General features: G+C 44.0%; 1 protein-coding gene across 1 annotated transcript; it reads right to left on the reverse strand.

The window, feature by feature from the left end:
* Nucleotides 1–22,199: 22,199 nt before the first annotated feature.
* CCKAR (cholecystokinin A receptor) lies at nt 22,200–31,734 on the reverse strand. The gene is made up of 5 exons (XM_082632736.1): nt 31,453–31,734; nt 30,522–30,773; nt 27,108–27,369; nt 24,738–24,865; nt 22,200–23,801 (listed from the first exon to the last, which is right to left on the reverse strand). The coding sequence occupies exons 1-5, from the start codon at nt 31,559–31,561 to the stop codon at nt 23,269–23,271; spliced, it is 1,284 nt and encodes a 427-aa protein (XP_082488862.1). The 5' UTR covers nt 31,562–31,734; the 3' UTR covers nt 22,200–23,268.
* Nucleotides 31,735–56,245: the final 24,511 nt, after the last annotated feature.

Genomic DNA, 56,245 nt, shown 5'->3' on the forward strand with positions numbered 1-56,245 from the left:
AGGACATGAACATGGCCTCAGTTTTTCACTAACACATTGTCTGACCACAGGAAGTTCACCTAAACTCTCTGGCCTCTATCTCCTCATCTGTAAAGTGAGGGGACTGTAAAAGATGGTCTTAAAGGTGCTTCTAGCTGGAAGATTCTATGATCTGACTCTACCATCAAAAGCTTGAATGCTGTTACTAGAAAATAGAAGTTGGTGCTACTTGCTGAACTTTTATGTGCCAGGAATATGCTAAATAGTTTACCTGCTTGATCCCATTTTTAAAGCTCTCAAGAACACTGGGGAGCAGGACTTACTATTCTCATTTCATAGACAAGGACACTGAGGCTCAGAGAGGCTGAGTGACTTGTTCAAAGGCACATTGTGAATTATGTCAGATTAGAGAAGGCAGCATGGGCAGGGAAAGACTGTGAGCATTAGAGACACAGAGACGTGGGTTTAAGTTCAGGATTCCTCTTTCACTACTAGCTAGCTTTGAGGTCTTAGGCACCTCACTTTATTTCTCTAAAGCTCAGTTTCCTCATCTGAAAAATGAAGGGAAGGATATCTGCTTCACTGAGGTTGTTGATAAACATAAAAATGCAATTAAATATGTAAAGTAGTTGGCATAAAGTAGACATTCATGTAATGCTGAGTTTGATTTGGGTCACATGGAAACCCAGCTACACATTTAGGTGGGAGTCAGTGGCTTGGAAGAGAAGAGGCAGACCTGCGTTATGTTTGAAGCCACTTGTATTTTCACCTCACTGAGATTTCACCTGTGGGAAACCTGAGGGCGGTTTCACCTGTGTCTGAGCAGTCATCTGAATTCTCTAGTAAGAAGGGTGAATGCTCCCTGTTCTCAGCCTCCCAGGAGCCATGTTTGTCACTGTGAATAGGGCTGCACAAAATTCAGGAGGTCCCTGGAGTAGCAGAGAAAAGAAAAGTTGAACTGGGAGGAAAGTAGGCAGATTTCTCCATCTCTGCTGTAGAAGTGGACTCTGTTAGGATTTTGAATTCCGGCAAAAAACAAAAAACAAACCCAAGCATTTCAACCCATAGAAAGCTAGAAAGGGTTTTTTTGTTTGTTTGTTTGCTTGTTCATTTTTTAATGAAGGGAATGAATCCTGGAGGGAACTATACTCTGCGCAGCAGTGACAGGCTGTTAGTGTTGCATACAGCCAGAGGTCAAGGACACAGAATTCAACCAGGAGGTGGAGACTGAATCTGGGCTCCACAGCCACCCAGCAAGAGCCTTCTCCCCCTGCAGGCAGCCTTCCCTGGGGAGCAGGTGAGGTCACCAGCAAGCCTTTTTTCTAAACAACTCCATTGGCACTTTCATCTCAGGGAGTGTGAAGGTGTCCTAGTCAGCGTGAGATAAGCAGGTGGGTGAGGGTCACACAGGTGTGCAGGATCTCACAGGGGCAGAGCGCCTTAGAATAGAAGGGCCCAGCATCCGGGTGTTCCCACACTGGGCAAGGACAAGCAGAAGCAAACAATGAAAAAATAGATAAATGAAAAGAGTTCAAAAGCAAATGTAGATGTTAAACAGAAGACTCCTTTGAACCCACAGGAGGACATGTGTAGCCAAACACAAGCCAGGCTCAGCCGGGGAGCCCGAGGGGATTAGCAAGATCGACTGTTCATTTAATTTTGGAGATAATGCAGTTGCAGGTTGATGATAAAATTGCACTCCAGGGGGGCCCCATTAGCCCGTCTGGATCAGTGCGCCCTGGTCCCCGGGGTTGTGGGGTGGCAGAGGGACTCACAGCCGCAGCACCTGGTATCTGGCTTCCCGAACCTGCCCTGGACTCACGTGCCAGGGACACTGACAGGAAGAGAAACTGCCACGTCTGAAGCTGGAGCCTGGCGCTCGAGGAAGCTGTCCAGGGAAATGAGATTCAGTCCCTGATCCTGCTGGGGATCTTCCTCTCCAAGAGCCCATTTATATAAATGTTCTTGACTCTCCAAGTGCAGGGGCCTGGGACCAGGGGGCAGGGGACACGCAGGCCTCAGGGCACAGCCACTTAGAGGTGGACAGAGAGGGACAGGCCACTGCCTTGTTTTGAAGTGCCTCCTGTGTCACCAAATAGGGGAATGACACCCTCATCCCACATGCAAGAGAAAGGAGAGCGTGGGTCAGTGCAAAGACCGGTGGGTGTTCAGAGCGGGGTACTTATACTGTCCCCAAGCTGGAAACAACCCAGATGCTCATCGGCTAGCGAGAGAAGAGACAAACTGTGATCTATCCATATGTAATAGGGTGCATGACAGCCCCCAGGGGTCATATCTGTGTGCTGATCCTTGAAACGGTGAAGGTGACCTTTTTTGGAAAAAGGGTCTTTGCAGATGTAATTAAGGATCTTGAGATAAGATCACCCTGGATTATCAAGTGGGCCCCAAATCCAAGGACAAGAGGGAAAGAGGAGAAGGCCATGTGAGGATGGAGGCAGAGACTGCAGTGATGCAGCTACCAGCCATGGGACCCCTGGCGCCTCCAGAAGCCAGAGAAGATAAGGAGATGAACCTCCCAGAGAGCCTCAGGAGGGCGCGCAAGGCTGGCCTCCAGAATTGCGAGAAAATAAATTTCTGTAAATAAATTTACAAAAAATAAACAAGTTCATGGTAATACATCATACAGTGAACTGCTACTTAGCAGCAAAAAGCAACAAACCATTGATACGTGCAAAATTAGATTGATCTCACTTGCACGTGCTGAGTGAAAGAAGCCAGGCACAGAAGGCTCCATGCTCTGTGATTCCATCAGAAGACCTCAAAAAGGCAAGACCCTGGGGACAGACATCACACCAGTGATTGCCAGGGAATGGGGGGGAAGGGAGAGGATTGAATACAAAAGGGGATCCAGGGAAATTTTGGGGGGGAGGAAAATATTCCATATTTTGACTGTGGTCACAGTTACACAACTATAGATATTCGTCAAACCCATAGAATTATGCACATAAAAAGACTGAATTTTACTGGATGTAAATGGTACCCCAGTAAATCTAATTTTTTTCAGGTGAAGAAATGCCAAAAGAGGGTTCTCAAAATTGTGGCATATTGAATAAATCAACACTATCGACACACTCAGAATAAAAACAATGACAGCATCTGCCCTAGGCAGAGGTCACGTTCAAAATTCTAAATTTGTGGACTGTGTGAATGTGTTGACCTAATTTATCATCCAGAGTAACATTCAAACATTTTGATTATATTTGGAAACAGTTTGTAGTTTTGATTTTCTCCCTTGGCTAGGATTTTGGGGTATGCCTGATGATTGCCAAGAAACTGTGACCATTTGCAAATTCAATGTATTAATTATACATGTAGCTAGATAATTTGAAAAGCAAAATGATTAAAATATTTTCAATTTAAAAAAACCCTACAAAACCATGTTCGATGTGGGCTGTGGGTATTTTATATGAATGTGGGGCATGGCCTCCAAGGACAAATGTCTAGGGCCCATGGAGTCTTATGATTGTCCTGGATGGGAGGGGTGAGTCGAAAACATATTTCTGAATCCGCTTTGGTCCCAGAGCTGTCTTGTTGACTTGTGTCCTAAACATTTCTTGACTCTGTCCATGCTACCTCCATCATCTCTTCTGTGGATTCCTCCAGCAGCCTCTTAATGGTTCTCCCCTTATCCATTCTGGTTTCCCCCACAATAGCCAGTGGGACTTTCTAACACAGAAACTGAATCACAGCTCTTTCTCGTAAACCCATACCCAGGACTAGATTTTCAGTGTCCTCTAGTGAAAGACAAAATTCCCAACAAATCCTACCAAGTCCTGCAGGGTCAGGCCCCTCCTGCCTCTCCGGCCCCATCTCTCCTTCCTCCCCTGATCTCTGCAACACCCGCACTGCCTCTGTCAGTCCTTCTTCACCACCTCGGCCCTGACTCTTCCTTCTTGCCTGACTCCCTTTCGCCTCAACCCACTTCACCTTGAACTCCCCCTTGCTCTGCTGAGCTCAGCTCAAATATCACTTCTTCTGGGAGCTGTTTGCTGTCACTCCCTCCTCCACTGCCAGCCCTACCTCTGCCAGCTGCCTCATCTCATGCTCTCTTAGCTCCTGGTCCTTTCAGTGATGTATGTGATTATTTGGTCAATGCTTGATCCCCCGAGAGTCTCAGCTTCATAGGAGAATGAGCGGGTGTCTTTTGGGAGGAGGGTATCAGGGAGGAATCTTGGTCTTCCTCTTTTTAATGCCCCAGCAACTGAAAGAGTGATTAGAACTTGGTTAGTGTTCAAAGAAGTATCAGTAAAGGATGGATAAAGGAGTGAGTGAGTGAGTGAATGCCGTATGTATTACTCCCATCCCTTGGTGGTCCACTTCAGACCCTAGCACAGGGCCTATTTAGAGAAGAAGCACCAACCTGCAGAGCTGAGAATTCCAAGCTGGACCCCGCAGACACCCTGGCCAGGGGAGGGGCTGGCTCCAGACCACGGGCTTTCTCTGTCCCCACCATCCCCAGGATCCAGGGCCGTTACCTGGGCTCTGTCGGGAAGATGTCTGCTTAGATCTACGAGTCTGCAGCACGTGGAACCCCGCAGCCCCTGTCCACTGGCAAATAGCTTAGATATGGTCTCTGAAGGAAGCTTTCCTAGAAGAGCAGAGATAAGAATTGGTATCAAGACCACCCAGAAAAGTCATTTCTGGAAGCACTGCCCAGGGTAAAAATGTAAGGTGGATGAAAGAATAAAAATCCTTCCTAAGGTGGGGTGGAGAGGATATTTCTCCCAATTGCGATTGCTTCTTCATTTTCTCCTAAAAGTAAAAATTGTTAGCATCCACTATGGACCTCCACCTTAGGAGGATATAGAAGCAGTATAAAGTATTTTCTCAGAAATCAAGTCACTTGCAGTCTGAGGATGTCAAATGCACGTGGGTGAGACCAGGGCACCATTTATTCATTTGACAAATAGTCAGCGTTTATTATGGGTCAGGGCTCTGCTTGGCACTGGGTATCAGCTGAAATGCTGCCCACTAATTTGTCCCCGTTCTGGGCCTTCTCAGCAGTTTTTTACATAGGCTGTGGTTGAGTGCATGGACTTTGTAGCTGGATGCCTGGGTCTGATTCCTGGTTCTGCCATTTTATAGCTGTGTGAACTTGGGCAAGTTAATTAATTTCTCTAAGCTGCTTCTTCTGTGAAGTAAGGACTATCGATACCACCCACCCATCACATTGTTACCAGAATTGCATTAACACTTGTAAAGTGCTTAGAATGGAACCTAGTAGGAGTTAGCCCTCTATAAATGTTTGTCATTATAATTACTATTATTTCCATCTCCCTGTCTCTGATGATATAGATCATTTATATTTCCACCCAATATAAGGGGCTCATAGGGGATATTCCTCTCCCTCTCTGCTCATCCTTGAAGTCAGTGTGGGGCTGTCATTCAGGAATCTGGGGTGAAGCACATGACCCACATTGAGGCCAATCAAGACACTGCATTTCACTGCCCATGATGATCGGCCCAGGGCTGGTAATATGATGTAAGCTGGTCCAATCAGAGTGATTCCCAGGACCCTGTTTTTCTCTTGGGAGGTTGGGTGGGGACTGAAGCTGCTGCAACCATCTTACCTGAGAATGAAATAAATATGGTGAAAGGCTGAGCTCAGACCTGACAAACTCAGAGTTCTGGGTTCACCATAGGAACCCCGTGTCCATTGGGTGGAAAGCCCAATCTAGTTCCCATTTTTTTCATTACCAGGTTAAGAAATACTCTTTCTTTTGGAAACCAGAAATTTTCTGCCCCTTGCAGCAGAAGGTCCCAATAGACATATCACACGTCCATATTACACCTATTTATTGAGTGCTTTCTACCTGCCAGGACCTGTGCTAGGTGCTGGGGGGCTGGGGGTTGGTGTGTGTGACATAGATGACACTGCTTTTCTCAGGAAACTTGGGTTCTAGGATGAGACAGTAAGACCCAGGCACCACCCTCCCCCCAAGGGCTACAATCTCTCAGGGCATTTGGGAAAGAAAGCCTTTGTCTTACATTCGCAGCCAGCTTAGCTACAGACCACAGGGCTCTCTCTGTTCTCCCTCTGGACCCTCAGCCTTGACCTTCTCACCTGCCCAGGGGAAGCAGGGGTGTGGTTACTCCACTCTCCCATGACAATGTCCCATGCAGCTGCACAAACCCTCGGACTTCACAGTCACGGTCGTTAGGACGTGTGGGTCTAAGCGGAGAGAAATTTAAAATGACATGCTTAGTGTAACTGTCCCTGTAGTTGTACAAGAGAAGACACACACACACACACACACACAAACACACTTCACTGGGGACCCCATAGGCACATCCTAGGTGTTCCTTTTCCTTTCCTGTCAACTGATACACCCTCTTCTAAAAGATTCTCTTCTACAAGTCTCCCCAGGAGGAAAGGAAAGCACCCTTTATTCCCGAAGACTGGTTTGGTCCTGGGTTCTATCTTCCACCCCTACTCACCACCCACACCCCTCAGCTCTTCCAGGTAATACCCGACACTTGTTTCTTCTCATATCAATTCAAATTCTTTAAGAGCTTGGGTTCTACAGCCAGATACCTGGGTTCCTTGCCTAGCTCCACCATTTGCCAGCTGGATGACCTTGGGCAAGGTACTTAACCTCTCTGAGTTTTACAGTTTCATCTGTAAAATGGGGATAATAATAGCACTTATTTCTTAGGGTCTTTGGAAAGATTATTTGAAGTTATGTATGCGACGTGCATTTGTTTTTTCTTTTTTTTTTTTGGTTCCTTGAACATACCAAGAGATTCCCACCTCTGGGCTTTTGAACCTACTGTTCTTTCTGCCTAGATCACTCTTCCCAGAGCTCCTCATGGCTGTCTCTCTCATTTCATTCAGGTGTCTGCTTTTTGAGAAAAAGATGGCCATCCTAATAAGTCTCTGTCCTCCAGCTCCCCAGCTCATTCACTCTTCATCTCATTCCTTGTTTTATTTTCTGTGTAGCGTTTACTGCTCCGGAGTTTCTGCACTTGTGAATTGCCTTTCTCTCCTGCTAGAAGGCAAGAGCCAAGAGAAGGGAAGCACTGTTTGCCTTGTTCAATGCCGTGTCCCCAGAGCCTAGAACAGTGTCTGTAAAGGCTCTATAAATATTTATTGGATGAGTTTGAGTTCATCTTCCCAGCTCCATAAATATTTATTGGATGAGAACCGCACTCTGTGGCGGTTTCCTGGCAAGTCACTGGGCAAGGGAGACGTTGGTGAGCCCTGCCAGTGAGAAGCTGTGTAAGAGGCAGGTCTTAGCACACACACACACACACACACACACACACCACTCTTCTGTTCTCTAGGACAAACAATTCTCAGAGATGCTAAATCGGTTTTCAAGGAAGGGGAATGTTTCCTGGACTACAGTGTAGTCTCCCTGCCTGCCCCTGGCCAGAGGCGTCTCTCTGTGGTCCTGTAGGGCACTGGTGGCTCGGAGCAGTCTAAAGAATCACCAGCCAGGGGCTTCCCTGGTGGCGCAGTGCCAATGCAGGGGACACGGGTTCGAGCCCTGGTCTGGGAAGATCCCACATGCCGCAGAGCAACTAAGCCCGTGCGCCACAATTACTGAGCCTGCGCTCTAGAGCCCGTGTGCCACAATTACTGAAGCCCGTATGCCATAACTACTGAAGCCCGTGTGCCACAACTACTGAAGCCCGCGAGCCACAACTACTGAAGCCTGTGTGCCACAACTACTGAAACCCGTGAGTCTAGAGCCCGTGCTCTGCAACAAGAGAAGCCACCACAATGAGAAGCCCGCGCACCACAACGAAGAGTAGTCCCCACTCGGCGCAACTAGAGAAAGTCCGCGCACAGCAACAAAGACCCAACAGAGACATAAATAAATAAATAAATAAATTTATTTAAAAAAAAAAAAAAAGGAAAATCACCAGCCAGACTTTGGATCCCATTCCAGAACCATCAGCTTCTCAATGGCCAGTCTTGAGCCACATTGAGTCTCAGAAAAATCTTTGAAATTAGAGGTGTATGTGGGTGTGTGTCTGTGTGCTTTCTTTCTGGGGGAGTTTTACTTATGGACCCGACTTACCTTTCATATGCAGCAGGGAGCAGTGTGAGATCTATTGTTCTCCAATGTTTGCAGTTCAGATATTTAAAAAGTATATCAAACACACACACACACACACACACACACACACACACACACACTTTCTTGGAGGGGAGCTGGGAAGATGGACTTCCTAGCACCTTCTACTGAGTAGGCAGCTGTACCTGCCGGACTTTTCTGAATGCATACATTCTGGGCCTGAGTAACTTCAGGAGACATTCTTTGACTTTCAGACTCAATATGCTTTTTCCCAAACTCACGGACTATGAAGGAGGAGCCATAAAATCCAGAAAAACAATATATCCATCCATTGAGGATATAACATAATTTATTGATTGAAAATTTCATTGTGCTCTAATTTATAATCTAAGATTTTAAAACATGTAATCCAAAACAGTTTATCCTTCTGAAATGGGATATTACTGCCAGATCCTTATAATAGATCATGTTTCCATAACTTTCTGCAAATGTTTTAAGTTACACATGGGCTTAGTTAAAATTTAAATGTACGCAGGTAAATATAATGTCAAGGGTTGGCCAGTAGATGGCAGCAAGTGTGAACTTGGCTTGGGAAAGATTTTCTCGGGTTTGCTGGAACAGGATATGAAAGTCAGCCTGAGCACAGTAAAGATTTAAAAGCTAACAGCTCTGGATAAAAATGTGAGCCCAATGTGCCCTCCAATCCTCATCTTGATGAGCAACTTTGTAAAGTCCATTTACATCTCTATGCTTTTCGGCATTTATTAAGAAATATACATCAAGACCCCACTTTGTGCCAGGCAGAGCCATCATGGCAGACAGGATCACCGCCATTCTGAAGTTATGTTTTAGCACCATCATTTGGGTTATCATCACAACAGAGATGGTCTCTAAACAATGTTTAAAGCAGTGTGCTGAGGTGCAAAACAAGGAGTTACTAGGTGGAGTGGAAGGCATTCTTATTTCAACTCCCTGAAAACCCCAAATGAGTACAGTCACCAAGACTGAACAACAGGTTCCACACCTCACTAAAGTGAGTTCTGCAGCAACTAAGAAGAAAATTTAGTTTCTGGGAGGTCTGATCATATCCTAAAAATGAAGAAGCCAATTTTTGTGACACCTTAAGATCAGAGTTGATTAATGAGCAATTAGCATAGACAGGCCTGGAAAATGTTTGACAGGTGAGTAAGAATTGGTTCTCTCTTTTACCTCTCTGTCTTTAGGGTTTGTTGATGTGGTTGATGATTCACAAATAAGGCTGCCTCCCACAGTTACACAGAATCCCGTTCCATTCTCTTTCCTAAGGTACAGCAGGTGAGCCAGGAGGATTGCAAAGGAGAGAAGGCACCCTCACAGGGAGCTGTGACACTGGTCAGCGAGCCAGGCTCTGGCTCTTCTTTTGCACAATGCTACTGGACCCTCCCGAGCCCAACTGATTGGTCCAGTGTGGACATCCAGTGGGGTAGCTGTCAATCTACTGGGGGCCCAGCTAGGACTGGCAGGTATCTGAGTCATGGCATCCAGGAAACGGGTTAGCAGCAATGTTTGGAAGCCCAGGCAGCAAGCGCCAGAGTAGTGGGCTGGGGTCCATGTGTTTGGAGCAGTATGAAGGATATAGACCCTTGGACTTGAGCAGGCTTCATCTATCTTGACATTCTCTTTGATGATAGGAATCACCTGGGATGGAGAGGGGTGCTTATTAAATACACAAATAAGCAGTTCTCTCCTCTAGAAAGTCTAATTCAGTAGGTCTGGGGTAGGGCCTGAGCTTATTTATTTCTAGCAAGTTTCCATGGAATTCTGATGGGCTAGTCCTTGGACCACACTTCAAGTAACAAGGGCTTAGAGTCCCTTTCAACTCTAGATTCTACAGTGGGTTCATGTCACTAGAACAACTGTGATTTTGTATGTAGTGGGGAAAGAAATTTGGACACCAGCATTCCTGTAGGACCTATCCGATGGCGACCTTGCTCTTGACTCTTTACAAAAGCTATTTCATTTAACACTCTCAATACCCAACCTGGTGATTGTCTCATTATCCTCATCATACAGAAAAGGAAAATGAGAAACAGAGACGTTAAGTAACTTGCCCAAGGTTGAACAGTTAACAGGTGAAGGATTTAGAAATCAGACCAATGTCAGATTGGTCCAGTGCTCATTAATTAATTAGTCAACATGTTCATTGATCCAAAAAAGAATTAGTAAATGTATCTATGGATTAAGTACTGTATGAGGTATTAGGACATAAGGTTAGAAAAACAGATGATGCACAAGCCCTCATGAAGCTTTAGCAGGAAAGGTGGCTTTTGAATGAGAAATAACACCACAGAGTGGAAACAGATCCCAAAGCTTTTCACTGCGTCCGGAGCTGCCACTCTGGTTCTAGAGGACTGCGTTGGTCTCCTTGTCCACCCGAGGAGGACACTTTTCCCCAGATCTTGACATAGCTGGTCCCTTCCTATCACCTAGACTTCGGCTCCACTGTCACCTACTCCGTGAGGCAGTATGTCGCATAGCAGGTGAGAGTGCGGACTGTGGCACAGCAACTGGGCCTGCATCCATCTCCTCCACGTATTGGCTGTGTGATATAGAGCATACCTCACCTCTCTGTGCATCAGTTTCTTCATCTGTTAAAGGGCAGTAATAGTACCTAGCCCATACAGTTGCTGTGAACATTCAATAAGTTAATATACGCAAAGAACTTAAAATAGCGTCTGTCAAAGGGTAAGCAGCATGGAAACTTCCACTTCTGGTATTCCCTGAGCACCCTACCTAATCGTGATGTACCCCCTTTTATTCACACATATCTCATCACCCTGTTCTTTCTTCCTAGTCCTTGTGACCAAAGCACTCTGCGTTTACTCGTGTGTGGTCTGTGTCTCCACCTCCAGAGTCTAAACAGGGGACCTGGGCATTGTCTACATTTCATGTGCCTCCAGGCCCTGGGGCCAGGTCTGGCACCCAGCAGGTTCTCCATAACTCTTTTTTTTTTTTTAAGATATATATATTTTTTTAATTTATTTACTTTATTTATTTATTTTTGGCTGCGTTGGGTCTTCATTGCTGTGCGCGGGCTTTCTCTAATTGCGGCGAGCTGGGGCTACTCTTCATTGCAGTGCGTGGGCTTCTCATTGCGGTGGCTTCTCTTGTCGTGGAGCACGGGCTCTAGGTGCCCGGACTTCAGGAGTTATGGCACATGGGCTCAGTAGTTGTGGCTCGCGGGCTCTAGAGCACAGACACAGTAGCTGTGGCACATGGACTTAGTTGCTCCGCGGCATGTGTGATCTTTCTGGACCAGGGCTCAAACCTGTGTCCCCTGCATTGGCAGGTGGATTCTTAACCACTGCACAACCAAGGAAGCCCTATAACTCTTTATTTAAGGAGTGGACGAGTGAACATGAAGTCTGGGTTCCATGGAAAATAGAGCTGTGTTCTCTAGCCCAGGCCAAGCAGTCAGGAACAGTTGCCTTCCACGGAAATTAACTTAGACTCAACTACGTACTATACCCCAACATGAAAGCCATAGCCTCTGCCATTAAGAACAGATGATGGAAAGAAATAGATGGGCTTTGTTGGCCTCCACTGACTTCTCTGGTGAGTTGTTTGAGCCTTCCTGGAAAATCTTTAGAGGTTTTAAGCCCAGAAGCCAGAACATGAAGAACATCTCTTTGTTGAAGATTAGAGGCAGCAGTCTGTCTTAGCTAATGCTGGTCTGTGTCATACCTTTGACATTATATTTAAACATGGATTTTTATATTTAATAAATAAAAGTTCCCTGAGAGAGTCTCCAGAGCCTTCTGCTAACATTAGTCATCTTCCTGAACACATGCTGCCATGTACACTGGGGAGCTGGCCAAACTTTAAGGGAGGGGTGGGCAGCTAGAATCGCCAACCCATGTTGTCACTTCTTGTGAGCAAATGATAGAATGAAGCAGATGTGTGGCTTCTGTTGAGCTCTTCTTTCAGTATTTTGAGCCTTCTTGAAAAATCAGCTATTTGATGGGGTGTGCCTCACCCTGGCTACTAGGAGTGTGAAATCAGGAGACATAAAAAAGTGTGCCCAGTCTGTAAATGCCTTTTTCACCTGCTTGCTGATTCCTGAAATCCTAATAGCAAAGTCTTTCTTTTTGCAAAGAGACAATAACTTGGAAAGCATATATATATTTGGGAGGGGAAAGTCTGTAATTAAAATTCAGTTTAAGTGATAAGAAGTTGACCTCAGGCCTTTTAGGTTGAAATATTTTGATAGATATATGTATATGTATAACCAATTCACTTTGCTGTACACCTGAAACTGACACAACATTGTAAATCAACTATACTCCAATAAAAATTTTAAAAAAAGAAATATTCTGATTGGGAGAAGACATAGGAGAAAGGATAGGAGACACTTAGAGTGAGGTGGTAGGAAACAGGGAAAGGGCAACGCATCAGTCAGGTATTGCTACAGTAATGCTGCATAACAAATCATACAAAACCTAAGTGATATATAATAAGGGTTTATTTCTTTCTCAAGTGTCCATTGGTCAATGTGGGTTCAGCTGATATGTGCTAGGCTGGGCTCGGTTCCAAGCTGTGGGTAGAGTCCAGATCTTCTCCATGTGTCTCTCACCCTTCTTGGACCAGCTGCAAACTGAGGAATAAATGGAAACCCTCAACGCTTCTTCAGTCATAGGCTCAAAACTCGCTCACTGGCACTATCCTGTCCGCAAATTCTTTTGGCCAAAGCAAGTCACATGGCCAATCCCAATATCCGTAGGGCAGGGATACGCCTCCTGCAGAGGAGGTGGCAGTGTCAAGAGAAAGAATATTGGCTGAACAGTAATATTTCACAGGCCTGGGTATTGAAGGCCACTTTTGCCAGACCCCCAGGTTGGGAAGCCTGACGTGGGGCTCAGAACTTTCACTCCAGTGAGTGGACTTCTGTGGTATAAGTGTTCTCCAGTTTGTGAGTCACCCACCCAGCTGTTACAGGATTTGATTTTACTGTGATTGCGCCCCTCCTACCATCTCATTGTGGCTTCTCCTTTGTCTTTGGATGTGGGGTATCTTTTTTGGTGAGTTCCAGTGTCTTCCTGTTGATGATTGTTCAGCAGTTAGTTGTGATTCCGGTGCTCTCACAAGTGAGAGAGCGCACATCCTTCTACTCCACCATCTTGAACCGGACCTGAGTTTTTATTAAACTCTTCCCATGTCCTCCTGAAACAAATGTCTGAGACCACTATTTCTCCTCTCTCTACTTTTACCAGGGGATTCCTGTAATGCTGCTCTGGGCTGGAGAAAGGGAACTGTTTATCTAGTTATAAGGATCTACCTTTTCAAAGGGCAGGGTGGAGTGGCCTCTGGGAACTTAGAATGGGGAATGCCAAGCCTTTGTGTCCATGTGAGTGTGACCCAAGACCGCAGGCATAGATACCTCTGTTGTTGGAAGCTGACCTCCCCCTACCCTCATGCTTCCCACAGCTCAAAAAACAGTGAATTATTCCCTGGCCGGTAGCACTTTTTGAACCTCAAGGAATTTGCCAGATGATTCCAGACCCAGGCATCTGCTCAGTTCTCTACTGGGGACTCAGTTTTCTATTGGGGATAACCCTTGGTAAGCCCTAGTCCTCACTCACTTGTCCCTCTTTTGAAAGGGCCAGTGGAAGTGAGGGTCATAAAGTGTGACTTCCTGCTCTGCCCTCATAAGTGATGTGGTTCTGGCAGCTTTCTCAAACTCTTAGTCTTGTTTATAAAATGAGGTTAATAATATCCACCTCAAGCAAACGTGAGGATAAGGAAGAGACATGCACATCTGAAACTGCATTCTGCCATGAGCTGAGGAAGCAGAGGGATTAAGCATTTAATGGAAACACACTGAGGGAGATGGGTGAATACTTCATGGGTAGACTTACTTATGCCCATTTCACTGAGAGCTGTGGAATTAGGAGACTTGAAGTCTCTAAGTCACTGTTGCAGGTTGAATTGTATCCCCTCCCAAATTCATGTGCTGAAGTCCTAACCCTCTCCCCAGTACCTCAGAATGTGACCTTATTTGGAAACAGGGTCACTACAGATGTTATTAGTTAATGAGGTCATTAGGGTGGAGCCCTAATCCAATATGGCTGGTGTCATTATTAAAAGGGAAATCTGGACACAGAGGCTTGACCACAGAAGAACACCAGGTGAAGATGAAGACAGAGATGGGGTGATGTATCTACAAGCCAAAGAATGACAGACATTCTCAGCCAACCACCAGAAGCTAGGAGAGAGGCATGGACAGGGCTCAGAAAGAACTGTCCTTGCTGACACCTTGCTTTTGGACTTCTAGCCTCTAGAACTGTAAGAAAATACATTTCTGTTGTTTAGGTCTCCATGTTTGAGGTCTTTTGTTACAGCAGCCTTAGCAAAGGAGCACAGCCACTAAGATTCTGAAGGGTCAGAGCCTGGGTCAACAAGGGTCTACACGTGGAGCTGTTGCTAAGATGGTGCAGGGCTCAGGGTACCCCAGGGCTGAGACCTTGAGAGAAAGCGTACTGTGCTCTCTCCACTGTGCTCTCAAGGGAGACCTGGTTGAAAGCAATATCTAAGGCAGCCTTAAGGTGTCAGAAATGCCCCCACAGGGTAGACTGGGGAGTATATTCAGGAGGTCAGACCTGAGTGTGTCTACTCATTTTAGTTTCAGATCTACATTCTGTCTCCTTCTCTAAGCCTTTCATGTCCATGCCTAAGTCTCAACCCCTAGTACTCAACACCTTGATTTTTGAGCACCATCCTTGTATATATCTAGGAGCCATGGATCCTGGCCAAACTCTGATTTTTCCTAATAGCAGCCTTGACAAGGTGGCAGAAGCCACAGAGGAGAAACACTGGCAGATAGAATAATAGCCCTGCAAAGATATCCATGTCCTAATCTCCAGAGCCTGTGGGTATGTATGTTACCATGATCCAGGTGGACCAATGTAATCACAAGGGTCCTTATATGTTGAAGACAGACAGATCAAAGTCAAAGAAGGAGAAGGGATGATGGAAGCATAGAGGAGGCAAGGAGAGAAAGGAAAGGGAGAGGGGGAGGGGGAGGGCAGAGGCAGAGAGAGAGAGAGAGAGAGAGAATTGAAGGTGCTATGCTGCTGCTTTCCAGATGAGAAGGCCATGTGGCCTCCAGAAGCTGGAAAAGGTAAGAAATGGGTTCTCCCCTAAAATTTCCAGAAGGAATGTTGTCCTCCTGGCACCTTGGTTTTAGCCCAGTGAGACCCGTTTCAGATTTCTGACCTCCAGGGCTATAAGATAATAAGGTTTTGTTATTTTAAGCCACGAGGTTTGTGATAGGTTGTTACAGCAGCAATAGAAAATGAATACAACTGGGATGCTTTGACTTGACTCCAAATGAGGGGCTGCAGGCTGGGATGGTGACAGTCTCCAGTCCCACCTGCCCTGGCCAGAGACACATCACCCAGAGGCATTCCTTTCCTTCTTCTCAAATTCAGAACTTATGATGTGCCAGTCTCTGCCGTGTCCTCCGTCTGTGCTGCACGTGATCATATTTAATTTCTTCCCTCTCGGTTTCCTGACATTCTTTCTCTACCCCAGCACCTGAGAGCCCCTGGATGCAGTTGCCAGATATAGCTGATAAATACAACATTGCCCAGGACATGCTTATACTAAAACATTATTCATTGCTTATCTGAAATCAAAATTAAATCGTGTCTTGTATTTTATCTGGAAACCCTCCACCTGGAAGGCGCCCAGGGAAACACCTGCTGAGTTAGGGCCTGGGATCCATTGGCTTCACCTGGGGAGTTTTTCAGCTGGGTTGAACCTGCTCAGCCACTACTCCTGTTCTCACTTGCCCAGCTCATTTATTTGCCCCACACCCCAGCCCCCAGCCAGCGGTTTCCTTATTGCAGCTGCTGCTTGTGTGCTTGAGGGATGTAACTGAAATTAGGGTCCAAGAGGGAAAGACAGAGCAGTTGATGGAGAAGAGACCTAAGGGCAAGTGTGAGGACTTAGCTCAAACTCTCAGAGGTTCTGATGGTGCCACACAAGGGGCATTTCTGAGGCTCTGTCTTCTCTGACCAGTTTGGACTGGTTTTGGGCCTTAGGAATGAGAGTGACCTTCTGAGCCCTGCACCTTTGGTTGGGGGAGGTGTATTAGTCAGCTAGGGCTGCATAACAAAACACTACAGATTGGGAGGCTTAAACAACAGACATTTATTTTCTCACAGTTCTGGAGGCTGGAAGTCCAAGATGAGCAGAGTTGGTTTCCTTTGAAGCCCCTCCTTGGCTTGCAGGTGGGCTCTTGCTGCCTCTTCACATGGTTGTCTCTCTGTGCACGTGCAGCCCAGGTGTCTCTCTGTGTGTCCAATTTCTTCTTATAAGGACACCAGTCAGATTGGATTATGGCCCACCCTCACAGCCTCATTTTAATTACCTCTTAAAGGTCCTGTCTCCAAATACAGTCACATTCTGTGGTACTGGGGGTTAGGACCTCAACATATGAATTTTAGGGGGACACAATTTAGCTCACAACAGGAGGCATGTTAGACCAGGATCTCCTCTCAGCTAGATGCTGTGGTGTGTTGAGTGGTCTGCTCACTCGACAAAGCCAAGGGCACAGCAAGTCTGGAAATCAAGACCCTAGACTTGTGAGGCCAGGCTTAACTGTAGTCACTGGCTAGTCCTGATGTAAGACAGGCTGATATTGCAGGTCCAAGGATCACAGATTCTTAGTCTTGAAATCGAGTCAAATTAGTGGTTTTCAAACCCAAAGGGGTTCCACTAAGATTTCAAGGAAGTGTCTCAAAGCCCTCAATCTTTCATCTCTTTCCCATTTGGGCTTCCATACAGAATTGCTTGGGGAAGTAGGGAGGAAAGAGTTTCCTCTGTGTTAAAATTTTAAATCCACTAATCTAGACCCAATACTTTACTTTATAGGTGAGGGATTCATTCATCAAGCATGTTTTGAATACCTTCATGTATGATCCTCTGTGCTAGATTTGGAGTTGTTTGTTAATGAAGCACAAGGCAACAAAAATTGACAAATAGGGCTTCCCTGGTGGCACAGTGGTTGAGAGTCCGCCTGCCGATGCAGGAGACACGGGTTCGTGCCTTGGTCTGGGAAGACCCCACATGCCGCGGAGCAGCTGGGCCTGTGAGCCATGGCCGCTGAGCCTGCACGTCCAGAGCCTGTGCTCCGCAACGGGAGAGGCCACAACAGTGAGAGGCCCGCGTACTGAAAAAAAAAAAAAAAAAAAAAAGATGAGCCAGATTTTGAGCCTGAGAATCTGAGCAAGTGGAGGTACCATTAGCCAGCAGACAGAATCAGGAGAGGTGGTTTGAGATATGACAGATCATTCCATTTCAGATGATGAATTTGGGGTGGGGACATCTTAGTGATGGTCTGTAGATAATAATAATCTGTAGATTTAACTGGGGAAGGGGGATTTGGTAGAAAGGTAGCAGGTGAAGGGACAGACCAGGAAGTTTCTCATGGCAGGCTGACAGATAAATTAGCCTATATTTGTCTCCTCTCTGATTTTTCTGTGAAAATAGACCTACCTTAATAATGTTGATAATTCGCCCAAGAGGTGAAAGCTTATTGACTGATAGCATCTCTCGGCTTCCCCGTGATATGGCAAAGTGTATTATCTTCCCTCTAAAAATAAACATAGAGATAGAAGCATCCAAGACACATGTGCAAAATGCCAGCTTTCAAATCCTCCACATTCAGGGAGCTCAGAGCAAGGCCATTGGTGAGTGAGTTTGGGGGGCGGGGGGATGCGACAGAGACAGGACTTCTCATCCTTAGGCTTGTGTAGCACCAGGACTAGGAACTGTGAAGCATTATAGGAAATGAAATCACCAGCTATTGATTACTTAGGTTACTGAATGTCACCTAATCCCAACAGCAGCTTGGTGGCATTAGAATGGGCCCAATCTGTCTGCTGTTTACTAGCTGTTGGACCTTGTACACGTGGTCACTCCCCTGAGGCTCAACTTATTCACCTGTGAATTGTGGAACATGATGCCTCACACGTTGTTTTGAGATTTAAATAAGAAACCAGATGCTGCTTTGCAAGCAACCTTCTCGGGGCCTTCCAGGGTAAAATCTGAAACCGGCCTCCTTGCTAGAGGGCAGGGAGAGACTGAAGACAGAGGCAGCCCTCCAGATTGGTCGTGGCAGGTATAAGAAGCAAGAGGACTTTCTTGGGTGGCAGCAAGATGAGTAGATCTCCACATGTGCCCACCAGACTCTTAGAAGTTTACTCAGAGGCCTTCCCTGCACAGTCCAGGAGCCTCAGCACCACATTTCTATCTCAAGGCTGTATCCTTGGAGCAGCTTCTGGGAACAGGGAAGGCAAGTGGAAAGCATATTCCAGGGACAGGGGAGGGGAAGGGGAGACTCCAGCTCAAGGGTCAACTGGCAGTAGCATCTTTTAACCTCTTTAACCCCATATGTACCAGACATTCATTCATCCTTCCATGAGTGTGTATTGTTACCCGCTGTCACCAGTGACTTCACAATGCATAAAGCAGGCTTTAACGAATGTTGGTACTTCTGTCATCTAGGAAAAATTTGGTTTGGGAGTGGATTTTTCTGCCTACGTTTCAGTGGGCATGTGGCTCATGGTCCAGGGACCAGCCTCACACAAGTTGCTCTGGGCAGCTGTGACCTAGAAGGGGCTGAGAGCTTGCACATTCCTCTTTGAGACCTTTTCTTTCTCACCCTGGCCTCCTTCTCTCAGAGGTGCCCTCGAGATCAAGCCTTCCTCAGAGTTGGTTATGTGCTTAGTGTCAGGGAGCTTTCCTGATTGCAAAGACAATGGGAAGCCAACGAAATGAAGAGAGGGTATGGAATAATAAAAGCACATAGCAAATTCCGACCCACTGAATCCCACAGTACCAAAAATGGAGCAACAACCCGTCATTTTGCAGGAAGGAATTGATACCCAGAGAGGGTGTGTGACCTGCCTGGAGCCACACAGCAAGTTAGGGACAGGGCTAAGTTTGGGACACAGATTTCTGGACTTGGGGTCCAAAGTATATCCTCTTTACCCACAGAGGACATGTTTATGGTCAGCGAACTCGAAAGCAGTTTTTACTGTACTTCATGTTCAGCGTGGAGGATTGGAAACAGAATGAGGCTGCCCAGTCAGCTTTACCTCTTGTCAAGCCCTACCTACTGCACACTCTGGGCAAGATGCCTCTGGTTAGGATGGTGCTGTCCCCAAAGAAGCCCGGAAAGGCCCGGCATTGAGGAAGGACTCCATTCAAATGTATTCATCCATTCACTTACTCATTCACCCCCAGACACTTACTGAGCACCTATTACGTGTTATGTACAAAGGTGGCTGCTGGACAATTCATACTTGTCTGATCTCTCTTCTTGAACAAGAAGGAGGACCTGAAATTCTTCCCAGGCTGGGCTGCTCAGAGCCAGGGTGTAGGGTGGAATTGTGGGGCTGGTCCTCAGCTGTGGCAACAGGTTTAGGAAATGTGGAATCTATGTTCCATTTGAGGGTGACCAGGAAGCCGGAGGGGCCATAGAGATCCGAATCAAGGAAGTACCTTGGCTGGAGCTGAGAGCCAGCCACAGGGCTCAGAGGTAGGGTTGGGGTAGGGGGGATGGCACAGGAAGATGCCCAGAGGTACCCAGAAGAGTCCTGCGGGAGAGCAAAGAGATGGGAGGTAACAGCTAAGGGCGCCAACTGGGCTTTGATAATACTTATCAGCCCTAATGAGTGAGTAGAGTACTTAAACATGGATTAGGAACACAGTGATGGTTATTTTTACTGTTCTCCTTAAAGAGAATGAGGGTGGGAAGGAGCAAAACCAAGGGATACTATAGACCAGTGCTTCCCAACCCCCTTCCCCCTTTTTTATTTTGCTAAGAAAAACATTAACTTTAAATTTACCATCTTAACCATTTTTAAGTGCACAGTTCAGTAGTTTTAAGTATATTTACATAGCTGGGCAAGAGACCCTAGAACTCTTTCATTTTGCAACACTGAAACTCTACACCGGCTAAACACTAAATCCCCAGACCTTGGTAATCACTTTTCTATGTTCTGTTTTTATGATTTTTGACTACTTTAGATACCTCATGTGAATAGAATCTTACAGTATTTGTCCTTTTTCCCAGCCCTTTAAAAAAATCTGTGTCCTGGCACTGTTCATAGGCGTGACAGCATCCCATTGGTAACATCTCTAATTATACACACACACACACACACACACACACACACAGGGGGGAGAGCAAAAGGGAGGGAGAGATGGCAGCAAATGCTCACACAGCCAAGTCTTGGGTAGGGATACACGCAGAGTTGGAAAAAGCCCTGTAGAAATTCTGATACTCCCCAAGAGTATGCCCCCCTTGTTGAGACTCACTGTTGTGGACAAAAAAAGAGTTCTCCAAAGCATCGGAGGCAGAGCAGGAGTCAGTCACAACATTTATTGAGCACTCATGGTGTACAGAGTACTGGGCAAAGCACTGGAAGGAAATACGGTGGAGATTCAACAGCTACTGTCGCTCGCCTCATGATTACATTTTAAGTGAATGGAGAAGATACACACACGAACATGTATAAACTAATATCTAGACACATGCATTTCTTATTCACCACTGCAAGTTATCATGAGAGTTTACCGAAGTAACTAGGGCATGAGAAGCCATTGGGACACATGGACTAAGTAAAAATCAAAGATACATTTCAGTGCTCAGGTTCAAACTTACCACTCTGATGATGAGTGGAAGCTACCAGAAGACACTAGAAAATACCAGAAACTTGGTGAATCTATTTTCTTAACTCTATTGGTCATTTTATTTCAAATTTAAGAATTCAGTTTACCATGAAATAAAGGCAACTGACTCACCAAAATACTAGAATAGCTTTATGTTAAAAACTTTTTTTTTTTTTTAAGTAAAATCAGCCTTTCGATAGTACCGTTTCCAAAGGTCAGGCACAGATTCTGAAAGTTAATAGCATTTTTCTTCTTTTAAAAAAAAGCTTCCATTATGTGAAAGACTTTCCAATAAATTTAGTGAAGAGAGGCATTTTATTGCTCTATATTATATTTGGGAAAACTTGTTTATATTCTTACATGCTTTTAAAGTAGGGTTGCCAGATAAAATATAAGATATATTTTAGTGCATGGGACGTACTCATACTAAAAAAAATTAATAATTGTTTATTTGAAATTAAAATTTAACCGGACATTCTGTATTTTATTTGCTAACTCTGGCAACCCTATTTTTAGGTTAACATACCTTTGGAATTTCCAAAGGTTTCCAATAAGGTGTGGGGAGCAAAGAGGCTAATTTAGCTTCATTTATATGCTAACACTGTCAGAGGGAAAGCTTATTCTTCTGGCAGGAAAATGGTAGGTTTTGTAGGATTTACTCAAATATTGGAGACATCTTTATTTCTTACACCTTTTATCATTACTATTTTAGCAGTGCACGTTTTAGTCAGTTGAATTTTTACCTTGAAATTTTTGACAGAGATGACTGGTTAGAATTATTAAAATAAGATTGTAGTCTGAGGAATAGAAAAACTAACATCTGGCTTGAAAAGTCCCCTATAACATATGTTCACATCCTCAATAATTTCTTCTCTGTTAACACTTTATTCCCCCAACCCACAAAAAAACAACAAATGTCAACACTCACATCTTGTTAAATTATACAATGTCCCTTCCCCTATTCATGATCACTTCCTGCCACTCTCTGCCCCTCCCCTTTCCATATTGACTTTTTTTTGATAATTGAAAACACTAGCCCTTGTGCACCACAAAGAGTGTCTGTCAGGCATGGATCAATGGGTGGTCATGGACCCAAGAAAACAGGAAAAAGAAAAGCTCGCCTCTCAGATGCTTGGAGGCATAAAAACTATGAAAGAAAGTGGTGGGGAGGGAGGGAGGAGGGCTGGTAGACTGGATTGACACATTCTGTTCTAGAAATGCACTTCCTTGTATCTAAATGTACAGTTCATGTCTTATTTTATGTTGAGATTCTACATTGGAGGAGAGAGATTTCAACATCAATTTTGCAAAGAAAAAAAGTTCATGAAACTCCAACCGTTGTAGAGGAATGTAGAATGATAACACTTTCTGAATTCCAAGCTCCATCCACTATTCTTTTTTTAAACACACCAAAGAGTATATCTATATGTAAAGAATGTACTTCTCTGTTCATATTCCACATACACATAAAATTACTATGAACATTAACAAACACATAGATTGTATTTAAAGGCATATACAGCCTTTGACATTCAAAAGCTACTTGTTAATTGAGTTATTCTGGGCCTGACTCCACCTGTTTCCACCTTGGCCAGGTGCACATAGGTTACAGCTCTCCTTTGTACCTTGAGGTCTTTCCAGAAAAGAGGATGAGTATGAGAAATTAAGTTGAGGCAAAGAAGCCACGGGGTTTCATATCACCATATAAAGGTGGAGTTAAGCAACATATGTTATTAAAGCAGAAAAATATTTCTATGCCTCCTCTGGCATTTAACATTCCTTATGCTAAGACAGCATTCCATCCAGCTACTTGCCACATACTCTTTTCTTTTCAGAAATATAAGTTCCAAATTCCATCGTTTAGACAACTTTCCATATGCTGTTCTGATGATGACATAAACTTATGTCTCTGAATGCCCCTGACCGACCCCAAGGAGAACAAGTCAGGCTGTTCTTTTACTACAGAAAACGGCCGGAAGAGGGTTTGCTTTGGGTTCCCATTCGTGGTCATGATGAGGTGGGTGGCTACAGAATGTACGTGAAAGAGTGATGGACTCCCCAGGGGCAAAGTAGCCCCCCAAATTTTGCATCAGCAGAAGCAGCAGTGCGCAGAAGGGTGACCCTGTGGGGAGTGAGAGCCCACCCTAAAGTCCCACTTCTAAAAGCTCAGTAGGGTCTGCGTCCCATCTTGAACACGTGCTTGGCAATTACATGTGCAGGAGGAGTCCTGTTGGACTCCTGTTGGACTCCTGTGACTGGCCTGCTGAGGTTTTTCTCATGGTGACTGGTATGGAAACTGCCTGCCTGGAGCTGCCTGGAAACCCAGTCCCAGCCACGCCCTAGTAGTGTTCCCCTGGCACCTGGACGAAGAATGCCAAGCAGACAAGGAATAGTTCCCACTGGGGATGGCGCCTTCCTGCTCCTTCACTTCGCGCTTCCTCTTCCTCCTGCTTTCTTCTTTTCCTCCTCTGCTACCTCCCTCGGTCCCCATTCCATCCTTTGGCGCTGGCGGCCAGGGCACAGCTCACGGGGGCGGGGCAGAGGCGCTCGCGTGGCTGTACGAGCGCCTGGACAGAGAGGCCCGGGTGGTCCTTCTCTCCACCTCCTCCCCCACCTCCCCTCTCGCTCCTGGGGGACCAGGGTTGGGGCAGCAGGGGAACGTGGCCATGAAGCCGAGGCGGAACCGCTGGTTCATGAAGCAGTAGATGATGGGGTTGACGCAGGAGGAGGTGTAGGAGAGCAGAAGGATGAAGGAGATGGGGGTCCCGGAGAGGCGGCGCTCGGCAGAGGCGGTGTCAAAGGCCCGCCAGGCGTTGGCGCTGAAGATGGGCATCCAGCAGAGGAAGAAGAGAACCACGATGACCATGAGCATGCGGATCACCCGCTTCTTGGCCATCAGGTTGGCCGCGGGGCTGCTGCTTCTGATGCGGCTGAGTCCGCCGCCGCCACTGCTGGACAGCTGCTGCAGCTCCAGCTTCCCTGGGTGCTTGGACCTCTGCAGGTAACACCCATCGCTGGCCTCGTATCTGCCGCTGCTGCCGGGGCTCGGCTTCCTTTCTGGGTGGGCAAGGGACAACACTTATTTTTTGGGATGGGTCATGCCAGACAGAAGGCATGGAACCCCTGCCCCCTGCATCAAGGGGCTAAACCACACTTGAACTGTACTATTGGGCAGGCGACCTCGGGCCTGCCTTGACATGGGTAGGTAATGTTTACACTAGTCCTTTCCTTCAAATGAAAAGCTACTTAAAGCTACTAAAATAATGTATAGTATCTGAGGTACATAATTTATAATAGTAAAATAATATTTTACATATGTAGACTATAAGGCTAAAAAACTGTTCAAGAATGAATAGGCACACTCTTCTTCCAGCTCCTCAGGGGGAAGTTTCCTGCTTGCTTGGGAAACCTCCAGACTGCTTTTACTGAGAGGACTCTGCATAATGAGCAAAAACCAAAGAAGACCTGAGAAGACCTTGAAGTTGTATAAGTGGTAAAGAGCTGAGCAAAGGGGTGGAGTGAGAAGCGGGGACGAGTGATACCAACAAAGGTGTCGGGTAAGTTTCTCTGACGAGTGGAATATAATGAAAGGGGGAGACGGGAGGCTCTGTGGCAGCTGCAACAGGAGTGAAGGGGAGGAGAGAGGATGGCGCCTGGAATTACAATTTGCTTTGGTTGCGGAAGGGGGTCCATTTGAATGCAACAGCACAGAGAGCCTGGGACCCATGGACCCTCAGCTTGTAATTGGGCGATGTGTGTATTATGTCATCTTATTCCACTCAGCACCCTTTTGAGAGGAATAATTTCTTCATTTTACAGATGAGGAATAGAGACACTGGGTCTCATGACTGTGCCTTAGGACACAGAGTCTCCTAAGAAGACTTTTGAAAACCTCTAATATACTCTATACACACTCTGGGTATATCTATTTAAGTTACAGAAAATAAGCTTTTGTAATCTTTTGGCATAAACATACAGCTAAAAGATAGTTACCTCTAGCAGACTTCTTCTGGCTAGCATCAAATTTTATTCCCTGGTAAAGTTCCAGAGAGATTAATCCATATGCCACCATCATCACAATTCCAGGAATAAGAAAGAGGATGAGTAACAGGAAGGTGTGCCTAATAAAATAAAAAGCAATCCAATAACCAGCATCTCTAGCATTTCAAACTCAGATGGGATGGAATAAGCAGGGTTCATCTCCATTTTAATGAGTCTGAGGAAACACATTAATTACTAGTATTTAATATCTTTGGAAACTCCCCATTTGGAGGGTCAGTCATTAGAAGTTGTTTACTTCTTTTCTTTCAGATAAAGTCTCTTATGAAGGACTAGTTAAATTGGAAAAGTTTGGTGTAAATCTGTGCCTGAAACAAGTCTACATTTAAAATAAATGAGAGCTTAAAAAAGAAAAAGAAAAAAAAGCCAATGAGAGTAGGTGAATACCTCAATAAAAGGGTTTCTGAAATAATAATAATAATGAGCTTACATTCATTGATGACTTATTCAATTTCAGTATAGTATATATATATATATATTACTATATCTAATTCCCATAAAAACTTTTGAGGTAGGTACTGTTAACATAATACCCATTTTACAAATGAGGAAACAGACTTAGAGGCAATAAATAACTTGTCCAAAGTTACACAGCTCATGGCAAAGGTGAGATCTGAACCCGAGCAATATGATTCTAGAACTCATGCTCTTAAGCATCACAATATACCATTTGTTGACTTTATAGCAACAGAATCATCTAATGCATAAGTAGCAATGATGGAAGACCTCCTTTGTTTTGCAAAATAAGCATTCTGGCTGTTCTGACCCATTGGCACAGTGGCAAGCTCGTTCTAGTGCCTGGCGGGCCAGAGCTATGCTTTCTCTAAATATGTTTGATTCCTGAAGAATTGCAGCCTTCTTCTTTATGAGTCTAACCCCTAAATCACTTTTGCAGTCTGGCATGTGTAAGGTTACACGATTAGGCCATAAAATTGTCAGAGGCTCACGGTGGCTGAGCCATTTCTCATTTCAATTGGACATGTTTTGATAAGAGTTCTTTTCGAGTCTTGGAAAAGTCCCTTATTTGCAACATAACTCTTTTTGTGTGTATGAATTACTTGGTTGAAATGAAAAAAAGGAAGGCAAAGAAAGCAGAGATTATCTCAGTTTTGAGCTTTTTTTTTTTTTAAATCCTTGTCTGAAGTTTCCAACATCTGTGTTATTTAGTGTTGGTTTCTATTGCCAGTTTTTTTCTATGTACAGCTCATATTTTCCCATTTATTCCCATGTCTAATACTTTTTTAAAATATTTATTTATTTATTTTTGGCTGTGTTGGGTCTTCATTTCTGTGCGAGGGCTTTCTCTAGTTGCAGCAAGAGGGGGCCACTCTTCATCGCGGTGTGCGGGCCTCTCACTATGGGGGCCTCTCTTGTTGCAGAGCACAGGCTCCAGATGCGCAGGCTCAGTAGTCGTGGCTCACAGGCCCAGTTGTTCCGTGGCATGTGGGATCTCCTCAGACCAGGGCTCGAACCCGTGTCCCCTGAATTGTCAGGCAGACTCTCAACCACTGCGCCACCAGTGAAGCCCTTGAGCCATTTTTAAATGTCTAGCTCCCTGCTTCTAAAACATGCTGGGAACTGGTAAACATAATGTCCTGCATTTGTGTAGCCTTTTTAAAGATATTTAGTGACATTTTCATAAACATGCTCTCATTTGAATCTCACATACATCTAACGAAGTAGATAAAAAAGAATCTTTACTCTTAAATCTTTGTGTAGATAAAGAATTTGAACGTCAGGGAGGTTATATGAACTTGTCCAGTATCACCCACTAGTAAGCAAAGAAACAGGTACTAGAACCTTGCCTTTTAATTTCCAGTACAGTGTCCCATGCAAGTACCACGGCTGCAGCTCTAAGAAAAACCACATGGGATTTGGAACTCATCCTCGGCTCTACCTCCAGTTCTTGGAAAATCAGAGCTCTTCCAGAAGCACACTGCATAGTGGTTAAGACCAGATGCTCTCTTATCTCTTCTAGGTTTGAGACCTTGAGCAACTTGCTTAACCCCTCCATGTCTCAGTTTCCTCTGTAAAATGGGGACAATAATAGTACCCACCCTATAGGGTTTTGAGAGGATTAGTTGAATTTATATATATATATGTATGTATGTATATATGGCGTTTAAAACACAACACTCTAAGTGTTTGCTGTCACTGTTACTCTAGAAAGAGGTTAGAGCGAACTTTCTCGATAAGTCTCCAGGAGACTGATCCCCCCAGACACTGGACAATACATTCCAGTTTTTATTAAACCTGCAAAATTATATCGAGTTGTATTAAACAAATAAACCCATGCAGCCTTACCAGGACTGCTGCATGACATCATTTGGCAGTAGAAAGCGGCACATGTTCGCGGTCTGATTGTTATTTTTGGTAAAAGGCACCAAGTTGCTATAAATCGGGTACGGAGTCATGATGGTAAAGGAGAGGCACCAGGTAGCGGCAATCACCTTCAAAGCGTGGGATTTTGTCTGCCAGACGCGGGACTGTAAGGGTTTGCAAATTGCACCATATCTCTCCAGCGATATGGCTACCAGATTAAAGGTGGAGACACTCACAGAGGTGCCTGGAAAAGGAACAAAGAAGCTGGTTATGCAGGTTCTGAAATCCAAAGTTTATTTGCACAATGAGCTTAAGCATACCTGATCTGCGCAGGTTTGATAGAGAGCAGAGGAAAACGCTCAGAGGGTAAGAATATTGTGTATGTATATCTAAAAAAAAATGATTTATTCCCAGCTTTGTTCCCAAAACGATTTGAGGCAGGTAAAGAAATGTGTTTGCAAATACATCTTATTGCCAATTTTTAGATAAGTTTATTGAACTTTGATTACAACCAACTCCTTCCTAGGCTGAAGGCACTCATTAATTAATAACCAAGTGGATGAAATATGTTCCTATCCCACAGAAGAGGTTTCTGAGTGACCCGTAGAATAGCTTTAGTGTTGAGCATGATCTGCATAGTTAAGTTGACCTTTTAACCCAATATTCTCAAGGACTGTGACCCTGAAAATTCAGTGGGGTCTGAGCTGGGAGCATTAAAACTCTTCCTGAAAATTTCTAGTACAGACTTTTTTAAAAATATTTTTTTGATATGGACCATTTTTAAAGTCTTTATTGAATTTGTTACACTATTGCTTCTGTTTCGTATTTTGGTTTTTTGGCCACAAGGTATGTGGGATCTTAGCTCCCTGACCAGGGATCAAACCCACACCCCCTGCATTGGAAGGGGAAGTCTTAACCACTGGACCACCAGGGAAGTCCCCCAACTGTTTTTAAGAGTGAAACATTCTAAGTTTCAAAATGGAGTGTTGAAAAAACACCTAGTGAAAAAGGAAGAAGGGGAAACTCTCCATATTATAACTAACGTTTTTCTGTGGGTGGAAGGGCTAGGGCCTTCTTTCTCATTCTCTTTGCTTTCTGTATTTTGTAAAAGGAACGTGCATCATCAGTGAGAAAGACGTCAAAACACCTCAATCAAAAGGATATACGTACGCATAATCATCAAAGCTTAATTTTCCTTATTTTTTGTATTTTTTGTGTGTACATACTTATTATAATCTCTTATCCCCTTAAAATTCCCATTAATTCTTCATCCATAAATTCAACTGATTCTTCTCTTATCTCTTACCATGATGGAGGAGTTCTTAGCCTGGGGCCTTTTGTGAAACTAGGTATAAAAATATTCTTTTTCTAGGGAGAATAGCCATAGTATTCCTGAGAGACTTGAAGGAATCTACAACCCTGAAACCATTCTATAAGAACTTATGTTCTGAGACAGGATTTGCTGTGTTTTATAGGACTTTACTCTAAGGAGTTGATGACATCTGAATTAGAGGGTACAGCCCCTAAGTCCTCAGGGTCAAGTCTGTACAATGGGTCCACTGTACTTATAAACCCACCAGCAGGCAAGCACTCTTTTTTTTTTGGCTATGTATTAGGAGTTTAATGAGTGTCAACTATTAGAAACAGTATTGAGGAGAACATAAAATTAAGGGAAGAATTGAAATCACTGGAATCAGAAATCCAACAAAACCATTATGGTATTGCAAACACTTTCAGAATTATTTTGCTTTTCATTTTCTAGAACAGTCTGTCCTAGAAATTTTCAGGAAGAGTTTTAAGGCTCCTAGCTCAGACCCCAGCTATTTTAAAACACTTTTGTTTGAGGTGAAACTTACATAACATAAACTTAATCATTTTAAAGTGAACAGTTCTGTGACATTTAGCACATTCACAATGTTGTGCAACTACACAAGCACTCTTTTTAAATCTCCTTCCACAAACCCTGGTTAAGATTATTAAATATTATCATAAGATATATACAGACAGGTCTTGAAAGCCTAAAGCACTATGAGATGTTGGTTATTATTATTGCGTCATTGTTTAACAGTGATCCTTTTCATTTGTGAGTCCATTTTTCTTTTCAGAGGACTGGACCCAGATTGACACTTTCTTGGTTATTTGTCCATGTCACGCAGATCAGTTATTCATCATCATTTTGTCACTGCTGGATCCCGCTTCCTCAACTGGGAGAAATAAAGTCTTTTAAAGCTTTCCGGTCATTGAAGGCTGCCCTAGCCCAACTCAGCCTGCATATTTTGCCCAGCTTAGGTCAGAACAAACAACAACTCCTTCCTCATTCCCCGCCTCTCCTCCTCCTCTCCCAACTAATTCTCAGAATGGGCAAGGGACAAAGCATTTTGGCAGACGGAGGGGACAAAGAGACATGTTTTGTTTCAGCCTTAGAAGAGCCACAGCAGTTGGCAAAACGAGGTCATGTACTCACCACTGTTGCGGCTACCGATCTGGGTTCAAGTCAGCTCTGTAGCTTACCACCTGTGTGTCCTTGGGCACATTATTAACCTCTCTGTGCCTCTGTTCCCTCCTCAGTGAAACAGGGAAGGATAACTGTATATTCTTTATAGGGTGGTTGGGAGATAAAATATGATCATGGAAGTAAAAACTTAAAGCAATTAGGAGAATATCTGGTGCTCAAAAAAATGCATTCAAAAACATTAACTCTTGTGGCTTTTATTATCATCACCATCATTTTGATTGACAAAGGCAGAGAGCTGCATATCTCAGCCAACCAGTGTCAGCTTAGTGACCCACAGGCTCTAGGAGCAAATTCAATTCCTCGTCTAGTGGCAGAGGTCTCTCTTACTCTCTCTCTCTCTCTCTCTCTCTCTCTCTCTCTCTGTGTGTGTGTGTGTGTGTGCCTGAGATGGTCCCAGACCCTGGGAAAACAGTCTGGGAAGTGAATCCTGAGAAGGGAATCTAGACCTCTGATGAAACTGGTTTTCAAATAGCCCCTGTTCCCTAGGAAAGCCAGAGCAATGGCAGAAAGAGCCCTCTTCCAGCACCCTGGCCACCCCAAAAGCCATGCCTTGGGTTGGGTAGAGCTCAGAATACAATCAGCGACCTCCAGGAAGGAACAGAACAGCTTGCATCTGTCTTACTTTCTAACAGAAGCAAGCAAAACCAACCTCTTCTGTGGCTTCTTACCAACTTCTTCCACTTTGAGAAACTGACCCCTAAAACTGGGGACTGACTTCTGGGGAGTTATGAGGACTGACCCCCGCTAAAGCCAGCTCCTCTGTCCTTACACCTAGCCCCACACAGCCAGATGTTTTGTTTTGGCTGTTAGGGGTTGGGGAAGGTCTGGGACTGAGCGGGGTCTGGGGCGAGCTCCAGAAATAGGCACCAGCAGCAACTCACCCATGAAGTAGGTGGTGGTCTTGCAGACAGCGCTCCCAAAGATGAAATCCTTGAGCAGGTTGGGGATGAGGTTGAACGGCATGCAGAAGAGGCAGAGCATGAGGTCACTGACAGCCAGGGAGAGCAGGAAGATGTTGGTGACCGTTCTCATCCTCTTGTTCCGAATCAGCACCGTAATGACCAGCGTGTTTCCCAGCACACTGAGCAGGAATATCAAGGAGTACAAGAGAATCTGCACGGCTGGCTGCCACTCTGAGAGGAGGAACGTGGACGAGGGATGGAGGTTATGAGAGCAGAATGTTAAAACCTAGCACGCGCAGCAAACACTTATTTCCTGCCGATTTTTTTTTTCAGGGGCGGACATCATTGAACCCAGCTCTCCCTGTACTTACAATATCTTGCAGAAACAAAGTGAGGAGAGCACAGAGTGATTCAGTTGCTTCAAAAAGGTTGGTCTGTTAAAGGATCACTCACTCAGAGAACCACTTTTTCTTAAGAACAAAGCTCCTCTAGTGAATAGTGATTGCTTTCTTTCCTAAGCTGCTAAGCATTATTTTGCTATAATCACTTCTTCACACTGATTTCCCCCAAGAAAAGGCGACAGCTAGATGGTGACAGCACCTTTTCTGTGATGCTTGTAAGTTCAAGCTTTTACACTTGTCCTCGCTTCTGGCTCCACTTCAGGTCCTCCTCCCACTGCTTTTGTGCCCCCAAGTCCTGTACATTAATCCCAACTCTCCCCTGGGGAACAAGAAGAACATTGGACTCAATTCTGCTTTTTGATCTCTTATCCAAACTTCTGAACAGATGACTTTACCCAGCCTTGTCTCACGAGGACTTTGTTATATTTTCGCAGTCAGCCTTGCCTTTGTTGATTTCTTCCCCCAACTTAATAGTTTTCTGAATTAAAATATCAGCCTCTGACACCTACCTTTGGAAGCACGGGGCTGATCCAAGCAGAACACCGTCTCATTTTCGATCCCCAGTTCGCAGGGAGGCGTCATGTTGCTTCCATTCAAGAGAAGGCTGTCCACATCCATCCTTGCTTGCTGCTTTTCACCAAGCGCTGGCGAGCTGATGAACGGCTCACTCTCGGCTCATTCCTCTAATGACAGACTGGAGAGTTTCCCAAATGCAACCTGCCGTGGAGGGGCAAGGGGGTTGGGGGAGTGATTGCCAGGTGTGGGCTTCTGAAGCCATTCTTAAAGGCGACTGGAGTTCCACACACTCAGGCCAGCTGGGCAAGCATGTGCACTCCTGTCTTGGAAAGAGCAGCTGATGCAAGGCAAGCCTGCCCCACCTTCCAGGCCCACCCCATTCCTGGGCCAGCCATGGGGCCCTGAGCACAGACAGCCTGATTGTAACTTAACCCTTCCTGGAGTGTGGCTGCTTTTCCACACACATGCACACAGGTGTGGACACACACATACATGGACACATTACCTCTCTTCTCTGTATAGGAACCTGTCACCATCCCAGACATAAGCAGAATAAAGCCCAAACTGGCCGTGTGAGACAGAAACAATTAACACAGTAACAGATACCATAATGCAGAGCATCAGGACTAAAGGACATGGAGGGACTGTGTTTCTACCTCCTTATATAAAAGCAGTTAGTGCCTTTTTAGCTTTGGACCCATGCCCAGCAGTGTGTGTGGATATAACTACCGGTTGTTAAGTTCTTACCAACCGCAGGGTTATTTCTCTGCCCTTGAAAACTGAAAGAAGGGGGTGGGGGTACTTTGACTATACGTGCCTGGATTCTTATTACAGAAACACTTTAGTAAGATTTTCCATTCGTTCATTTATTCACTCATCCATTCATTCAGCACATGTTCATTGAGAGTCAGCCATTTGCCAGGTACTTTTCTAAATACATAAGCAGATAATGAATAAGATTATTTCAGATGTGTAAAGCACCACAGAGGCAGTCAAGCAGGAAGGCATAATGGAGAGGGATGGATGGGGGGTGCTAATTTAGGTAGGGTGGTCAGGAAGGGCCTCCCGCAGGAGGGGACTATGATCAGAAAGCTAGATGGCAAGGAGGAGGAAAGCTTGTGCCGATCTGGAGGAAGCTGCTTCTAGGCAGGAGGAGCAGTCTTCTTGGCAGAGGTCACAGCAGGAGCAAAGGCCCTGAGGTGGGAATGAACTTGACCTGTTTGAGTTCAGTTAGAAGTAGGAATGAGGTAGGAGGTTAGGATAGAGAGGGGGACCTGGCTGGGAACTCTGGGTTTTCTGTGAGGCTTTGTGGTGCCAGAAAACTCCTCCAGCCCTATTGTATACGTGCTCTCCTCAGTTGAGACCTTTGGGAGAGCAGGTGACAGCAGAGGGCCCTGTGTTTCTCACCTGTTGCTTGGCCCAGCTGAGACCTGGTCTAGATGCCTCTGGGACCCCTTGTGTTTTGACAGCTCTCTCAGTTGACAGAGCTACGTGTTATATATTTGCTGAATCCCTGCTGGACACACATGAACTAATGGACTTTTTCACCATCCAGGCTCAGTGGAGCTGAGAAGAGAGTGGTACCTCTGTTCTTTGAAACCATGAACAGCTCATGTTGAGGCACTTAGTCATAAGAACTAGAAATTCGAGGAATGTTGGAGAAGCTAACAGTAATTATTAAGAAGACAAGCTTTGGCATCAGACAGACCCAGGATCAAATCCTGGCTTCACTGGTTACCTGCTGGGAAATACTGGGCAGGTTTCTTAACCTAAGACTCATTTCCTTCTTCTGTGAAATGGGGACCAAAATGACCTCACAGATATTTGTTATGAAGATTGATTGCCTCAGGATAGTGCCTGACACAGAAAAAGTGTTCCATAAATCACAGATAATAATAACTATTGTTATTATTTTCCTTTTACACACAAGGAAATTGACTCAGAGCAGCCATGTGATTTGCTGGCGAGAACCAGCTGTGGATACCCCCTCACTGGCCGGCAGTCCCATCCTCACTCCTCTTCCTGCAGCATAGAGCTTTCTTCACTGTCCTAGTGTCCTGTAGCCCGTTTGGAGCCAGAACCCGTGTCTCTGCCTGTCATTCCTGCCTCTGTTCCTGTTGGCTGAAATTTCTCAGTCTGCAGACTGATACGGACCCTGCCCACTAGGAGGGGACCCTGTGCAACACTGTCGTGATTTGGAAAGGGATAAACATTCAGATTCTGAGCACTGGGTATAGCTAAATTTCACTGCACTGCTGTTCCCAGCAGCTGACTGCTTCAGCTGCTTTAAGTGAGCTGATATCACCGTCCATAGAGAGTGATTCCTAAGGATCTTCCTCAGGCCCTTTGGCTGCTGCTCCAGCCACTGCAGGGAACCTGCTGCTCAGGGTCCAAGAGCAGAGAGGCAGAGGGCTGGTGTCCACCTGCCCTGAACTGAGATGGAGCCCAATTTGGAGCTTTTCTCCTCCCTTCCTCCCTCCCTTCTTTCCTTCCTCCTCCCTTCCTTCCTCTCTCCCTTCCTTCCTTCCTTCCTTTATTCCTTTTATCCTTTCTTCCTCCTTTCCTGGCTTTCTATTCTGTTCTGTTCATCCATTGGCAGGAAGAAAGGGTGGAGTGCAGGAAAGTGGGTCCTAGAAGTTTTGTAAACTCACAAGGAGTAAGTGTGACATATTTGAGTGCTGTGCTTTACGAACTTTAGTGCAAATCTGATCACTGGGCTTAGTGGTTAAAAAATGGGGATTCCCAGGCTCCTTTCCCAAGGATTCTGATCCTTCAGCCCCAAGCCTGGGAATCTGCACTTTTATCCAGCATTCCTAGTGATTTGGAGGCTAGTGATCACAGGATTACCTCTCAGGAAGCTCCCTGGAAACTGATAAGTGTGTGAGAACAGGTGTCAAATGGCAGGAACCTAAGCCTGAACTTCACCCCAGTTGTGAACATGAACAAATTACTTGACTTTTCTGAGTCTCAGCTTGTTCGTCTGTAAAACAGGCATAATATAGCACTGCCTCTAAACCTCCCCTCTCTCCGAGCCACAGAGTTTGGGTGTCTCCTGCAGTCTCCAAAGCCCTGTGGGTACTGAGGACTCTTTTCTGGAAAACGCTCCCCTAGGAAGACAGAACATGAGCAATCCTGATGGAGCCCTGGATAAAGAAATTGGTAGCTGTTCCCCAAACCATTCTCCATCTTAAGAAACAATTGTTCTAAAACACGTAAAAGATTTATTTGGATTTTTTTCCTCATTATAACATGAAACATATGCTCATGATTCATGTTAGGCAAATTTTTTTAAATAAAGAAAAATAGATAAGTAAAAATATTATACAACTACATTTCAGAGCCCCACATGATTTATCCTCAGAGAATCACAGTCCAGAAGCCAGAGGTAGTTAACAGGTAATGGCATGTTGCAGGATTCCCAATTCCTAGGGCAGCCTGACATTTCTTCAAATGATCTTGCCTCCCCTCTGCAATTTTCCCCCTCTCTGCTGCTCAAAATGTCACTCTCTAAATCCTTATTCCTCATTCTCTTTCTAAACTAACCCAGACTGCTGCCTGCTAGGGTTTTTCTCTTTTCCTCCCTGTAACCATCTCAGATTTCTGGAAGAGTCTGACTGGGACTCCCCTCCTCCTCACCCTGCACTGGCCACATATGGGTTCCTCAGGAGGGTAGATGCACTGAGCCCTGCTGCCCTCAGAGGCTTGTGTGCAACGCCCTCTGAAGTCCTACCACTGACTGCCCCTCTTGAGAAATCATATTGGATCCTTTCTGACAAGTGAAAAACTCCTCCTTGCTACAGAGGAGGGCAGACATCATGTCTGTGTCTGATAAGGCTGTCACTTAGCAAGTCATGGCTGAGTTTGGGCAGGTAACTTTGCCTCGGTCTCCATTTCCTCACCTGTAAAATGGGTTAACAGAGGTAACACCTAACCTCAGAGGGCTGCTGGGATATTACATGTCACAGTGTGTGTAAAGCACACAGCAGAGTGGTTGGCATGTCATAAGGGCTCAGTAAATAACAATAATGATGGCAATAGTAATAGTAATAATAATAATAATAATATACCATGTTTCATGTTGATAGGAACATTAAAATCATCCTTAATACCACTGCCTCAAGATAGACATTTGTTTGTTTGTTTGTTTGTTTTTAAACATCTTTATTGGAGTATAATTGCTTTACAATGGTGTGTTCGTTTCTGCTTTATAACAAAGTGAATCAGTTATACATATACATATATCCCCATATCTCTTCCCTCTTGCATCTCCCTCCCTCCCACCCTCCCTATCCCACCCCTCTAGGTGGTCACAAAGCACTGAGCTGACCTCCCTGTGCTATGGGGCTGCTTCCCACTAGCTATCTGAGAGAGTGGCATGGACATGTATACACTACCAAAGATAGACGTTTGTTAAAGACTTGGTAGCTCTCCTTCCAGCCTTTACCTCTAATCAGAGTTCATAAAAAGCAAATTTGAACTCCTGCTTTATATACAGTATTCATCCTACTTACCATGTATTTTTAAGATAGAATTTTCTTTCAAAATAAGAAATATGGTTTTTGTAGGGTTCTGGAAAATGTATTTATTTTTTTTAAATTTAGACAAGTAAGTAAAAAAAAAATTACAACTCCATCACCCAGAGGGTTTGAAAAGTGCTTTACACATATACTATTTCGTATATTCATTACTTTCACTTAGTATTTTTTCATCATCCTGTTTCGGTACTTCTCTATGGTATTATTTTTAGGGATGGCTATTATTTCATTAAGAACACGTACTCCAAATGACTAAAGTATTTCCATACAGTTGGGTACTTAGTTATTATTTGTAGCCTTCTGCTTTTATAAGCGACACTGTAGTGAACACTTGTGCATATATATATTTTGAGGCATTTGATGTACACTGGCAAGCTCAGGGCTGCCATCAGCACCACTCCAAGGGCAGCGCTGTGTCTGTTTTGCACATCACTATAGTAACTCCTCAGGCGAAGTGTCCAGCACCATTCCTCGTAAAACCTCTAGGAAGTAATAATTATCTATTACTGTAATTTCCTTTTGCAGATGAGGAAGATAAGCCACAAAGAGATTGATTGGAAATGCAACATCAGTGCTCAGCCCCAAGTAGGACTGGGTCCAACATCTACACTTGTTTCATTACACGACTACAGTATAAATACCACCTAACAATTCTCAGAGTCTTATGGGAAAAGAGACCAACAACTGACTGCCTCCCACCCCATCTGGTCCTCAGCACTGTTGTGGATGGGCTGTGCATCTTTAAGACCCAAGGATATGACTCTCAGAATGGAATTTCACGGTGAGGACAGACACTGGGCGAGACACGTGGGCAGAGGATCTGGTAACTTGAGAGTGAGCAGGAAGACAGAATTAGCTTAGAACTTTCCCACTCTTTCTTAGGGTCTCCAAGGACCACTCAGAGCAGGACATCAAGGGATGAACATGCCAGGACCCCTCCATGTGTCTTTACTGTGCCATCTCCATTATCTGGCCTCAATTGGGCTCCACCCTTGACCTTCATGACTCTGAATATCCAGATCCTCATTCACAAAGTACTGATTTTAATAGGAAGCTCACAGGGTCATATGAAGGTCCCGTGGGATGGGGTACGTGTGTGAAAGTTCTGTCTAAACTCTAGAGAAATGTGTGAGTGATACAAGCACCATTTACTGAGCATGAACCCTCCTTTGCATGCTTTATTCTGCCATTTCTATTCCTCACCCAACCTTGTGAGGTGGCTTTAATTATCCCATTTTACCAATGAGGGACTCAGAGTTCCAGGAAATAGACCTGCTTCCCCACCACGGAGCATCCTCCAGTTATGTGTGGGAGTCCTCAAAGCAGGGCTCAAGGGCACCTACACACCATTCTCTTAGTTACCATTCCCTCCTGATGTCTGTCATTTTATCTCCCACCCTGGATCTCACCATGGACATGTACTACCCTTGAAGCCACAGGCTATGGAAAAGACACTGTCTCCATATATTCCCATAGTGGCCAGTCCTTGGGCAGAGGTGGAGACCGAGCACCCAAATGGCTATTTGGGCCAGAACCTCAGAAAGCCTCCTGTGAAAAGTGTTCCAGCCACCCCAGTCCCCGAATCCCGTCCAAAGGCCACCCTGACCCTCCATCTCCCCATCTCCCGCTCTCCTGCTCTGCTCCTCACCCAGAAGCCTTTCTCCCCTCTGAGTTAAAAGACCACAGCCCCCAGGGACTTCCCTGGTGGTCCAGTGGGTAAGACTCCACACTCCCAATGCAGGGGGCCAAGGTTCGATTCCTGGTCAGGGAACTAGATCACGCATGCACGCCACAACTAAGAGTCTGAATACTGCAACTAAGAAGCGCTCATGCTGCAACGAAAATCCCGTGCGCCACAACTAAGACCCAGCACAGCCAAAATAAATAAATGAATATTAAAAACAATGAAGTCAATCCCAGGGTTTTTTTTTTTTAAAAAAAAAGGACCACAGGACTCAGAGGTCCCAGAGGTCCCAGAGGGACCCAAAAAGGACCCAGAGATATCAGTGGCTGTGAAGAGCTGGATGTGCCTCCTGGGTGGTGGAAAGTCTGTGTCCCAACTCTGCCAGCCAAATGTCCTATTCCATTATTATTATCATCATTCAGTAAGATGTTCCAGTTATGCCAGGACAAGGCTGCTGCATTAAGTCACAAAAAACTCCAGGTTCACATGGCTCAGAGGTGTGGGGAGCCATCAACACTGCTCTTACAGGAACCTCTTAGAGAGTTGTGCCTGCTGGCATCTGACCCACCCACATGTCCACTTGCTATCTGGGGACTGTAACAGCTCCTGAATCCATTAACTGGACTAAAAATGAAAGCAGTTGCAAGCACAAGTGACTTGAAATGTTTAAGCACCATAATGCTGATCTGGCTTCATTACTGCCAAAAGTAGGGTCAGAACAGAACTCTTGATCTCAGCCCCCTTCATGGCCCAATACATTAAAGGAGAAATGTCAGATTTAAGGATTAAAAAATATGATTTCTATGCCTGTCAATAATAAAAGCTTGGATTTGAAATTCGGTTGTCTTAGAAAGGTACTAACAGGTCACAGAGTACTTACAGCACCTAAGCGCCCAGGCTCAGAGCTTATAATTCACCTTCTTTCCGGCTCCACGAGGTGGAGAGGGGAGGGGGTCCGGGCTCCTTGAGGGCAGGGCCCTGTCGGCCACTTTTGCTGCAATTATATCTCCAGCTGTTTCTGCAATACCTAGTGCATTGTAAGCATTCACTAAATGCTTGCTGGGTAAATGTATGAACAGATGGGAGGATTGATGTCATTGAATGTCATTTTATCATTCTTATAGACAGAAGAAAATTTTAGAGTCTGAAACTGTGAGATTTTCCAGACTAGATGGGATCATCTTCCTTATTTTACTTGTGATATAACTGTTTAGAGAACTCAAGTCTCTTGAATGAAGGGCTTTTTCGAAGCCATTAATAATACAGCAGCAACAATGAAAGTAATAATAATACCTAACACTGACTGACTTCTGTTTCATGAGCTTTATAAACATTGACTCTTATAATCCTCATGTAACCCTTGAGGGAGGAACTACTATGACCCCCATTTTCTGGAGAGGCTGAGTAACTTTCCATAAGACCAGAACAGAAAAGAAACATGTTCCACTAGGGCTGTTCATGACTTTCTTTGGGTCATAAATCCTCCTTAGGAACCGACATTATGAGTTTCCACCTAAGGAAAAATGTGCACTCCTCAAAACATACACTATCGTGCACAGTTTCAGCAACTGCATGAACCTGCCAAAATCTATTCGTAAACCATAGGTTAATAGCCAGTGTGACAATACCCTTAGGTTTTGGCATAAGACACACCTGGTTTCTTTCTCTTTTTTAAAAGTAATAATGGTTAATTAAGAACTAGTACTGGGGACTTTCCTTGTGGCGCAGTGGTTAAGAATCTGCCTGCCAATGCAGGGGACACAAGTTCGAGCCCTGGTCCAGGAAGATCCCATATGCTGCAGGGCAACTAAGCCCGTGCGCCACAACTACTGAGGCCACGTGCCACAACTACTGAAGCCCGCACACCTACAGCCCGTACTCTGCAACAAGAGAAGCCACTGCAATGAGAAGCCCACGCACTGCAGTGAAGAGTAGCCCCCGCTCGCCGCAACTTGAGAAAGCCCGCGCACAGCAAAGAAGACCCAACGCAGCCAAAAAACAAAAAAACAAAAAAAAAGTAATACTGAAGTACATGTTCTTTAGTGAAAATCCAAACATTAGAGGTAATATCTAAATTCCCTTTGACCAGTTAATTCCAGGACCCTTCTTAGAAGTAACCATTCTTATCAGTGCACTTTATATCCATTTTCTATACATTAAATATCTATCTATGTACCCATGGAAATTACTTGGTATGGTTACATGTTACTGGGGAGTTTACAAAAATGATATTGTATTGCATCTTTTTTTCCTGCAACTTGCTTTTTGTCACTTAAGAATCATCTTAGAGTTTTTCAGCCTATATAGATCTGCTGTATCCTTTAAGTGACTGCATAGTACTCCACAGTGTGGACACATTACACTATTACCATTTTCTTATTAAGTGACTTTAGATTGTTTCTAGATTTTTGCTCTTGCAGACAAAGCCACGGTGAACACTTTTATACATACTTCTCAAGCATGTGAGCAGGTGTTTGTCTTGAAGAACACCAAGAGTCTGGGATTGCTGGGTCATAGAATATGTGCATTTTTAAAATATAAGCAAAACCACCAAATTTCCCTGGAAAATGATGCTGTCAATTTGTACCCCCTCCAACAATGTACACAATCCATTATTTATCCACATTCAACCATTACTTTTACCAATCAGTCCAGTTTTCCCTAAGCTGATAGGGGAAAAATGGTATTTTGTTTTATTTTGCATTTTTGATTACTAGTGATGTTGAGCATCTTTTTGTATTCTACTGATCGTTTGTATTTTTTCTTTTGTGAATTACCTGCTCATTTCTTTTGCTCATTTTTCTATGCATTTTCGTCTTGCCATTGATTTATGAGCTCTCTCTCATATTCTGATACTAAACATTTATTAACTAATGTTACAAATATTTTCTCTCCATCTATTTCTTGTGCTTGTAATTTACACACCTGGATTAAAATCCCGGCACTAACACTGACTTCTGGATGACTTGAATAAATACTCACACCTATGAGCCTGAGAGTCCTCATCTGTGAAATAGAAGTAGCATTTACCTTTAGGGTTGTTGTTAGGATTAAATGAGATAATGACTATAAAATGCTTGACTCACTACCTGGCACAGAATAAGTGCTCAAAGGTAATTAATGTTATTATTATTATTCATTGCTAATCTTTAAAAGATTCCCCCATGTTTGAGCTAAAATAATGCCTACCTTCAACTTTTACCCAGTGGTTTCAGACCTACAGGAAAACAAAAATGAAAGTTTGAAAGATCTTTTAGGATGAATGGTAGAAAAAACGTCACATCTGACTTTAGTTTATAACTTCTATTATAGTTCTGTTTTATTTTCACTTCCAGCCAATGTTGAAGAAATCAAATTGTTAGCACAGGAAGGAAAAGCCTGAACAGAAGTAAAAATTGAAAAAAATGTTTCAAGCAAATTTATAAAAACATTTTTCATAACAGCTTGGAAAGATGCACAGACGTCCTGTCTTCTCCCTGCTATAACATTACCTACAACATCACTGTTCTTAAAACCACCCATTTGTTCCTAAAGATCAAACAGCTCCTTCTGAATCTGAATCATCATAAGACTTTTTTTTCTTTTTTTTTTCTTTTTTTTTTTTGCGGTACGCGGGCCTCTCACTGTGTGGCCTCTCCCGTTGTGGAGCACAGGCTCTGGACGCGCAGGCTCAGCGGCCATGGCTCACGGGCCCAGCCGCTCCGCGGCATGTGGGATCTTCCCGGACCGGGGCATGAACCCGTGTCCCCTGCATTGGCAGGTGGACTCTCAACTACTGTGCCACCAGAGAAGCCCCATCATAAGACTTTTTGTATAACTTTGCTCTACAGGTCACAGACCGCCTCATGAACTTGATTCCCCCCTAAGCTTCTAGAATAGGTAAGACAGGAAGAACTCTGCCCCTCCAAACTTCCAAATAAGGAAACAGAGGCTCTGAGGCAAAGCCATCTCTGACTTTCCCAGTCTGACTTGGCACCTCCATCCCACCATGTACCTACCTCTATCAAACCACCTTCAAGTCAGGTATATATGTCTTGGTTTCCTTCACTAAATGAGTTCCTTGTGAGCAGAAACTCTACCTTCTGTCTGTGCATCCTTAATCCCTGCCTAGCATGAATGCATAGATAACAGATGGATGAATTGATAGATGGATGAATGTATGTCATACCTGCTAAAAAGTGGTACCCAGGTCTCCATAAGCCATACAGAACATTTCTTTTTTAGATGTATTAACAAAAATTTTTAATGTCTTAAATGATCATACAGTACAGTAGACTTTGGGGGGAGTGTGTATATAGAGCTCTATGAATTTTAGGACATGTATAGATTCACATACTCACAGCCACAATCAAGTGACAGAACTGTTCGATTGTCACTAAAAACTCCCCTGTATCACCCTTTACAGTCACACCCTCCCCAACCCCTGGCAACCACTCGTCTATTCTCTATCGCTAGCATTTTGTCTTTCCAGAATGTTGTATAAATGGAATCATACAGTATGAACTTTTTGATGCTCTTTTCTTTCATTCAGTATAATGCATTGGAGGCCCATTCCAGTTGTGTGTATCAATAATTTGTTCTTTTTCTTATGCTGAGAAATACTTTGTGTGGCTGAACCACAGAGCCTTTATCCATTTGCCTATAGAAGACCATTTAGGTTGCTTCCAGTTTGGGGCAATTATGAGTAAAGCTGCTATGAACACCGAAGTCCAGGTTTTTATGTGAACCTAAGTTTTCATTTCTCTAGGGCAAATTCCCAGGAATAGTATTTGCTGAGTCTTATGGTAAGTGTGTGTTTAACTTTTTAAGAAATTGCCAAACTGTTTTCCAGAGTGACTGTATCAAGCATTCTCACCTTTGTACCATAAAAACTTAAAAAAAAATAACGCTCTTTTTTTTCCTCTCTTGGGGTAGGATCCCTTTCCCAGGCTCCCCTCAGCTAATTTCCCCTCCCTGCACCCTTCAGAATGCTGGGTGCCTCCCTGAACTCCAGGGCCAAGGAGGCAGCTGCCACAAGGAACATCGATCGGAAGATGAACCCCCTCAAAGCCTCTCTCTCGTGGGAGAGCACCAGATTCTATCTCTCATCCTTGTTAAAAAGCAGATGGTCAGGATTGGGACACGATGGCCTCTTATCAGTCTTATTTTTCATAGAATGAACCACATTCATGGTTTTCCCGATTATGGACTTGGTACAGTAAATAGAAAAACGTTGGTGGGCTGGGTAACTGGAGGGACTTAGGGGAAGGTAGAGGGTTCCCAGCACTGTTTGTCTGTCAACTCTGTTTCTTTGAGGCAGCTTTGCTGACTTACACTCTGACTTTTAGTAATGGGCCAGGGTGGCCCACGCCCATTCCTTTTTTCCCCTATAATCTTCTACCAGTTCTCCCCTCTCATTTCACCACGATGAACACAGTGGAACTGGTTCCTTGAACTCAACCTTTCATATTGTGTGATTAGTGCAGAGACCCAAGATAGACACTTTTAGATTAAGGGATTATAAAGTCCCAGGGACAATGGCGTCTCACATCATGGCTTCTTTCTACAGGTCTAATCACATATCCCTCCCAATTTGACACCAAGATGGTGGTAGGGAGGCAGGGGAATCCTGTTATCACACAGGCTACAAGATGGAAAAAGGTCCTGCCCCCCAAAACTTTGCAAGAGGCACCACGGCCTCTTAAAATAATCTACGTGTCATATTTCAAGCCTCACACTCTTTATTTTATCTGTGATCTTAAACACTGCCCAGCAATGAGATATGAGGATGTCAGACTTCACAGACACAAACTCTGATGTTATGTGAGTTGCTTCATTCTTGACAAACTTCACAAACACAGGGGATGGAAAGAAGAGGCTCTTTTTGTCTTTCTCTCTTTGTGAAATCTTGACACCATGCAGACCCACATTCTTCTAATGGGCCTTTGGCCATCATGGCGGTGGTGCCATCTGGCAGTGGAGCCCACAGTGGCGCTGGTCTCTGTGAAGCTGGAGGGCTACGTGGGCCCAGGGCCTGCTGGTGCTTGCTCGCTGGAGGTGGTGCTTCAGATAGATCTGCCCCACCAATCCTTCTGACCCTCCTGCCCTGCTGGCTGCCTCCCTGACTGGCCTGCTGGGATTTTCTCATTTCAGGAAGCAAATTGTTCATAGGCTTCGTAGCTCAGCATCCTGCATGCTTCAGCCCCTCCTACACTAATGGGGAAACAGGCACACCAGAAGCTACTTTGCGTCCAGCTGGGCCTCACTACCTTGTCTCTGGGGCTTATAGGTTAGACAGCACTGAGGAGGGAGGACCAGTGTGTGGGGTGAAGGTGTTTCCAAGGGTGGTGAGTCTGATGGGGGTCACAACACAAAGATCCCATAGTGGGAGGGTGAGGAGAAAGCAGATGGAGGTTACAGAATTTACTGTATGCTCTTAATCCCCACCCATTCTGAATGACCTTGACAATGAGGACCAGGGAAATGGCCCACGCCTTTTGCTGCTGGGCCCTTCCTTCATCAGTGAAGCTAACTGCTTAATGAGGGGGAAAGGTGACACTTAAAATGTGTTCTCCAAACCATAAGCTAAAGCAGAGATCCGCAAACTTTTTCAGTGAAGGGGCAGATAGTAAATCTTTTTGGCTTTGTGAGCCAAGTGTTCTCTGTTACAACTAGTCAACTCTACCTGGAATGTGAGGGAAGCCAAGACAATATATAAACAGATGGGCATGGCTGTGTTCCAACAAATCTTTACTGATACAAACAGACAATGGACTGGCTTTTGCCCATGACTGGATCATGATTTACTGACCCCTGCTCTAGGGGATGGCAAATAAGCCAGAGAAAGATTCCAGGTTCTTATTCTATCAGCTCTGGATTACTTACATTTAGTCTGTTGAGTGAGAGAGAAATGAATATCTTTCTTGTTTAGGCAGCTGTTTTGTGGGTCTCTTTCTTACAGCAGCCTATCTGGTCCCTGCTTGGCTCACCCCCTTACTTTATTTAAAACTTGTACTTGAATGACACCTTCTCAGAGATATGCTCTCTGACCACCTCATCTGAAACAGCACCTTCTAACATCTCTAGCCCCTTGAACTGCTTGATTTTTTAACTGTATCCATTACTATATGTTTTAAATACTTTTTTTTTTACTGCCTGTAAATCCCAGTAAGTTCTATGAGGGCAAGGGAATTTCCAATTTTAATGTATTCACACACCTGGACAGAGGATAGCACGTAGTAGGCACTGAATGAGTATTTGATGAGTGAATGAGTGAAACAATGAATAACCTTAAAGGATCTGGAAAGCTCAAAGTATGAGAGACTAAAACAAGTTTCCAAACTTTTTTCATCTATCCCCCATCAGCCAACATCTTTTGAGCATGTACCCACACTATAGTACTATTTATTTATTTCTCAGTTTTGTCAAAAATTTTAAAGGATAAGATGAAATGAAGAAATAGAACTTCCTACGTGTCAATGAAGTATCTCATGCATCCACTTTGGAGTCCACTGAATTAAAGATGGTGGTAAGAGGAGAAGGCCTAGATCGAAGTTGACATTGGGGATGGAGAAAGAATACAGGTACCAGTGCAAATACAGCAGTGATTTATTGGATCCCACAAAAGATCTTTGAGGGCATTGTCTTTCCTCAAATCTTTGCCATTGCTCCCTCTGACCCTGGTGAATGGTTTAAGGAGCTGACCCTTCTGAACAACCAATGTAGAATCTGGGAGATGGCCCCAGCCAAAAAATAACAAAAGCATATGCACAGGTTTTAGGACAAACTGGAAAACTCTATACTTTCCTTTTTTTAAGAAATTTATTTATTTTTGGCTGTGTTGGGTCTTCATTGCTGCATGCGGGCTTTCCCTAGTTGCGGCGAGCGGAGACTATTCTTCGTTGCGGTGCACGGGCTTCTAATTGTGGTGGCTTCTCTTGTTGTGGAATACTGGCTCTAGGCACGCAGGCTTCAGTAGTTGTGGCATGTGGGCTCAGTAGTTGTGGCTTGCAGGCTCTAGAGCACAGGCTCAGTAGTTGTGGTGCACGGGCTTAGTTGCTCCGCAGCATGTGGGATCTTCCCAGACCAGGGCTCGAACCTGTGTCCCCTGCATTGGCAGGTGGATTCTTAACCACTGCACCACCAGGGAAGTCCTGTATACTTTTCTTTAGTGCAGGAGCTTGGGGGTGGGGATGGTCTCTTCTGTCCTTTAATTTCCAAATTGTCTAGAGTGCACGTGTGTACTTTTAAATAAACTAGCTCTCAACTCATTTATTTTTTAAACATTTATCTATTTATTTATTGGCTGCATTGGGTCTTAGTTGCAGCATGCGGGAGCTTTCGTTGTGGCACATGGGCTCTTCATTGCAGTGCACGGGCTCCAGAGCGCATGGGCTCTCTAGTTGTGGCACACGGGCTCAGTAGTTTCAGCACTCGGGCTTAGTTGCCCCAAGGCATGTGGGATCTTAGTTCCACAACCAGGGATCAAACTGGCATCCCCTGCATTGCAAAACAGATTCTTAACCACTGGACCACCAGAGAAGTCTCTCAATTCATTTATTAAACACAGTCCACATGTCAGGCACCTTGCAAAGCTGGGAGTTGAAAGCAAAAACAAGCTTCTCAAAACCTAGGAAACACCACCTCCCTTTACAATGAGAAAAGAAAAGCAGGAGGAATACACACATACGGAATGACCTTTGCTGCTTACAGACCATAGAGAGCATGCTCTGTAAGACACTGAATATTCTAGAACCTAACTTTGGTGTTACAGCTGCTCCCTCAGATATTTACCTTGTTATACCCTGGCCGCCTCCTGCTCCTGTCTTATTGGCAATTTGCCTCTCTTGCAGGAACTAACTGACTTTTTGGCCCATCTCAGCCTGCTCTCACTTCTGGCTGCATTGAGTCTCTCATATTTTGAGCTTTCCAGATCCATTGAGGGGCTTTATTTATGATTAACATTTTCCACACTGTGTCTGTGCCCTGGATGTCTTTCTTCTTTGCTTTATTAAAACTGGATATGTTAACACTAGGTGTTTTTATCTTTATTAATATATTGAAAAACAGCTTGTTTGTTATAATTTCATCTTCCCAGGACTCAGGGGTGAGTCCCTGGGTGCTGGGTCAGAGGGCAGACAATGGAAGTGACCATGGGATCTCATGTTGTGTTCAAATCCTCCCTCCACACTAACCCTGCTGAGCTTGGATCACATCTGCATACTTGACTCTACCCTGGGACAAGAGTTTTCCCAGGAGGATTTTCTATTCCTTATGTTAATAGGGTCTTGATATGATTCTCTCCACTACTCTTCCAGATGCAACTGAATCCTAGAGTAAAAGCCCATGGGAGTCCCTGCAAATATACTGGCACACAAGAGTGTTACACAGTTTAGTTGAAATAGCATGGGCTTTGCTGTCAGCTGGAGCTGGAATTGAAAGTGATTTTATCATGTGCTCAGTGTGTGACCTTGGCCAAAGTACTCAACATTTCTGAGCCTTGGGTCCCTTATCTTCATGTGACAGAGAAAGAAGGAAAGATGTTAGATTATGACTATTTGCACTCCCCCCCACCCCCCATACACACACACTCCACAATACAATGCACCTGAAATGAGTAAGGATTCTTTGCCTGCTATTGGGCTCTGGATTGGTTCCACCAGGGTGAGAGGTGGAGAGGAGAATTAAAGAAACCAGATAGGCCAGGTTGCATTGTTTAAGAAAGATTTGAAGGGGCAGTGGTGAGCCAGAAGGGAGCAAGCGGGAGCCTTTTTCATGGCCAACTACAAGGACATGGGAGGTTAGGAGCTGGGGCTTCGATGTGTCATTTTGCATCTTCCAAGAAGCAGATGCCAAGATGGAATTAGAAGTACAGAGATTTATTAGGGAAAATGCCCATAAAATAAAAAAGAGAGGAAGCAGGACACAGAGGAGGGAAGTTTGACATCTGTGAAGAAAGAGTGGGAAGGAAGGAGGATTGAATAAGAGCTTCAGTCTGCAGTACAGCTCTGAGGGTGTCTTGGCCAGGCTGATGGGAGCCCCAGACCAAAGACTGCCCAGTAGAGGAGTCCCCTGTTGGGCAGAAATGGCCAAGCTCAGGTACCCCTACCACTCACATTGGCTGGGAGCAGCCCAGGGAGGGCAGTGGTGGGTCCAAAGGTGCTGCAGCACGAGGCTGTCAGCTGCAACAGGTTCTCTCTTGAAGGGAGATCAGAGAGGCATGCTCCAATGTCTGCCATAGACATTGGTGTAAAGATGGCCCTACCCTGTATACCCTCATGGCTGCAGTGTTGATGGTCACTGCTGCTGTGTTACTGTTCTATTGCTGCTCTTGACAATTACCAAAAACTTAGTGGCTTGAAACAACACACACTTATTATCTTATAGGTCTGTAGGTTTGAAGTCCAAGAAGAGTCTCACTGGGCTAAAGGCAAGTGTTGGCAGGGCTGTGTTTCCTTCTGGAGGATCTAGGGGAGAACACGTTTCCTGGTCTTTCCCAGGTCCAAAGGCTCACAGCCTGCTTCCTCCATCTTCAAAGCCAGCAGCAGCAGATGGACGCTTCTTACTTCCCATCACTCTGACCTTTATTCTGTACTCACATCTTCCACCCTGTCTCTTCTTCTGCCTCCCTCTTCAACTTTTATGGACCCGTGTGATTACATTGGGGCCACCCAGCTAATTCTAGGAAATCTCCCCTTCTCAAGGTCCTTAACTTAGTCATATCTGCAAAGTCCTGTTGGCTGTGCAGAGCAGCATATTCATAGGTTCCGGGGGTTGGGACGTGGACATCATTATTCTGCCTCTCATGGTGGCTGTGAGTTTTCAGTTTGGATTCTGTGTCCCATCAGAAACACAGTCTGTGGAGCCAGCCATTGACAGAGAGGGAAGCAGTTGGGTTGTGTGGCAAATAGATGAACTCCAAAGTTGGATTTTTATCAAGAATTATATGGGAAGTTAATGATGGATATTTCTTACAAGCCATGTACTAAAAATAGTTTTGTTCAGGCAAAAATGGGAAGGGGATGATCAATTTGAGGGCAGAGGTAACACTAACAAAATTTCGTCTACAAAAGAAAACTACAAGTGTAACAAGTTTGTGGGATGCTTTCATCTGAAGTTGGTTCTTTTTGTCCAGCAGCCTTTTCCCACAAGGAGAATACCTAAATATCCTCCACATAATCAAAATTTCAAAAGAAACATATTCACAATAGAGCACATTTCTGTTTAAGAAGAAGAATCTTGAAATGTAGCGAATTTGAAACAGATTAAATTCTTTTTTTTTTTTTTTGGCCTTATGCGGGCCTCTCACATGCTGCCAAGCAACTAAGCCTGTGCACCACAACTACTGAGACTGCGCTCTAGAGTTGTGGCCTGTGAGCCACAACTACTGAGCCCTTGTGCCACAATTACTGAAACCCGTGTGTCTAGAGCCCCTGCTAAGCAACAAGAGAAGCCACCACAGTGAGAAGCCGGCACACCGCAACAAAGAGTAGCCCCAACTCGCAGCAACTAGAGAAAGCCCACACACAGCAACAAAGACCCGACACAGCCATAAATAAATAAATAAATATTTAGAAAATTAATTAATTAATAAAATAGATAAATAAAAGCCTTGTCTTTTAATAATGTGTATTGTAGGAATCATGAATGAACTCATTTTTTAATGGATAAAGTTTTTTGGGGTTTTTTAAACGTCTTTATTGGAGTATAATTGCTTTACAGTGGCGTGTTAGTTTCTGCTTTATAACAAAGTGAATCAGCTATACATATACATATATCCCCATATCTCCTCCCTCTTGCATCTCCCTCCCACCCTCCCTATCTCACCCCTCTAGGTGGTCACAAAGCACAGAGCTGATCTCCCTGTGTTGTGTGGCTGCTTCCCACTAGCTATCTATTTTACATTTGGTAGTGTATATATGTCCATGCCACTCTCTCACTTCGTCTAATGGATAAAATTTTGAATCTATTCCAAATGGCTCTGAGGAGACAATGAAGAACGAATCATCCAGAATGAAAAGTTTCCAAGTGAAAGGTCTTGATACACAGGAGGAGCCACCATTTTGTGATGATGAGTGTAAAAAGGAAGATGTAGGAGCAGAATGGGGGAACCTAGTGATTTTAGAGGAAACAGTAGGCTCACAGTGGTGGTGAGCATTGACTTATGGGGAGAAAAAACAAGGAGAAGCTTCAGGATGGAGATCTGTGGAATCTGAGGGAACTATTTTCTTTGCTATCAGAAACCATGTAGAGAAGCAAGTATGACCAAGGCAAATGAGAATGAAGGGCCATGATCCTCGAGGGAGACGGCAGCAGGACTCTCAGTTAATCCACAGTGAGCATGAACGTTGGGGATTATGTTATTGTTTCACTTGAAAGTAATTTAATATATTGTATAAATGAAAAGATTTTTTTTGAAGGAAAAAAAAGAAGAAAAATATTGTACTACCACAGTGGGGAAAAGATTTGCAAATGGAGAGAAGAGAGGGCTAGGGAACACCAGGTGGCTGAGAAAGCATGGCCCTGTGGAGAGGGAGAAGAGGGGAGGAGATATGCAGATCCTTGAGGAACAGATTTTTTTTTTTTTTTTTTTTGCGGCCTCTCACTGTTGTGGCCTCTCCCGTTGCGGAGCACACGCTCCGGACGCGCAGGCTCAGCGGCCATGGCTCACGGGCCCAGCCGCTCCGTGGCATGTGGGATCTTCCTGGACCGGGGCACGAACCCGTGTCCCCTACATCGGCAGGCGGACTCCCAACCACTGCACCACCAGGGAAGCCCGAGGAACAGATTTTAATTACGGAGAGTGGGTCTGTGGTGATTGCGCAGTGTAATCCCTTCTTTACTTCCCCACCCTGCTCCCACCCTAATACAACCTTCAGTAAAGTTCACATTGCTTTCAGTGCCAGAAGATCAGATTCGTGCTTCTTTTAAGGTGGCCTTGTTTTATTTGGGTTATGCGTAAAAGCACGATTAGCATCTACCTTTTGGTTGTAAGGGATATGTAAAGAGAAGCACGTGGAATTGCTTGACACATAGCATACTGAGCATCTGAGATGTACCTGTCACTATTCTATGTGCTAGGAATGGAGTGATAGACAGGACGGTCTTGCCCTAGTGGATCTTCATAAGTGGTCATTTTTCTTATCTTCCTTCTCAGGAAACATTCAGTTTAGGAGATAACGCAACCAAAAGGACATTTAGGATCTCTTTGATTTCACACCTGCATAGACAGGCAATCCCCTTGAGTGCTATGATATTGACTATGATAATAATCTTGGCTAATATTTGTTGCTTGAACTTGAGGAGTTTTTATGTGTGAATGTGTTGAATCCTCACATCATGCTCATAAAGCAAGTATCTGTGTTACCCCCATTCTAAAGATAAGGGTGATGGAGCACAGAGGTCTTGAAGCACTTGCAGGGATTTGGCAGAGGTGAGATTTAAACCAGATGTTGGTCTTCAAAACTGCCACTCTATGGAGACACCATTCTACCACTGGAGTGAAAAGGCCTATTCCCTCCAGTGAAGTAAGTGTTATCTAATGACCCTACCCATGCAGCCTTTAATGAGTTAACTGTTGGACAAATGTTTGCTTTTCATAAAACAAACTTTAATGCCTTTATCTTTCCAAATGTGTGTAGTGCCGACAAGGCCATTCAGGGAGCCAGGGAACAGAAGCAGGCTGAGTAAGCCTTTATTTACGTTTTGAGAAGACCGTTCAGTATTTTTCTTGTCTACAGAAGAACCCTAATATCTGTCTGCAGAGCTCGTTCTGGGTTGCCGCCACCGTTTGCTCCCCATCCCCGCTGCCAAGACAGAGTGCTCCCCTTCATCCTCAGTAGGCTGAGACTGCCCTTGCTCCCACTTCCAGACAGATATTTTCTGTGCCAAGGCCAGGAATAATTCTTCAGCAGATTGCTATATTAGTCCTTCATTTGTGGCCCAGGTTAATTTTTTTTTCCCACTGCCATATTCATTTCTCCTGTGAATGACATACCTTCTTCTGGATTCATTTCTGTCTACTTTTTTCCTCTTTCATTTAGTTTTTCCTTCCTGTTATTCAAGGTTAATAGTGATATTAATATCTTCTATTTGCACAGTGCTCTCTGAATTACAAATGTTTTCGTTTACTTACTTTAATCCTCTCGATAGTTTTATGAGATGGGCATTTTACAGCCATTATAGAGATAAGAAAACTGAGACTCAGGTATTTTTGGTGATTTGTCCAATGTGATTGTAGTGGACATTTGTTGTTCACCTAGCATCTCTTTCCCCTCTTTCTAACACCGTTCCGATTTTTATTGCAGTTGACTTCCCTGGTCTTAGGGCGTAAGGTTCTTGTGAAGCTGAGTCAGCTAACGGTTCCACAAATGGCTATTAGAGTAATATACCACCTAAGCATCATTGAAAATTGGTCAGTGACCTCCATAGAGGTGGCAAAAAGTCATCCTGGGAGTGATCTGGAGAAGGGCCTTCTTTTTTACTGAACATGAATCTTTGAGGACCCACAGGAGAAAAGAGATGACTGAAAATGGAGTTGATGCAGAAGGACGCAGAGCTGAAGACAGTTGGCGTCTTTATAAGCTGGATTCTGCTAGAAGTTCTGGTTGAGAGAGCCAACACCCACCCCTTCTGACTGAAGCCAGGTGAGTTAGGTTTCTGTGGCTGAGTCCTGATCACACCCCACATGCTCAAAGCAGCAAACTGATGTGACCCAGCTCACCTGACTCCACACCTAGTGTGTTTGCCCCTGTTCAGAGTCACCTTCAAAGGACCAGCGACCCACGCATCTGAGTGTGACTGGAGAAAATAAGGGGACACTTCATTACAGTGTCACCCTTTTCCTGCACACCCCCAGAACTTCATCTTTATCCCGGCAGCTGCATTTCTACCTAAGGATCATCTCTAAGATCTTTAGAGATCTTAGTGATTAAAAACAGAGTTAAAAATGTCCAGCCTGTAAACTCAAGGTCATTCTTTTTTCATTTTGAGTGGAAGGGTGATCTTCCTCATTTTCTGAGAGTTTTCTTTATCCTTCTCAAGAACTACAAAATAATAGTTAATAGCTTTGCAGTAATATCTTCCTATTCCCTGAATTCCTTAGAATACATGCCATCAAGCTTGGCTAATTGGAGTGTTTTCAGCTTCTAAATATTCTCTGTCATTCTTTCATTTGCAGAGACAGAGATTAAAGAGAAAACAGTTAAGGGCTGCCAACTTTAGTAATGCTATTTTTTGTCTATCTCTTTTACATTTTGTTTTGTTTTTCTCTGATTTTTATTATAAAATTAATACATGCTTCTTGCAAAAATTTAAAATAAAGCACATAATATTAAAAACATACTCCCACTCTCCATTAGCCCACCCTTCCCAGTTCAACTCTCGAGAAATAATCACAGAACAGGGAATCAAAAAACATAACAAATTATATTTGAATCTTTCCTAATATTTTTTAATGCATTTCAAACGTATTCTTTGGGAAAAAAAGCACATATATGTATAGAAAATGCTCTTTTTCTCCACTCTCAAATTTCACTCCCTTGGGGTAGTAATTAGGTATTTTATACTGTTCTGTGATCGTTTTCATTTTTACTTAAGAATATATGATGGACACTTTCCAGATCAACATACATAGTTCTACCTTATTCTTCCCAAAGGCTACATGATCGTTCATAGTCTATTTATACTATAATTTATTTAACCATTCTCCAATTGATGAGCACTTCAATTGTGTCTATTTTCTATGATTATGAACAATAAAGCAATAAATATCCTCATACATGTATCTTTATACACACCAGCACAAGTATTTCTGAAGGCTCAATTTCTGAAAGTGGAAGTTCTGGGTCATAGATGAAATATATGTATATATATATATATATATATATATATCCTTTTTTAGATGTTATCAAGTAATGCTCAAAAAGGCTTTAGCAGTTTATATTGCCATCAAAGTATATAAAAGTGCCTGTTTCTCAGCATGCTTGCCAATACCAGAGGTAATCAATTTTTTATATTTTGCCAGACAACAGATGGAAAAAGGAATCTTGTGGCTATTTTAAATCCTCTTCTTTTACTATTAGGAGAAGTTTGCTCTTTTTCTAATATGCATTTACCGTTAATATTTCTTCAGTGAATTTCCTTAATATATCATTTGACCATATTTCTATTGAGTTGTTTGACTTTTTCTTGATTTTGTAGGACTCTTTATATTATTTATTTGTTTGTCCTTTTGTCTCACATACCCTGAAAGCTTTCAGCTTATTGGATTATTTATATTGTGATCCATGGTGACTCATTTTACTCTAATTTTCCAGATAGATGATTTCCCCCCATTTTTATGTACTCAAATTTATGTTTTTCCTAATATAGTAGTCTTCTCAGTTTCATTTCATTATTAGGAAAATCTACTGCAATTAATAATTGATTTTTCTCCAATATATTTATTAACCTTTCTTAGTTTATTTTTATTTTATTTGGTGTGAAGTAGGAACTTCATTTAAATTTAATAAATTGGTTGTCAATTATTCCAACACACTCTGTTGAATAATTCACATTGTTTCTTCTGATTTGAAATACCACCTTTATTATATTTCCTAAACCTGTCTTTATTCTAATTCTGGACTCCCTGTTCTGTTCTAGCAATATATGTGTGTATTCTGAACAAGTGTTGCAGTATATCTATGCTCTAAGTTATCCATTACATGTACTACAGAGTTAAAAGCACAGACTCTGGAATCAGACTGCCTGGCTTCAAATCCCGGCTACACCACTTATTAGCTGTGTGACTTCGGGCTGGGTACTATATCTTTCTTGACTTTGCTTTCCTTATCTGGAAAATGTGACCAATAATAGTATCAGTCTCAGGATGTTGTTGTGATGCTTAAATGAGATAAGATATGCCTAGCATTTAGTTGAATGCCTAGCCCGTTAAAAGTAGTACATTTCTAGGGAACTTCAAGTCTGAGACCCACCAAGTGCTGTGTGCTCCTTTTACAGATATGTTTTTTAATCTCCACTTAAAAAATAATAATAAGTAACATTTAGAAATTTTAAGAAACTTGCCTGATGCGTGATGTGGTGGAACCCTGATTCTAAACTATGTCTCATTGTAAGACATGTGCCCTTTCCACTGTATTATCCTCCTTTTAAACAACAGGCACTTTGCAATGATGGTAATTTGTGACTCAACTCCTTCCTTTTTTTTTTTGAATTTAATTTAATTTAATTTTTTTATGCAGCAGGTTCTTATTAGTTATCTATTTTATACATATTAGTATATATATATATATATATATATATATATATATATATATATATATATGTCAATCCCAATCTCCCAATTCATACCACCACCACCACCCCCCAACCTGCCTTCTCCCCTTGGTGTCCATATGTTTGTTCTCTACATCTGTGTCTCTATTTCTGCCTTACAAACCAGTTCATCTGTACCATTTTTCATATTCATTTATATCATAGTCTTATTGCTAGTCCCATTAGTCTGAAATCGGCTTTCCCCAAAACCACTGTTTTTTACCCTTTCTTGACTCTCTGGCTTCCATGCTGAGGAAGGATACCAGTGTTAAAGTTAGTTCTCCTGGGCTTCCCTGGTGGCGCAGTGGTTGAGAGACCGCCTGCCGATGCAGAGAACACGGGTTCGTGCCCCGGTCCGGGAGGATCCCACATGCCGCGGAGCGGCTGGGCCCGTGAGCCATGGCTGCTGAGCCTGCGCGTCTGGAGACTGTGCTCCGCAACGGAAGAGGCCACAGTGGTGAGAGGCCCGCGTACCGCAAAAGTTAGTTCTCCTAAGGGACTTCCCATGCGCTAGGAATTGGGGACAACAAACAAGGCCTAAAACATAGTAATACATTTTCTCTTCTGGTGATTTTTATAGCTATGCTACCCAAAAGAATATTCAACATAGGCTGTTGGCCAAAGCTTAAAATTATTTTAATTCTACTGACTTTTAAAAATGATATTCCTAGGGCTTCCCTGGTGGCGCAGTGGTTGAGAGTCCGCCTGCCGATGCAGGGGACACGGGTTCGTGCCCCAGTCTGGGAAGATCCCACATGCCGCGGAGCGGCTGGGTCCGTGCGCCATGACTGCTGAGCCTGTGCATCCGGAGCCTGTGCTCCGCAACGGGAGAGGCCACAGCAGTGAGAAGCCCGCATACTGCCAAAAAATAAAAAATAAAAAAAAAATAAAAATGATATTCCTAGTAATATATTTGGTCATGGTGCTCTTGGTTTGCCCTCTGCTCTGAGTTCCCAGGACATCCTACACCGTGCCACCCTCTACTCTCTTTGACAGTTTGTTAAGCATCCCCCTCACTTCATTCCAGTGCTTCTAGGATTGTTCTTTCCTAGATCAGGGATCCTTTAGGTTGAAAACACACTGCAGCAGAGACCAGCTAGATGTTCACCAATCCCATTTCCTCTTCTTAGACACATGGGACAATTATATTCCCTGCCTTCCCTTATGGGTAGAGCTGGGCCTTAGGATGAGTTATGGCCAGTGAAATGTGGTCAGAAGTGATACACACTACTTCCAGGTCTGACAAGAGTAGACTGTGTGTGATGGTTAATCTTA

Source organism: Mesoplodon mirus (assembly GCF_964341445.2).
Source record: "Mesoplodon mirus genome assembly, chromosome: 2".
NCBI lineage: Eukaryota > Metazoa > Chordata > Mammalia > Artiodactyla > Ziphiidae > Mesoplodon > Mesoplodon mirus.

Excerpts from the sequence above, each read along its gene's own strand:
- CCKAR (XM_082632736.1), bottom strand. The coding sequence starts at position 31,561 with ATGGATGTGGACAGCCTTCTCTTGAATGGAAGCAACATGACGCCTCCC. Across the intron at positions 30,774-31,452 it reads TCAGCCCCGTGCTTCCAAAG|AGTGGCAGCCAGCCGTGCAG; the intron begins GTAGGTGTCAGA and ends TCCTCCTCTCAG. Across the intron at positions 24,866-27,107 it reads GATGTCATGCAGCAGTCCTG|GCACACCTTCCTGTTACTCA; the intron begins GTAAGGCTGCAT and ends TTATTTTATTAG.